Consider the following 60,948-nt stretch of genomic DNA (forward strand, 5'->3'; position numbering starts at 1 on the left):
GGCCCAGACAGGCTGCGTGATGGCCCCAGAGCAACACAGGGCCAGGTCTCAGCCTCCAGGCTCAGGTTTTCTCTCCAGGACCAACTAAACTATAGCTCAGAGGCCAGATGCAGTGGCTCAGCCCTGGAACTCAGCCCAGGAGCACCAAGGCTGCTCCTGACCTGGCGTCTCTTCCTGTGTAAGACATTGCCTAGCAGGATTGTGGAGGGGTGAAGGGATTCCAGTTTACAGCGGGATTAGAGGAAGGGCTAGAGGGGAGCCTCAGACCCCAGCCCTGGTTAAACAATGTGACTCTTTGGTTTCTGAGTGTTGGCAGGTGCTACTGGAAAGTCAGGCCAGGCCAGCTCAGAGCAGGCATCAGTCCCATCCCTGCAGGAGGCCTTGAGCATGGTCAGCAACTCAGCCTCAGAATCAGCCAGCCTGGGTTTGAATTATAATACCCTCATTTATTCACTGTGTGATACTTACCTTTTCTGAGCCTTGATTTCCTTATCTAAAAAAGAGATAGTAATTATATACAGGCGCAGTCATTCCTCAGTATCCATGGAAGATTGGTTCCAGGAGCCCCTGCAGATACCAAAATCTGAGGATGCTCAAGTCCCTTATATAAAATGGCATGGTATAGTGAATACAGCCAGCTCTCCATATCCTCGGAAGTAAAACCCATGGTAGGGAAGGCTGTCTGTACGAGGCTAACATCTATGAACTCTACATCCCTTTCGGACACCATACTTTAGATGCATTATCTCATTTAATTCTCATAAAAGCCCAGTGACATAGATATCATTATTGTTATGCGTCTTTTACAGAGGAGAAACTGAGGCTCAGGGAGGTTAAGGTGAATCACCTGTCAGGAGGGCAGGGCTTTATATCCAGGCAGCATGAAATAATGTATGCAATAAATAGGGAGTCTTATTAGTAAGAGTCTGTGACTGAAAATGGGGCGGTGCCTCTTGCTTCCATTACTCTGAGGATGCACAACCTTCTCCAGCAACTAAGATGGCATACTGCTGGAAGAGGCTTGAGGGTGGGGGGTCACGGAGGAGCCTAAGCTTGGTGAGGTTGGGGATGAGATGGATATAGGAAGGGAGACTAGCTCTGGTCCAAAGAATGTCTGAACTGGCAGAACTGTGAGACCATCTCTAGGTCAACCCCTCAACCTAGAGGACAGCAAGCATGTGAAATCTCAAGGAGGAAGTGACTTGTCCAAGGTCACCTGGTAAATGAAAAGCTCTACCTCCCTCCTCGGGGCTTCCCTGCTGGCTCAGGGGTAAAGAATGCCTGTCAGTGCAGGAGATGTAGGTTCGATCCCTGGGTCGGAAAGATGCGCTGGAGAAGGAAATGGCAACCTACTCCAGTATTCTTGTCTGGGACATCCCATGGACAGAGAAACTTGGTGGTCTACAGTCCATGGGCCTTAGCGAAAGAGTCAGAGGACTGAGCAGCTAAACAACAACAAACAAACTTCCCATCCTCAATCCTTTGTCGCCTTTGGTCAACACATTAAGGTCAAGGTCAATAGCCTCGGAGGCTTAGGGTCCCTTGGGAAGGGTCAGGAGGAGTGGAAGCGAGCAATTCTTTCTCCTTGGGGTACTACCCTGGAACTCAAAGCCACCCAGTCAGATTTGCAGCTTCCCTGCATTCCACTTGCCCCTAGCTCCTCTAGCTTCCACCCTTCCCTGAAAGGATACCCCACTCCCGAGCAGTTCACCCCTCTAAAAACCTCCAAACAGTGGAGCTTAACCATCCCCCCTACCTCCCACCTTGAGTGAATGTGCTGAACAAACAGCATTGTTCCCCATACAATGGATACAAAGAACTTGGGAATTCACAGAATGGTCCTGAATTTCAGCTTCCTTCCCCTCCAAGCCCCAGAGAGATCTATTGTCTGTAAACTCCACTTAAAATATGCACCGTTGCTCCAGCTGGGGATCCACTTAAGACGCTCGGAAGAGCCTCCCCGACTCCCACCCCCTTCCCCAGCCCTTTCAGAGCCAGGCCGGGAGGATGGGAAGAACAGCCACCGAGAAGGAAGCTGGTAATGACCCAGCCCCCACAGTATTCTCGAGTGCCTGGGGCCCCCATTTTACAGCTGAAAGGACTGATTAGCAGTGCGGTTGAGGAACCTGGTTCCCTGGTAGACCCCAATCAGAGTACTTTGTCTTGAGGGAAGATTTCAGGGGCCCCCTCTCTCTTCTCCTGCCTGCTTACAACAAACCTCCAAGGACAGGGAGCTCACTAGCTTATAAGACACCTGTTCCACTCCTGAAATTTCTCATTATTATAAGACCTTCCTTAGAAGGAGCTTCACTTACCTCCTGGTAACAGCCCAGTCCTCCACGTCCTGGCTCCCATATTAATGTGGTCTTCCTCTGGTGTGTGACAGGACTCCTAGGATTTGAAAGCTGCCCTTGCAGCCCCCTAAAGTTGTCTTTCTCCTGAGCACTTTTCCCCCACGCCCCATTAGCCCATAGTTTTCAGTCCCTCCCCCATCCGATTCCCCTCTTGTCTATGCTCATCCTATTCCCCTCGTGGGTGTGTCCCTGAGGACTTACACTGGTGGGGCCCAGAGCTGACCCCAGAAGCCATAAGTATTTATTCAACAAGTATTTAGTAAGTGCCTTCCAGGTACCACGCACTACGCTAACAGCTGGGGAGACAGACAAGATCCCAGCTCTCCTGAGGTTCGTAATAGCGGTGGGGAACTCAGATACTAACATCAGATAAGTACAAGAATTAATGCATAATTACTAAGTAAGATAAGGGATATGACTAAAGGAACTTGATAATGTGAAAACATCTAAAAAAGGAACCCGATTAATTGTGGAAGGGTGGACCACCATAGGCTTCGTGGCATCCAAAGGAAATAGGCTTTAACTAGAGAAAGAGGGTAAGGAAGAGCATTCAAAGTGCTCAGACTGTGCAAAGGACCTGTGGCAAGAAGCTTGTCTTATTCAAGGAACTGAAGAAGCCAGTGGGATTGGAGGCCTATTGGGGGTGGGGATAGGAGGTGTGTGTGGCGGGGAGGGGGTATAGGCCTCGTTGAGGAGTTGAACTTGATTCTGAGAGCATCGAAAAGATATGTGTACATGTAATAAGGAGCCCCCACCACATGCCTTATCACTCTCTATCCCTTGTCTTATTTTTTTAATAACACTTTCACAATCTGAAATTATATTATCTCCTCCCATGTTTCCTCTTGCTCTCTTCTTTCTCTAGAAAGTAAACTCTGTATGGCAGGAATTTTGTCTGTCTTGTCACTGCTGCATTATAGCATCTGATCCTGCTAGCACATAGTAGGCCCTCAGTTGATAATCAGTGAACAAATAAATGAATTACTGAATGTATTTCAAGATAAAAGGACCAGTGTTTACCTGCATGTGTGCACGCTAAGTTGCTTCAGTCATGTCCGACTCTTTGTGACCCTATGGACTGGAACCTGCCAGGCTCCTCTGTCCATGGGATTCTCAGGCAAAATTACTAGAGTGGGTTGCCATGCCCCCCTCCAGAGGATTTTCCTGACTCAGGGATCAAACCCCACACCCACCCCTCCACCCCCTCTCTTATGTCTCCTGCATTACAGGCAGATTCTTTACCCCTGAGCCATGGGGGAAGCCCAGTGTTTATCCACAGAGACATATATATGTAAATGTATAGGTATTTATGAGCAAGTGCATATGGACCTGCATGAACCACCTCTCAAGGGGCCTCTTAGACAATCCAGAGTCATGGCCTGAACAGTTCATTGTTCTGTTTCAGCTGATCAGTACCCACCCCTCTGACTGGATGGCAACATATATAAGCACACATGTCTCAGATCAGCTAGTTAATCAAAGATGAGGGTGGAATTTTAAGTACCCTATGGAAGGGCCCGGAAAGAGATTGATCCATGTGGCTTGGAAGTGGTAGAGCTCCTCACAGACTCCATCTCTTCCCACGCCACCTCACCTCCTCCTGGGGTCCCAGCCCACCTCCATTGATCCGTGTATGCTGTTCTACTGGCAGGGGGATAGGCGTAGAGGTGAGGGGGTGTGTGGGTGTGTGTGTGTGTGTGTGTGTGTGTGTGGGAGTCTGAACCAGGTGTTTTGTGGTCCTAGAACAGAAGACTCAGCATTTAGTGAGATTTACATGATTTGGGAATTTGACTCATTGGACAACTTTTTTAAACAAGCATTTATTGACTTACTGAGTATCCACTAAGTGCAAAGTATGACTAGGGACTGCCACATGCATCCATAGAGCTGATTCAGGGCAGACTGTGAAAAACTACTTAGGTGGAAACCTTAGGATTCGAAGTTCTGTGCTCCCAGAGTACTCATGGGCTGGGGGTACTCAGCCCCCATAGAGGGCAGGCACAGTTAATTCCCGGTTGGGGAGTTCTGGAATAGCTTCTTGGAGTATTACTTAAAATAATGACCGCATAGAGTACTTACTACATATTAGGCTCTTTTTACCTGGATTTTCCCACTTATTCTTCACTATAAGCCCCTCTGTGTGTGTGTGTGTGTGTGTGTTTGCACGTGCTCTTGATTGCTATTATTATCCCATTTACAGATGGAGAGACTAAGGCTCAGGGTTATCCAACTTTTGAACAGCTGTTAATGGCTGGGTGGATTTTCAAGCTCAGGAAGAGGGTCCACAGCTCCTGCTCCGAGCCATAATGGGGGGCTTAGCTATGCCTAAAGCAAAGGTAGGACATGGGTGGGCAGATAGAAGTCCATTCTAGGAAGAGGACGCAGCTTTAACAAAAGCTGGTCTACAGTGCTGCCAGATTTGTCTATTTTTTAAAATCTCTGGTAGCCTAAGATCCTAGGAGATAGAAAAAATAGCTATTCTGACTTTTTCCTCTCCCTGGCCTTTAGCAAACTAGCCCTGAAATGGAATCCTGTCCTAAGGTGTGCTTTTCTCTAGTCCCCAAACAGAATTTTATGCAAGAGTGGACCCAGAGATTGGGGGACAGTGCTTCTGGTGAATTGATCTTCCTACTCTGGCTAGGGATGGGGGCCACTTGGGGACACTCTCTGGGCCAAGCTGGTCCTCTGCCCATCTGCATCCCTGCCTCCTGACTCATTTTGTTCCAACCAATAGACTCGTAGCATGCAAATTTAATGAATAGGCAAAGAAATGATAGGCTCATTTCCCCCTGATGTAATAATGCCACTATTCAAGTAACTCCTATGTACCCTACCCCCACCTCAATTCAGGGCATTTGATCATGTTTCTGGCAAGAATCCCCCACTCCTCTATTTCCCCTTTTCCCATTCTGAGTTAGCAAATCACTTTAAAATGCCCAACTTATCATCTCACAAGGGATGGGATATGTGGAAGACCAGGAAGCCAGCACCCTTGGGCTCAAACCACTGTAGTCCTCCTGGGAGGCCCCGTATGCCTCTGCTGGCTGTGAGTAGCATCAAATCCAGGATAGCAGAGCCCATTTACTAAGAGATTTTGTGAGAATCCATGTCCAAAGGCTTCCTGAAACCAAACCCCAGCATATCGGCTGTTCCTTTCAGCCCCTAATTTAGTAATTCTATTGAGAAAAAGAGATTGTGGGTTTTTTTATTTGGTGTGATTTATTCTTTATCATATAAATAATAATAATTTACACAAAGCTCTTCCCCAAACAGAAGAGAATCTGTACATAAAAATAAACAAAAATTAAACTGAGCTGGGCCTGGTGCCCAGAAAACCAGCCAATTCCAAACACAACCAAGGGGAAAATCTCCTCTAGGTCCTGGGAGCTCTGGGGCTTTGGCTGGAATTCTGGGTGGAGGCTCTGGTCCGGGAAGTCAGTGCCCTCCCTTCCCTTGATCCTGGGTAGGACGATGGCACCCCTGGCAGCTAACATCCGGGGAGAGCCAACCAGCAGACTCTTTGGGCTGAGAGGTAGGTGGAATTTGGACCCAAAGGAATAATCAATTTTTAAAACTCCTGGGCAGTGTTGCTTGCTGTTGGCATCCAGGGACTGTAAGAGCTACTGTGACTGGGAAGATGGGATACTGGCCAACACCCAAAGTGGGTGGAAGCTGCCTGTGCTTCCATCTTTCCCTTGTAGCTCATTAGAGGCATGGGTTGAGCAGAATATTTTCTGATCTTCTGTTCCCTTGGAGCTCTGACCCCCCCATCCCTGGAGGCTTGTTATTTCTATAGATATTGAAAGATGACAAGCAATCTCCTTGGCCATTGATTAATTTCCCTCAACAGACACACTGGCTGTTCGCAACTTCTCTCTCCCACCTTTTATTTCCAGAAAAGTCTCTAAGAGGGAGACTGCCTTTCTGCATTTTGGCTTTGTATCTTTAGTTGAGGGCGTATACTACGTGGCTGGAGGAGACTGTAAGCTCTCTTCTCTCGTCCTGTCTCATCTCATGGCAGGAGTTAGGTTCGCATTGGTCCCTAGGGACACAGTCCTTTGCAATTATGGATTTATACCTGGTGAAGGTGGTACTGATGCTAATATGATAATGCTAAAGATGATGTTGGCAAAGATGACAGGGAAGACAGAGGAAGGGGGAGTGCAGTAACAACACGGAGCCTGCCCTGTATCTCCGGGGATTATCTGGCTTAGGCTGAAATAAGAAATGAGAAAATGAGAACTGGGAAGCTGGCAGTAATGGCTACGGAGATGATGAACATAGGGAACAGGAGAAAGGGAAAGTGAGGGTACGTTATGAAGATCCAGGTGAGGAATAGCAACTCAGGGGAGGGGTGAGGATCCCAGGAGCAGACATTCTGGGTTTAGATTCCAACTAACATTTATAACACAATCACTTACACTTATAGCTTAGATTAGTTATTCAACCTCGCTGAGTCTCAGCTTCCTCATCTGTCAAATGAAGATCGTAATATTAATAGTGCCTGTCTTAGAGGGTTGCTGAAACTGCATGTAAAATGTCAGCTCATGGTAAACACTGTGTGAGCATGTGTGGTGTAAGGGCAGACAGGGCTTACAGCTATATCCACAGTCAGGGAAGCAGAGCGCAGCAGGCGGCCTTGGACTATTCTAGAGACCTTGGTCAGGCTCTACCACTTACTCACTGTGACTCTCCCTGTCTAGGCCTTGCTTGCCTTGAGACTGAAAGAGAAATTGGAGTGAATAATAGTCAGACCTCAGAAGTCCCCTGGAGCAGTGAAACTTTCTCTGTGTGACCCATTCATGGGAACATCCAGGCCCAGACAAGACCCTACAGGTATGCAGGTCCGGGTGCACCCTCGACAGACATGCCTGTCCCTGAGGTCAGACAGAGGCGGGCGCTGGACAGGTTGGATCAGACTCCCTTCAGAGGGAAGGGAAAGGTGAGAGGTCAGCTCTAGCCTCGGGAGGTGGCTGCAACCTGCCCCTTGCTCTAAAGCAGCTTCCAGGCCCCAGAGCACAGCCCTGAAGGGGGCTGTGCTGCAGATTTCAGTAATCCTGTGATGGACAGAAGCAGCCCTTCCCAGTTCTGCCCCTTGTTCATATTCCCCACCAGTCTCTTCCTCCCCCTAGAGCTGGAGGACAGAAATAGAAAACAAAAGGCACTCATGCGCAGTGCCTAAGAATTCTTCTCAGACTCCTCATGCTGGGCTTGCTCTCAGAAGGCCAGAGCCCTCCAAGTCTTCAGGACCAACAGGTGGCTCAGAGACCACAGGGGAGAATCAGCCACAGGAAATTCTCCCTCATTCCTGCCCCAGAGGGAGCCCCCACTTCCGGCTCATTGGTCCCTGACAGTGAGGGCTGGGGCAGTGGACTTGACCTTCTATGTCTAGGAGCCTTTGCCAGTCCCTCCCTCTCCCCACTATCAGCCACTTATCCTCCTGCAGGAGGGAGAAGAGACCTGCCACGTCCTGGGTTCCAGTCCTTGCATCATCACTCATGTCATGGACTCTGGTCCTGGCGTGATTTGCATCCAGGAACCAGGCCTGCATGGTGAGGACTGCCCTCCAACCTACCCCTTGTCTCACTGGCCTTTGGAACACAGGTACGACTGCATTTGACTGGTGGTTAGAAGACAAAATACAAATACTAACAATTCACCTATTGAGGCTGGGCTTTATGCTAGATGTTCCACATAAGTCATCTCCCTGAATCCTCATTTACAGATGAGAAAACAAACTCAGAGAGGTTAGGTCACTTGCTCAAAGTCACACAGAAAGCATCGGAGTCTAGATTCGCAGAGTTCCTGATGCCAAAGTGTGCCCTCACCCACAAAGCTATGCACCACCCGCTGGGGTGGACCTGAGGTAACCCTCCTGACCCTGAGTAACCAAGGAGTACTGAGGACAGTGCGAAAAGCCAAAGGGTGACCACTCTGTGGCCTCAGACCCATCTGTCCACCCATGATCATGTCCACCTGAAACTGTCCGGGGAGCCTCCCAGGAAAGCTGGAGCAGAGCCCAGCGCTGCCCGGATAGCTCCAGGAGGCCGCCAAGTTTCTGCTGAATCAGCAAACCACCTCTACAGGCCCTCACCATGAGAACTCCCCCCAGTACCTCTCCCCAGCCCCTGTCCATTAAGTTGTTTCTCCTCCTACCTCCAGAATGTTCCCTGCAGCAGCCCCCGCCCCACTTGCCTCCTCCTGTAGACCCAGCTTTGTCTGGTTATACCGGTCCAGCCTGCAAATCTTCCAGTCGGGCTTCTCTTTGGGGAGTCACAGCTTCTGAGACATCTCTGCATCTTGCCTGTCCTTCTATAAATCAAATGAGGACCCGGTCCCCTCCCAGCTCCTCTGGACCCCCTCCTCCCTGCAACTTCCCCCTGCTCACCAGCTGCACAATGCAGGCAGGGGAAGGGGGTGGGCTGGCAGAAACCAGCTTGTTTCTGAGGCTGGAAAACAGAACTGTAGGAAATTAACAGGCTGAGAAATGTCTGCTGGGCTTGTGTTTGTTTTGCACCCTCAGTCTTTCTGCAGCTCCCTCCTCCTGCCCCGGCCACTTCAATCTGGCTCCCCCACCCCCACCACTCAGCGTGGGTGCCTGGGGCTTGGGGTTGTGTATCTGAGGCTTTGCAGGAAGGTATGTCTTGGTGTGTGAGTGTGTGTGTGTGTGTGTACGCGTGTGTGTGTCTGTGTGTATGTGTGTTTAGAGATGGCAGGCCTGCCCCTCCTTCTCAGGCAGCTTAGCCAGAAATGCCAGTGGCAGAGACAATTGTGCGGGTGGGGATGCTGAGCCCAGAGCCGGCAGAGCCCGCGGGCAGGCAGAGAAGCACCACACAAGAAATTGATTCCATTAAAAAGTAATCTTAAATTTAATAAAAGTTATGATTTGATTATAGCTACAGAACCTACAGGCAAGAGGGAAGGCGGGTGGATTCTAGTGATGGATAAACAGAAAGGAAAAAAAAAAAAAAAACAGAAGGGAGGGGGGATGGGGAAGAGAGAGAGATGCTAAGGTTTGGATGGATGAGAGGAGGGAAAGACCTGGGGGTGGGGAATGAGACCATTTTCTCTCCCTCGGATGGAAGAAAAAAGGCTGTGGCTGGTTTCCAAAGAGGAAGCAGAGTGAGGAGTGAGTGAAGAGATTCAAGGAGCTCTCAGGAGATAGCACTGGGAGGAGGTTGCGGGCATGGAGGCCAGGCCTGGGAGAGGTGGGTGTGTAGGACTGAGGGCTTGGGCCCTGGGCAGTAGGCAAGGGACACAGAGCACCAATTTAACAGTCAGACAGGCAGTCCTGGGTTTAGATCCCATGTCAGCCTCTTCTTGCAGCATGACTTAACATTCACTCAGCTTCCTCCTCTGTGAAACAGAGCCACAGAGATAGCACCTACCTCTCAAGGGGGTTGTGAAGATGAACAAAATTATGGGAAGGACAGTTCCCTTCCCATCCCTGCCCCACGGGGGTCCTTGCCCCAGCTCTGGCCCCTCCCATGTATTGACAAGCACTGGTCAGTCCTACTCCTCTCTGTCACCCTTTTTGCAGTGATGGGGACTGAGTGGTCTTCGTCCTCCCATCTCAGTGAGGAGAGCTGGTTTTCCTGTGTGAAGTCTTGGTCGTATGCCCATCTCTATAGAGCACGAATAAGGGCATGGGCACAACAGGAAAGCCACTCGCTCTAGGACCCACCTCCACAATGGGCTAAGGGAACATTTGACCTTTTGGAGGGTGCATTTCCCTACCTAACCCCCACCCTGCCCCGTCCATTCAATGCAGAATCATGCTTGAAGCCAAAACTCTCCCAATCCCCAGAGTGAGACTACTTAGGCCCAGCCCTCAGCCCCCATAATCAACTCCTGTAACGCACAGCATTTGGCTCTCAGGCAAGCCTCCTGTTAGTTCCTTCCAGCATGCTGCAGCCCTGTCTCCTGGCTGGGCAGAGGGAGCCAGGGGCCTACAGGGTCAGCACCAGCACACCAGCACCGGTGAGTGGGGCCTGGGCAGGAAGCCAGGTCATCACAGGGAGATGCTAGGGAGGCAAGAGCCAGAGATCTCAGCTACCCTGGAGTCCAGGAATTGGGAACCAGGAAATAGAGTCACGGTAACAGGAGTCTCCAGGGGACACAAGAAATCATTCTGAGGATAATGTGACCAGTTCTGCTCATTCATCTCCTCCCCTTCCAGGCTGTTTTTTTAGCGAAGTAGCTCCACTTGAATTTGCTCCAGCCCTTTGGTATAAAGACACCTGCTGATCAAGACATTGAGGGAAATAGGACTGGTGGTATTAATGTCTCCATTTTACTGATGAAGAAATTGAGGTCAGAAAGGGTAACCTATTTCCCCCAGACCACACAGCTTGTAATAGATGAATCTGGGACTGAAAACCAAGTGTTCAGACTCCAATTACAGAGTACAGCCTTACCAGGCCCCCACAGTCTCCCTGACCAAGCCATCGCTCATCCCAGCTGCACCTGTGGGGCCCTCATCGCCATGCCTGTCACCACTCTGCTCAGATCAGGCTCTTTTTTGGGGGCACATGGCATGTGGGATCTTAGTCCCCTAACCAGAAATGGAACGCACGTCGCTTGCATTGTGAGGCAGATTCTTAACCACTGGACCGCTGGGGAAGTCCAAGCTTTGCCTTTTTTGGCACAGTCACCCCCCTGGGCCGTGTCACAGCAGCCTTGGGCTCACATCCTCATCCTTTTCCAGAAGGGCAGCCCAGTCTTGGAGTCTTAGTCCCATGCGACCTCCAGGAGGAAGAAACTATAGCCCTGAAGGTCGAGGGAGGGTCACAGTGGCCTGAAGCTGAGGGCCTCCGAGCATGGCCAGGGACCCCACTGGGCCTATAGACACAATTTGGCCGTCACCTCAAAGGATGGCCGCGCCCGCCAACTTTCCAGACCCCCTCCACAGGGCCACCCTGTCACTGAACAGAAGCGGAGGGGCTGGCTCCCGAGCCGGGATCTCCAGCAGGCAGCCCTGACATTTTCCTCAGCCACACATGTCGGCTCTCCAGGACAGAGATCTCACCTTGCCGCCCAACTGGAGTCCTGTCTGCTGTGCATGTTCTTGTTCTGTTCCGTGTCTGTGCTGAGAGCAATCCAGTCACGCCCTAAAATAAAATCCACCCACCCCACTCTTTTTCTTCCATGAGAACATGAGGGCAGTGGCTGGGGTGAAAGGATCACTTAGTGAAAGGTCCTCCAGGGGATGGCCCCCAGGCTGTGTTCTCCAAAGCAGATCCTTTTGCTTTACTTGAAATGGTCCCTAATTCCCAGAATTGCCTGGGTGACCTATAGAAGGAATCACTGGAGTCCTGACTCTGTCCTAACACTCTTCATAAGTCACTTCTCTAGCCTCTCCCCAGAGCTGTCCTCCCACAATGAATGCAGAAGGGGTCCAGACAGGGAAAGGGTGCTACCTCGGCCAAGAGCCTACTGTGTACCAGGCTAACGCTAGTAGCTTGACCTACAGGAAGCCAGGTGATCCATGCAACAGCCTGTAAGGCAGTGTTTAATGGTCCCCACTTTGCAGTTACGGAAACTGAAGCTCAGATAGGTTAAGTGACTTATCCAGGGTCACACAGGAAGAAGACCGGAGAGCCAGGGTTTGAACCTAAACATTCGAAAGCTCATGCTCTTTCCACCCCAGGTGCCTTTCATCCCTGGTTCAGCCCCTTCTCAGGAAAAAGGTCTCCACTTAAACTTGGCAGTACCTTTCAAAATGAAAAATTCATACACACTTTGAGCCAGCAATCTCTCTTCTAGGAATGAATCCTCAAGAAACACTTATACGTGTGCACAAGGTATATTAGGTGTTCACTGCACAAAACATGTGAGATGTTCTTGTTTGCAACAGTAAAAAAGTCAGATACAACCTCAGTGACCATCAGTAAGGGAGTGGATAAATAAACAGAATTACCATGCTGCTGTAGGAAAGGATGAAGCAGATCTTAACTGGAAAGCATGGAAATTTCTCTAAAACAGAGTTAACAGGGAGAATGATAACTGTTTGAATATTGTATGTATTTTTATATATTGAATTTTGTATGTACGCATATACTACATAAATGTATTTTTAGGTCATTTTTTTAAAAAGCATTGATCATTTCCCAATGAGGGGAAGTGGGAGAAATGGAGAAGAGTAAAGAGAGAAGTAACTCCCAGGCACCAGGCAACAGACCCTCCACCCTCTCTGTCTCTCTTTAGGGCCGTGTCCTCCCTCTCACCCCTGCAAGGCAGACATTGGTGTGTCTGGGACAAGGGAAGGGAGTTCCTTATCAGTACAGGGCATGATTTCCTCCCACCATGCCCATCTACACCTGGCATCTCCTGAAGCAGCACAGACAAGACTCGAGGTTGGTGGTCCCCAGGAGGTCATCCCATTAGGTTATAATCGATGGGGTTTCAGCATACCATGCAGTAACAGCAAGGAAAGCTGTGATCACCCACCCTGGGCTGCATCTGGCACATGTCAGAGCCAGGCAACCTGGACCACGGATGAGTCAAGCTTGTGACTTAGTTCCTCCTTCTGTTTCTCTTGTTTATCACTTAGTATCCTGTAAATCAGATGAAATCTGGGGATGCCTGATAAGGAATGGGTGGGGGAGGGGCAATGCTGAACACAAGTGATAAGCAGGGATTGGTTGAATGTTTTCATTTGTCTTTAAAGCTCTGTCTTGGAATGAAGCTTGTTAAAAGTCTTAAGAGCTATTAATAGGGACGTCCGTTGCAACTGGCTGCTGACTGTCAAAACAAATGCTAACTGCCCTTGCCTCCTGCCCCCACCCTCTGTTGACCCAACCCTGTGCAGGCCGGGGGCTCAGGTGGACTTCTGTTAGTACACAGATAGACGGTCTATGTAGCAGGAAAACAGCTTTCACCCCACCTCAGATTAACCCACCTGCAGATTCGTCTTCAGCTGTGCTTTCTTTCCAATAAACTCTGGTATTCCTGTTTCACGGTTGAATGTCAATTCGGTAATCCTAATGGACCAGCCCTCCCCCTGCTTCACTTTCCTTTGCTCTCCTGTCAGACTTGGTCCTCATTCCTACAACTGTCTCTGTCAGTCATTCTGTCCTCCTGTTTCTCTAAGCTGCCTTAGTCTCTTTGATGCACATCCAACAGTCTGGCTTAAGTTTTACTCACATAACTGAAAAGTCTAAAGTTAGACTTCAGGTATAGCTGGATCCAAGCACTTAGACAATGTTATCTGGCATCTGTCACTCTTCAGCTCTTGGCTCTCCTCTCCTTTGTGTTGGCTTACTCTTTAATAGTCACTCGCCAAGCGATATAAGCAGCAAGCAGCTCTAGGCTTAAACTTACCAACATGGACAAATCCAATGGAAAGAAAGCACTCCTTTTCCATTGGTTCCACAAAAAGACCCAGTGCTGATCTCACTGGATCAGCTGTTACCAAGACATGTGACCCAGGGATGGATGGCACAGATGGGCCAGCTCCAGTCATAGGCCACCCTAGGATCTCATGGACAGAAGTAGGGAAGCGGTGGTTCCTAGGAAAAATCTAGGCGTGCTCAGCAACAGAAGGGAGATGGAAAGTAGTATGCAAATCAGTGTGACACTGACTTGGGCGGGGTCTTCACTTCTCTGGGCTTCTCTTAGTTTCCTTGTGTGGTAAACTGGGTGTGGTGTCCACAGCGGATCCCCTGCTCCTGGACATTTTCACAGCCTGGGTTCTTTTCAGAACCTTGGGCAGGTGATCTGCAGGAAAGCAGCTCCCAGATCTTTTGGTGTCACCTCTACTGTCACCACTCCCTTCCCCATTTCTGCTCCTGGTGGAGACTATGGTGGAGAGCAGTACAGGGAGGGGAAAAAGAGGAAGAGACAGGCTAGGAAAGGAAGACAAGGGAAAAGCAACAGAGACAGAGACTGGGAGGGAGGCAGAAGTTCAGTAGCAAACCTCTAAGGCTGTGCTGATGCTGGGCACTTTGGCCTACCTCCCTGCCCCCCGCCACTCACACCCCCCAGCCTGGAAGTGGTGCATCATGGCTTAGCGGTGCCAGCACCTGGCTGGGCTAAGCTCCAAGCCCCCACTACTTTGTCAGGGTATTATTATCCCCATTCTGCAGCTCTTGTCACCTGGAGGTTCTTTCTTCTCCTCTGGCCCACACACCAAACCTGCACAGGCACCTCTGTGATGGTCTCCTAACTGCCATCTCCTCCAAGGCCCTCTCCATGGCACAGTCAGTGCCTTGCTCCTGTGGGGGCCATCCCTGCCCCAAGACCATTTTCCCCTCCTTTGCCTCCCTCTGACTACATTCTCTACTCTTTGTCTAGAGAGAGCCAGGGTCTCTGCTTCAGAGAGCCTTCTGTCCTCCCTGGGTGGACTAAGATGGAAGGGGCCAGAGGTCAGAGGTGATACAACCGGGGACTGGGCACATCCGATCAACTGATCACCCAGTAAGAACTGAGCACTCATTCAGTGTCCAGTGTGGGATCCCTCCATGGTCTTCTCCACAGCTTCAAGTTGGCTGATCTTATCCCATACTAAGGATCCACTTTCCCTGGGTCCCTTATCTTTGTCTAGGATGTATCGTACAACTTTCACTTGGATTTTAGGAGACAACAAAGGGCCCTGAGACCCTTGAACAGGTCTCTTCACCTTTGGGTTGCTCCAGAATGAAGAGATTGAAACTAGATCAGGGATGTAAATTCTGGCACCCATGCTACCACTTCTAATTCAGTGCCCATGGCAGACATTGCTAATCAATAACGACACTCTCTTCTCAGGACACTTTCTAGGCAGCTGCTATTCATCATTTAGCATTAACTTGAAACTCCTTTGCCACTCCTGGACTGGCTGATCTCTAAGGGCTATTCCAACACTGACCGTCAAGGATTCTTTTGGCCTGGTTGAATCGATATCATCTCCCCCATTTCCCATTTCTCCCTCCAGCTCATTCTTTTGATTGTCCCATCCCTCTCTCTCTCCCATCCTGCCTTATGTCTAAGTTCCTGCTGCTGAGTCCATGTATACCCGAGATGATGTCTGGGTCTCCAAGGTTCTGTTTACTGTCACTCAACTTCAGTCTCTTTGAAAGTTACATTTTCCAGGCAGTCACACTTACACATGTTGGGCGGTTCTGTGGCATTGGCTCAGGGGAGGGAGGCAATGATAGAGACACCAGAGGCAGTCAGAGGAGAAGCAGGAGTGACATCCAGAGAAATATTAAGAAAGAGATAACAGGGTGGGCAGATAGAGGGCCTAGAGTTAAATTTCTGTCTCAAGGCCATATGGGTGGGAGTGGGGAGAGGGGAGTTTAAATGGAGTTTATCTTGGACCCCCAAGGTCAAGTAGGAGGGAGGATCAGGTAGAACCTAAAAGCAAAGGACAAAGAGGACACATAAATTAGTAGCTCAGCTGACAAACAGGAAAAGGGAAAGGGGATTCTTTGGTGGGAAGGACTATCAAGAATTATAATAATGAGATGGTATTTTAGTGGGTGCTTTATGAACATAAAAGCATCCCCTAGTTATTGATCAGAAGAGTTTGATACAGGAAGGTGAGTGCTGGCCAACAGCCAACTGGAGGGTTAAAGCAAAGCCTGACCCAAGTCGCAGGACACTCCCATCAGAATTGCTTGGAGCAGTTTTGGAATTTCAGGAAATGCTGCCAACTTTACCAGAGGGACCTGTGTACTTGTGCGACAGGCACAAGGGCCAGTCATTCAGGAGCCTAGTGACTACAAGAAAGCCACTTACCTGTAGGCCTGGGTTCAAATCCCAGCTCGTTCATGTACTATGAGACTTTCGCCTCAGTTTTTTCATCTGTAAGATGAGAATGAGTAGCATCTAACTTATAGGTCATGGAAAATATTAAATGTCTGTAAAGTGCTCAGCACAGTATCAGGTTTGAGATTGATAATAGCCAGTAGCTGATAAGCTGGTAATGCTAGCAATAGTATTACCATGGGTGATGCATCTCAGGGGCCCCATGAGGGACCCTCTAATCCACTTACTGTATATATATATGCTGGGTGCTGGCCTAAGTGTTTACCTGTATCACTGACTTTAATTGTGGGATTCTCCCAGGCACCGGTACACCATCAAATTCCCATGTGACAGATACATTTTGTTTAAACCCAAAAGGCTGCAATTCAAAATGCTTGCTCTCTGGTTTCGCTTGTGGGTGGTAGAGGAAGAGCTGGATAGATCCTTTGGGTCTGAGAAGAGGGGCTCCTTTTCTTTAGGGGGAAAACAGAGGTATAGGGGAAAGCACCACGGCCAGGCAAGAGGCTGGGAAAGGGCCCCAAGATGCTCAGCAGAGAGAGGGGCAGCTTCTGCCTTCCCTGTTGTGCTGTGGGTGAGCCCTGTTGAGGCTGCGGCCCCGCCCAGTCTCCCTCTGAAGGAAGCGATCAGGCCAGTGGGGCCCCTGCCTGTGAGGCTGCTGCAGGAGTCTGACTGGCTGGGGTTAACAAGGGTGAGTCGGCTGTCAGGATGCCATTTACTAGCATGACCTGGGGCTGGGTCAGCTCTTGAGCAATCTGTGCCTCAATTTCCTTGCCGATAAATTAGGGATGATAAAAATTAGCTCCCGACAGGATTAAGTAAGAATGTAGCATGTGTAGTATTAATTATTTGGCCCAGGGCTTCCGAGGTGGCACAGTGGGAAAGAATCTGCCTGCCAGTGTAGGAGTAGTGGGTTTGATCCCTGGGTGGTCGGGAAGTTCCCCTGGAGAAGGGAATGGCTACCCACTCCAGTATTCTTGCCTGGAGAATTCCATAGACAGAGCAGCCTCGTGGGCTACAGTCCATGGGGTCGCAAACAGTCAAACATGACTGAGCATGCACACATGACACGTGACTATTTAGCCCAGGTTGGACACAGTAAGTGCTTAAAAAAATGTGAGCTATTATTCTTCCAGTTAATTATTATTATGGCTTGTGACATCCTCAAATGTTTATTTTTACTGCTTGTGACAGCCTCAGATTGGGCAGTTACACCAATTCCAGCCAGGAGGTCCATGAGGGCCAGTGAGGGAGTGGGTCTTAGCCAAGTCTGGTATGATTTGGTCCCAGTCTGTCTGCCACCCATAGTCCTGACTCCAGATGATTCCACAGGGGAAGGCAGCCCCCTACCTCACCAAGCAATTGCTGAGGAAGTAGGAGGGGAGCAATCACTTGTGAAGACAGACAGGAGCGGCCACAAGGAGACCCGACCTTTTCTGTTAGGGACCTCAGTTCAAGAGCCCCACCCAGAGGAGTGTTCTCCACCCAGCTCCCCACATCCATCCCTGACTCCTACCTTCTTTCTCATCAGGAACACACTGTGTTCCTGTGTTTACCTGGGAAGGTGGGGGCTGCTGTGTCTGGGTATTTCTCTGGACACGGTCCTTCCTTGTCCCCACCCGGCGGATGCCTGGCCTGGATTGTATATTTCCGGAGCTGCCTACTTGAAACACAGGCTTTTATTTTTAGAAAATTACAAATGCAGGGGGCTGGGAGGAGAAGCTTGGGGCCCCAGAACTGGGGTGAAGGGGAGAAACTCAGGGGTCTGAATATGAATATGATGACTCTGAAACAAGAGTGAAGGGAGGCGTGAAGGGGAATAAGTGAGATGGTGGGAAAACCGAGGTGAGGAAGTAGGGGGGGATCCCACACTCCCAGCACCCTGAGCAGGGATCAGAGTCTTTACCCATTTAGGCTGGGGAGCTCTGGTGGGTGGAGGGGGAAGGGTCAAGGGTCACCTCTCTGGCATGTAGCTGGATCCCCAGGGAGGCTGAGGAGCCTGGGAAAGAGACTGAGCCAGCAGCTCCCCTCCCCACTCCCTGAGGCCTTGGGGACTGGGAGAGCAGCTTCCTGCACAGACAGCTCCTCAGTCTCCTGGGCTGGGGACGTCTTAACCCTTCTGCTGCCAGTATCAGGGAAAGCAGAGAGGAACACAGATGTACACCCAGGTAGCCCAAATGCTGTTTTGTGCCTGCCTTCCTCATGATGTCTTGCTTAATAGGCATCTCTGCATCTCTGGAGTCCCAACCCCAAAGCCCCAGATGGCCTGAAGCGGCAAGAATTCAGCTAATTGTCTTCTCCCAGAGCCCAGACAGAGGGACATGGGGGTGCTTCCCCCTAGGGATGGTTGGCACAGGGTCTTTTCCTTCACTGATGGGTGTTAGGGGATGTCAGTCAGAACTTCAAGCTCAGAAGGTAAAGAAGTCCCCATTCTGCCGTAAAGGCTTCCCAGGTGGCTCGGTAGTAAAGAATCTGCCTACCAATGAAGGAGACATGGGTCAGGAAGATCCCACAGAGTAGGAAATGGCAACTCACTCCTGTATTCTTGCCCGAAAAACCCCATGGAGAGAGGAGCCTGGTAGGCTACAGTCCATGGGGCTGAAAAGAGTTGGACACAACTGAGTGACTGAGTACATGCTACTGTGAATGGGAGGCCCCGGGCTGAGGGGAAACTCATCTTAAGAGTCAGGAGTCCTGGTTTGCTTGCCCACATGTGACCTTGGGGAGTTATTGAACTCTCTGGGCTTCAGCTGTAGCCTGTGCAAAATGAGGAAATCAGACCAGAGATGACCTGGTGTCATAAGGGGCACACCCTTCTCTGGGCCTTCATTCCCTGGTGTCCCCTGACCAATGCAGCTCCACATCCCTGGACACTGAACTTCAAGGCTTTCTTCTCCACCTGCTCCATGGAGACAGGAAAACGTTTGCTTTCTCCACCCCTAAATAAGCATGCCTAGCACAGTGTCTTACACAATCCTTCAAACAGGCTTGTGACCGATGAGTACATAGATGAACCAGCCACCCTTGATTTAGGGATAGGATGTCTCTTTCTCTTTCCATTGTCTCCTCAAGAGCACTAGACTAGGAGCAGAAGGACCTGGCCTGGGTTCAAGTTCTGACTGTTACTCACCAACTATGAAGCTTCAGGCAGGTCACCTTGCCCCTCCAAACCTTGATTTCTTTTCTCTGCAAAGTAGGAATTAGAAATAAAACATCTACCTTATGGACTTGTCAGGATAAATCCAGAAAGCCTTTGTAAATTCTAAAGCAAAAGAATTATATACAAAAAAAAAAAAAAAAAATCAAGAAGTATGACCATCAGTTACATTCTTGTTAATCCTGCACCCAGTTCAGGGGTAGCACAAAGTATGGTGGTTTTGAGGTTGGGGAGTCTTGATAGTCGTGTGACTTTGGGCAAGTTTCTAAACCTCTGAAAGCTTCCATTTCCTCATCTGCAAAATGGGGATTCTAATAGTACCTACAGTAAAGGGTTGTTGTAGGTATAAAAGAGAGACTTCATATAAATGGTTTCCCCAGTGCCTGGTGCATAGCAAATTCCACAAATAATAGCTGTTATTATTTCAGCACTGGTCCCCAACAATTCCTCCAGCTGCTTCAGCCCTGCCCTCCCAACCTGCAGGAGGTGATGGTCTCAGCCATACCTTCCTTGCCTGACACAGACATTCCCAAACTCATTTGATGAAAACGTATCCTGCAGAAGCTGCCTACCCCAAAACCCTCAGAGGAGGCAGAGCAGGAGTGGGTGCTGCTGACGGGAGGCCAGAGGATGAGGGCACTGTGCAGGGCTGTGTGGCGGCCAGGGCCGGGGAACGGAGGGTCAGAGGCTGTCCCTGCACCCTCGCCAGCCAACCAGGATTGGGGCCTCCTCCGCTTGCCAGGCTGGGCCTCATTGATGTTGGGAGCTGCTTATCAGGTTAGCACGGAGCCGCTGTCTCTGGCTGTCTCTGCGTATTACCCGACCCATCCGTCCTGGCCCTCCTGCGTGCTCTGCCTGCCCCCAGCTCTGCCTGCGCTAACTAGCTAATTGGATCTTGGCTAACCTGGTTATGAGCCAAGTCAGCCCAGCTCCTCTGCCTCCAGAAGCACAGGTGGGGGCAGGGCAGAGCGGCTGTGCATGAGTGTGTGAGCGAGTGTGTGTGTGTGTGTGTGTGTGCGCGCGTGTCTGTGTGTAGGAGCCTGTCTTGGCGCCCTTGTTCTAATCCTCCTGGGATTCCCTGGGCCCACGGAGATTGGATCTTAGGCGCCCGAGGTGAGCTCAGAGCACCCCAATCCGCTGTAAGTGGTTGAGGGCATGAGGGCATACACCCTATTCCAAAACTCAGCTCTGCCACTGTCACCATCTAGATGAATTCGGGGCAGCTGAGCCTCAACTTCCTCCTCTGTCAGCTGTATTATGGAATAATAAAATGTGCCACCTTGAGTGGCTTTGAGGACTAAGAGAAAACAAGACACATTCTAGTGCTTGGAGCTTAGTAGGCACTCTGGGAATGATAACTGTGATGTGTGACCACATTGTCATCACCGTCGTCATTAGGCACGCTGGGTTCCTGCCACTTCCCCCATCCTGCGGTGGGGGTGGGAGGGATCTCAGGGTGGGGGGCGGGAAAGGCTTTCATTCACAGTTCCTGGCAGGTGTTTCCTCCGAGGCAAGACTCCAATCTCCTCAATTGTTCCTTATGCAAATATCATGCTAATGATCACGTCAGAACACCCTAGAGCTTGGGGAAGGTGAAGGATGGACTGATTCCCCAGGTTTCTCTTTGGCCATTCCTTCTCCTTCCTCCCCCAAAGAGGAGCAAGTGCTGATCCCCACCAGTCCTCAGGGCAAAGAGAGGCAGAAAGACCCCGATTGAGAGAGAAACAAAGAAAGGCCCCAGTCTTGGTGGGAGATGGACAGCCTCATCATCGCCATAATCACCAACATCAAAAAGGCCTTTGGAAACGTCAGATTCTTCCCCGCCCTATGCAGGCTACTCTGCAATTATGGAGGCGCAGCCCCCTGGCCCTGGGGAGCTGGGGCGGGGGTGGGGAGGTAGTGGGGGGAGGGGAGGAGTTGGGGGGAGGGGAGGAGGAGGGGAGAGAGCTAGGGTTTGCTAAAAGGCAAGGGGCTGCTCCCTCATTGTCCTCGAAGGCAGGGCTTGCTCAGGCCACTCCCAGAGCCCCAGTGCCCCAGCTCCAGGCTGAGGCCAGGCTCACAATCAAGTGGGGAGACTGGAGATAAAGTGATCCTGAGGCAGCCACAGTGGGCCTTGCCCTGCTCTGCTTTCACTTTCTGACCAGTGATGATGGGCCAGTCACCTCATAGTCTTTTCCCCTCAATGTTAAATGGGCAAGATAATCCCTGCTTCTTTACATTCCTGTGAGAATTAAATGAGATGCTGTAGGCCTCACCCAAGGATGATCATAACAGGCAAGTAGAGTGAGAGCAAAGTAAAAGCAAATGCCCATCCCCACTCGTGGCCCACAGTAGGGGGGCTTGACAGAACCAGCCTCATTCTGTACCTGGCAACGTGACACAGGGTGTCCACTGAGCATTTACCCTGCCTTCTGGGTTAATGTTGGACAAGATTTGCAGTTGAACCTTAGCCTTCTGGCACTGTCCTCTGTTAGAACAGAGATGGAAGGGAAGTATACCTGTGCAGGCAAAAGTACTGCTGAGGCCAGTGTGGAACCAGCCTCTTCCCTGAGGGAACTCCCAGCACATACTGCCTTTCTTTTGCTGAGATGTCAGACCTGTAGGCAGCTCTACCAACCATGACCCCTCCTGACCCTGTTGTGAGGACCCCTGGCCCTTGGAACCTACTTCAGGCACACCTGGCCCTCAAGACTTAGAAGGTACTCAGGGACTTACCTGATAGTCCAGTCATTAAGAATTCCCCTTGCAATGCAGGGGCTACGGGTTTGATGCCTGGTCAGGGAACTAAGATCCCATGTGCCTCAAGCAACTAAGTTGTATGTGAACCTACTGAGCCTGCACAGCACAACTAGAGAGTCCCTGCGCCACAACCAAAGATCCCACATGATGCAATAAAGAGCCCACAGCCACAACTAAAAGGCAAATAAATAAAAATTAAAACAAATATGTCTCCTTAAAAAAAAAAAAGACACAGTAGGCACTCAATATATACAAATTGGGGGGAATGAGGAGAAAGCCATGAGAACACTGCCAAGTAAGTAACCAATTGTGCAAGTGCAAGCCACTGTAATTAGACCAAGGAGGATGGCCAGTTATTAATATCAGACGCGTGGCAGGGTTAACAGCCATGGAGGGTGGCTGTAAGGACGAGAGAGGCACCTGCTACGCCCTCAAGGCCTCCCCTCCCTTTTTGGCCTTCTGAAGACGGCTGAACGGCTCCCAGTGCCCTCCCTGCTTCAGGTTTCCCTGCCTTCATGGTGCCTTCCAAGATGGTCTCTGTCTTGATCTCCCCCCCCCCACCATTAAGGTCCCTGCCTCTCCCATTCCTCCTCCCTCCTAGAATCGCCCCCACCCCAGCCTTCTATCTATACCTCTATTACGATGCCTATCAGGATGGAGCCCAATTACAGTTCTTTATGCCCGAGCCGTATCTCTTCTGTGGGATTCTAAACTCCCCAGGGCAGGATTTATCCAGTGGTGTCCATTGCTGCATTCCCAGTGGGGGAGGGCAGCCCCTGGCCTGTAAACGATGCTTAATAAATCCATGTTGAAATGGAAAATTAGAGTGAGGAGGAGAAGGGGAGTTGGAAAGAAGGGAGAGAAAGACCTGAGAGAGGGAGAAGAAAGGAGAGGGGTGAAGGGAGGAGAAAGGGAGGAAGGGAGAGGGGACAATGAGGCAGCTGTGTTGTTCTCTGATGGGGGACGCAGCCTAGCCCTCTTTTGGTGCTTATAGTCTGCTTGGAAACACAGGTGGCCGCACAAAGGGTGAGGCCCTAGTGCTCCTGCCGTACTGCAGGCTCCCGTGTCCCTGCCCTGGACCTGCTTCTCTGTCCTGTCAGTCTAGGCTCCCCTCACTCCCTGGCTCCCCTTGGCAGCCCGGCTCTGAGGAGGTGCTCCTGGGTGCCATCCAGCGGGAAGGGGCTGGGCAAAAACCACCCCAAGCCAGGGAGCACGGCCAGGAAGGAGTCGGCAAGGCAGATGCCGCCCCTCTCCTGCTGCCTTGATTAGAGAAATTGAGATGTTAATAATATTCTGAGATGCAAGGTGCTAATTAAAGTTAATTACTGTTTCCTTGTGAAGTAACCTCTCCTCATGTTTACCAGGAGCAAGGCTGCCAGCCGCTCCCCTGGCTCGTGCCAATCACGGTGCCCGCTGCTTAGTGTCCCCACATCCTCACAGGTACCCTCAGCTGCCCTAGTCCAGCAATCTGAGGTTCCCAGGCCCTGCCTCTTGGCACAGTACCAGACTAGCTCTGCCAAGGCGCATGGGGGCACACGGACAGGAGTGTCATGTGGGGCCTTTGAGGTTGGCACCCTGTCCTTTGCCTTCTCCCCTCCTGCAGAGTCTTGCCCTGTCTCTTTCCAGTTCCTAGACCTACAGCAAGTTACTTCACCTCTTAGAATCTCAGTTTTCACATCTGTAAATGGGGCTAATAATTCCTACCTTGTACAGTTGTTGTGAGGATCAAATGAGACTGCCTGTAAAACGCTCACCACAATCACAGGACTGGGATTTAATAAGCTCTCAATTAAGGTTAACTGTGATTGCTGTTGTCTTTGTTAATAATCATCTCCCTCCCAAATCCCTCTCCTGTGTGGTCTGACTGCAGGATTGGCAGTGGGTGAGTTGTAGACACATCCTCTACATATACCAGGGACACCACCTCAGGGACACTCCATGCGCTCTCCACACTGACACCCTTGGGAAGCACACCCTGCCTTGTGGAGGGCCTCCCCATCCCTGCCCCTCCCCAATACAGCTTTTTCTCAGGGCTCAGTCCCTGGTCTCAGCCTCACCCAGGGCAGTAGAGAGCAGAAGCGGGGAAGCTGATAGGGCTCTCTCAGGGATAGAGTTCTGCAAAGCCGTGTGTGTGTGTGTGTGTGTGTGTGTGTGTGTGTGTGTTTCCACCCTTGCGTTCCAGGCCACCCTCTTGGGATACAAGTCAGGTTGCCATGACAACCACTGCAGGTGCACAGCACCTCCAATCTTTTCTGCTTCCCCCTCCACAGCCACTCTGACCAATGCTGGGGGAGACACCATCTATCTGATGGGAGTCTCCCCATCCCCACCCCAGGCTACCACCCCTGTCCCTTTCCTGCCTTCTTAGGAAGCCACAGCCTCAGGAGGGGGCCCAGGGCTAAGGAAGAGCCCTGGGAAAGGATTCCTCCTTCAAGCCCAGGTTCCTCTATGGGCTTAGTGCTAAGAGTTAATATTGCTGTCACCTTTGATTTGGGCAGATGGAGGCTTCTGAAGCTTGGGTAATCAGAGTCAGGACCCCCTACTGATTTTGTGTACCTCCCTCTCTCCTGCCCTGGGAGGATTGCTGGCTCTTTCTCTGAGGGCGGCACTGGTCAGCCCAGCCTGGGGCATTTCCTGTTTATGGGCTTAGAAGGGCAAAGGGAGGGGCTCTCAGACTGGGCATCTGGCCCAGATTTCAGATGAGGGTGAGTTGGAGGGACACTGATGGTACCAGCAGGCCCTGGGAAACTCCCATGGCTCAGCTATTCCTGGTGGATTTCTGTGTTCCACCAACTCTGACCCCAAACCCGAATTCCAAGTGTAGCCTTGCTGAGGGTAGAGCCTGTCCTTAGCTTTCTATTCCAGACTTGATCTCTTTCTGCCCAAGTACCTGCCTCTAGCCCCTCTGGAGGCCTGGATCCCTTCCCCCAAAGCCCATGCCTCATGGGTCCAGCTCCATCTACCTCCACCCTAGCCCCCTCCTCACAGCCCTCTTCCCCAGTCTCCCTCTCATCCCCATCCCACCCACCTTCCACACGTCCTTCCCCCTCTCCACCACACCCTCTCACCTATATCCCTGTTCACCTCTCACCACCCTCCCTCTGCCTCCTTTTCTTGCTCAGGCTGCAGAAACCCCAAGCAGATTTCCTCCCATTCATTCATTCATTTGTTCTTTCAGCAAACATTTTTGAGGTCTGACAAATAAGTTAAACAAGATTTTTGCCTCCTGCGAGCAAGCTTTTATTCTAGTGAGAAGAGACCGAAATCGAAAAAGTAAACATAGAAATGAAATAATGACAGATTGGGCAAGGTCAAGGAAAAGGATAAAGGAGAACCTGTGACAGAGATCACAAGGGCACCTTCTAATCCCCCTCTTAGATATGGAGTCAAGAAAAGGATCATGGAGAGCAGCCGACAGGGGCCACCTGGAGGCAGAGATTTGGCAGAGGCTGTCCCTCAGCTCCTCTTTAAGCAGTAGACAGGGGCGCTACTAGATCCTGCTGCTCTCCACCCATTCCCCACCTGCTCTCATAGATACCTTGCTCTTCAGTCAACCATGACAGACAGAGACAGGAAATCAGAAAGACCTCCTCCCTGCCAGCCCTGCCCCTGCCCCCGCCCCACCAGCTTTTGCCAACAGCAGCTCTCCTGATGGCAAGGGCATCAGTCCTGGGTCATCTAGAGGGGGAAACTGAGATACAGGTAAGAAAAACATGACCTTGTCAAAATAGTTTGTTTAGCCTCAAGCCTCAACAAACTACCACAGCTGTAAGAAATAAAATATGCACATACCAAGACACGTTCCTGGCCAGGAAAGGGTTCACTATGGGCAGTTTCCCGTGAGGTGTGGGCACTGAGCATGTGGAACGGCTCCAAGCCACGTGGAGTCCAGGGCACGTTCACAAACACAGCTCGGGGACTTTGCCCTTCCCAGTGCTGCAGCCCCATGAAATATTTAGGCTTCTGGACTCAGCTTATCCCTTCTTGTCCCCTTCAGCAAGTGCACTTCCCCTACATCATTTATGGCTGTCCCTTTTCCTCTTCTTGGAGTCCTGCAGAGGAGGGGAAACCAGTCTCCAGACTGGAGGAGGGTATGTCCCGAACCCCGCATCCTGGCCCCGTGGGCGGGGGCAGGAATCAAGCCTAACCTTCTATTCCCTATCCCCTCCCCACCCCATAACAGGGACAGCCACCCGCAGATAGAGAGCTAGGCAGTGGGGTTGAGTCTAGGAGCTGAGAGGTAATTTGGGGGCCACAATAAGAGGGAAGAAGAACAAGAAAAGGAAAATGCACACGTTATGGTTCCTAAAGGGCCCCAGGAAAGGAAAAGAGCTGGGGACTGATGATGATAAGAGCTGTGTTCATTGAGCTCTTACAACTTACTGTTCTAAGCAGCTCACATACATTATCCTTTTAAATCTACACTCCAAAGTTAGGATCTATTATCCCCATCTCAATAGCTAGAGAAACTGATGCTCAGAGAGGTTAAGTTACTTGTCCAAGGCAATTCAGACAGTTCAACTTCAGAGGTCAAGTTCCACATGCTCCAGAAAGGTGATGAGACTTGGTTAGGGGTGGGAAGTGGGAATAGAGTTGCATATGTGTGTGTGTGTGTGTCCATGTGTGGGGAGTCATACTGGGGTAGTGTCTGCTGTCTTCCCTCTAACTCCCAAAAGATGAGGCTGCTCTCAATATAATCCCATCCCTTTGCTCCTCCTCCACTCTAAAGTGGATCTGCCCCAGTCAGCACTCCTAATGGCAAACGTTGGCCAGAGATTGGGAGACCCTGAGGAAAGGGGAAAACGAAGGTGAGGAGACAGAGGAGGAGGAAGAGCTAGAGGAAGAGACAGACACTAAGCAGAAAGCAGGTGTGTGTGAGGGAACATGAGTGACAGCTGGGTGGGGGGATTAGCATGACCCACAGCTTGGACAGTTAGAGCCCAGCCCATCCACTGGATGGTGACAGAATGGATGGAAGGTGATAGAAGGAACTCCCGCTCCACTCCCCATCCCACGGGGCTCCCTCTCCTCCCACCCTTCCCCCTTCACACCCCAGCTTCTCTTCCCCTCCCCCACTGTCTTCTTCCGAACAATTCTAATTAGACTAAGTGACTAAGAGGTGGTTTCAGCCTGAACAGCCAATTAGGCTGGGGAGAAGGGAATGAAGCTCCCCCAAGTCTCCCATCCCTCCCCCTTCATCTGCCTTTTACTCAGACCAAGTATTCTGTGCCCCAAACTCCTGACTTGCTCAGATTCTCCTGATCCTGCTCCTCCCTCACTGGCCACTGGCCCCCAGTTACCTGTGTCCAGACAGCTGTCAGCCCATTGCTTAGTGCCCACCTTGAGGCCCTCCATTCTCAGGCACTGAGAGTCCATTCAAGTCTTCCTGGTAGGAGATGCAAGGAGAAAGAGGGGCCTCCTTGGAAGGCTATCTTCCTGAGTCTCTTTATTTATAATGTTGCTCCTCTCTCTCTCTTTCGTCTTCCTCTGGCACTTATTTCTAACATCCATGGACCAGGCCTACTGGTTGCCATGGAGACACAATGTGCAGCTGGATGGTAAGCGGGTGAGAGGAGCTGTGTGCACTCTGCAGCACGGGTGGCTGTGTGTGATACATATCCATGTGCGAGGAAGCTTTCCTCAAGGGCTCCCTGAAGTGAGACCCTGGCTGAGGGGGAGACTCCAGAGGGCCCCAATGACCTTCAGCCTCTGCAGGTCAGACACTATATGATGTTCAATCCAGGCCTTTGATCAAAAGATTCTGGAGGGGCCCAAACTGCCCCTCCTGTCCAAGGAGAGGATTGGGAACCCCAGAAAGGAACAGGAGTGGGCAGAGACCTTTCCTGTATAGAACAGCTGGAGAGATTAAGCTGTGCAGATGGACAGGCTGCTAAGAGGCCAAAAGCACCCCACCCCAACACACTCTAGGGGATAGGGGTGGGGAGGTTGGCCAGCAAGCTGGAAATTCCCCTCCATTTACTTCACCCCATGTTTATCCAGAAGGTTCTAAGAAGTGAGAGACCTCAGTTCCTGCCCACAGAAAGCTTAGCATCTTAGATGAATCAGGTTACTTCCTTATCATCTCCCACCTCGGGGTGTTGGCAGCTGCAATTTTCTGTACTGGAATACTCTGTTTTGAGCTCTGAAACGTAAGGTTCCCTTAGAGAAGCTTCCTGGGCCACACAGAGTAAGGCAGCCCCCTCCTCTTCCCTACCTCGTTATCCTCCTTCATGTCCCACTGTTTCCTTCACAGCACTTTAACACAGTCTATAATTATCTCATTTGTTTGTTTATTGTCTGTCTTCTCCACTGGAATGGAAGTTCTAAGAGACAGTAGGGACCAGGCCTGTCTAAATGAGTGCAGCTGGCACAGAGCCTGCCCCACAGTAGGTGCTAAATATGTGTTAAATACAAGAGTGGACACATTATTTCATTGAAGTCCCCAAATAATCCTCTGTGATGGTAAGCATTATTAGCTCCATTTTACAGATGAAGAAGCCAAGGCTCAGTCACGTGCCCAAGCTCATACCACAGGAAGTGCTACAGATAGATTTCTAATGTAGATCTGATTCCAGGCATGATGGAAGGATGTGGGGACTGAATTTCCTAACATACACTGTGCTGTGGTTCCTCTTCCCCACTATCTGTGGGTATACGCCTCCACCTCTACCCCAGGCATCTCCAGAAACCTGGGCAGAGAAGGCAAGAGGACAGTTTTAGAATCTGTAAAGAACACAAATCTGATCTCTCCTTTTAGAGGCTTAGAATCCCTGAATGACTCCCTTGCCCTCCTTAGGTTGACCAGCAGGCCCTGTCAGTTCTGGCCCCTGTCCTTTCCAATCTCTCTGGCCCTCCTGAGCCACTTCATCTTCTCCTGCTGTACCTTCAGGCCCTTGCACACACAGCTCCATAGCCTGGGAGGCAGACCCCTTCCTCATGGGCTTTTCCCCATCTGCCCTTCAAAACTCAGCTCTGTCCCAACCTCTTCCACGAAGCCTGCTGCAAGGTGCTGGAAAAGGCACCTCCTTTGGCTCTCCAGCCTGAATTTACGGCTCAGGGCAGGGCTGAACATATGATGTGGTCATTGTTTACCTGTCTGCCTCTCCCAAAGAGACCTTGAAATGTCTGTAGCATGAATGAACCAACCAACGACAGGATTCTAGTATCCAAGTCCCTTAACCCTGACATCATTTCCAGGGCTTGGCCTCAACAGAAGGAGCGCCTCACCCCTCACTGTCTGGTCAACTCAGAGGTGGAGATGACATGGGGCCCTCTTGCTGACTCAGTGCCTCCTCTGATCAGGAAGTGAGGCCTCAAGGTTAGGTGCAGGTCTCCCTGGCCTAACTGGTAGAGGGAGGGTAGGAGATTCTGTAACTGGAGGAAGGTGGGAGCACAGGGTTGCACACTGAGCCAGGAAGCTGATCTCACCCTTTGTGGATTCAGAGGCTGCCAGAGGGATCTCTGCTCTTCCTTTCAGGGTGTCCACCCCCCACCCCACTGCCAGGTTGCTTGAGCGCAACTGATCAGACCTGATCTTGGTGGTGTCTTCACTCTGCCCCCTCCCATTTTCCCCCACATCTTCAGCACAGCAGATCCAACCACTTGTCTCCGACTGTAGCGAGGGGGCGTGGGGTGGGTCCAAGCCCTGAGAAGGCGGGAGTAAGGGAATGGATAAAGGAGCCCCCACGACCCGCGCCGTACCCGCGGTCGATCCGGGTTTACATGGAGGCTCATCCAGGATTAGTCCCTGCGCTCGACTAATCCCAGCAGCTGAACCGACCCCGGGGTCCGGGAGTCAGGCCCACGCTGCGAGAGCTGGGGGTGGTGGGATGGGGAAGGGTGCACGCGGACTGAGCGGAAGCGCACGCGGGGGGAGGGGCGCCCCGGCAGGCGGGGCCGCGAAACCGGCTGATCCGGTCTCTGTTCTTCGACTTCTTCCGAGCTGGTGTTTACCAGGGAGCCGGACGGAGGAGGCCTGGCCACTCGACACGGAAGCGGGGGTGGGGGTGGGGGGGTAGGGGGAAGTGCGCATTCGGGGCCAGAGGCTGAGACCTTATCGGGTCCCCATACATAAGACTTCCAACCCTCGTTCCTGAGCATGCGACGGAGCGACAGACAGGTGTCCCCTGCCCCTTCTCTCATCCAGTTCTGTGATTCAAACTGCTAAATGAGGGGTAGCGGGAATGGATACGTGCCCTATGGAAGACGGCAGCATAGAGTAACCCTCCGCAGCGCGGCGCGCCCTCCAGCCTAAGGCCTAGCTTACACCTTAACTCCGGTGGGAATGGGTTGCTGGGAGCGGATCGAGCCCAGTGGATGGCTTTGGAGTACGAAGTAGATCTGCCATCAGTTTCCGTCCTCTTGTCCCCATCCCTGCGTGGCGCCGATTAATGCCATTATGGATCTCGATCCCTCTTCTCCCGTCCGCGTCCCCCGACCCTCTCCAAGGTCGCTACCCCAGATTTAGCCTCCACTTTCCCCGGGACGCCGACCCAAGGGGCTGGAAGAAGCCAAGTGGGGTCCGGTTTTCACACTTTTATTGTAAAGCTCGGGAATAATTACACGGGTCTTTCATTGACAGCTCAGCAAACAAACCGGAAACGAACCGAACCGGAGGGGTAGGGGCGGTGCCTGCGCATGCTCGCGGCGGGGGGCGGGGGGCGGTCAGAGAAAGAGAAAGACAAGAGAGACAGAAATCATTACAAATCAACGGGATTGTGCTCGCAGCGCCAGGGACAGGGGTGGAGTGGGGGCGGAGCGGGGGCCCTTCCCGGGAGGAGCGAGGCGTTGGGAAGTGGCACGAACCAAGAGAAACACGACCCCAGTGTGGGCACCCAACGCGCCCAAAACCCCCCTCCCTGATCCCCACCCCCCAACACACGAGAGAGACACGGCCCCCCTCCCCACTCAGATAACCCGAGGAGACACAGTCTCCCCCTCCCCACGGGCAGACACACCGCCCGGAAACCCCATGGGCGAGACACAGTCCCCCCTCCCAGAGAAGTCCCACGTGGAGACGCCCCCTAAGAGGCTTTCTCTTGGCCAACACAAGCCAACCCAACACCAGGAGACAGCCCCCGTCCAGGGAAGAAATGGCTCCAGAGGCTGGGCCCTCAGGAGATAGAGGTATCCCAGAGCCCCTAGGAGAAAAGACAACTTAGAGCTGCCCAGTCTCATCCCAAGTGCTGCAGGTCAGAGACACCCCGGAGGAGAGGTGCGGGGAGGGCCAGAAACATCTCTTCCCAGACATGCTTCAGAGATAGCCCCCTTCCCTGGGAAGAGAGATGGCCCAAGACTGACATGCCTTAAGTACTCCCAGGAACCCTGGGAGGAAAACAGGCTCCCCAGAGAGCCTGGGTAGGGGGGAGACATGCTCCCATGGTCCCCGGAGGGAATACATATCCCTCTAGAGACTCCCAAGGGGAGAGATAGGGCCTAGGGAGCCCCCAGAGGTGAGGGATGCCCCAGAGACTCTCCCCGGGGGAAGTGAGACACGCTTCAGGGACCCTAGGAGAGAAGTATGTCCCCATATACCCTCCCCCGACCAAGAGACATGCTCTGAAGTAGGGGGTGAGGACAGACTAGGTCCCCTCTAGGAAGACACTGACTGGGTCAGGCTGGGTTTGAGCGGGGTCTCCTCTGGCCAAATGTCGCCTATTTGTACATAAAACTGTACGCGACACAAGGCATTGGGGAAGGGCTTCACAGACCTAGGACCAACTGGAGTGGTCCCCAGTGCTGTCACCCACCCCCTGCCCACCTTTGGTTTCACCTCTCCAGTGCCCAGGTGGTGACAGACTCAGTGCCCCGACCCCAACCAGGGGGCTAGGGGCTCTGCCTTTGCCTGTGGGAAGGGCTCCTCTGTGCTTCTCAGCCCTCCTGGCCACCTGGGCCACTCTCTTCCTTCTGGCTTCTCCATTGTGCAAAGTGCTCCTCTGCCCTTCCACTTAGTGCTCAGGGGCCTCCAAGACCAGGGCAGGGTGCCCAGGCCACCAGGGGCTTCCAAGGGGAGTCTGCCGACCCCAGGAATGCCTCCTGTCTGGACCACCCTCTCCACCAAGCAAATGGGCCGCATACAATCTTGCCAGAATCTTGAACTCCAGGACCCAGGACAGCCCTCAAAGCCACTGACCCACCAGCTGGGCAACTCATGTTACCAACTCCACCAGTATTGCACCTGCCCCGTTTGTGCAGGGGGAAGGGGCTGTCTCTTTAACCAGCCCCAGCCCACCTCCTGGGCCTCCCCGAGGGAAAGGAGCCTTTGGCCAATCCCTGGACCTGGTTGCTGCCACCCCAGCCCACTCTACACCCTGCCCTCCATAGAAGGGCTGTGGATGCTGGGGCCACAAGCCTAACAATGTTCTCCTTCCCAGCACTGTTACCCCAAGCCAAGTTAGGGGCAAGGAGCAGAGAATAAGGTGATTCTTCAGCCCCATGGCTTTCAGGGGTGGAGGTGGGGTCTCTGGGGATACAGGAGTTAAGACCCCAGCAACACAGCTCCCAAAGGCACCAGACGACCCAGCAGCCTGTACCCACCCCTCCCACCCTTGGGCCGACCCCCCCAAGCTTAGACGAAGTCAAGCAAGGGCCATACCCTGAGTCTCCAGCCTCCCAGCCTGGGCTCCTGGGGAGCTGGAGAGGTATGGGCCAAGGCAGTGGGGGTTTCTGGAAGGAAGGGGGACTGAGGCTTTGAGATGGCCACAGTGGGAGACGGAGGCTCTGCAGGATGCCCCTCACACCCTGGCCCCCTGAGGTGAAGAAAAGAATCCCACCTCATCATGGCTGACTGGGCTTCTCTGCCCCCCAATCTCCCCACCCCCATGGGACCCCTGACCCTGGCAAAGGGAAGCCCAACTGGAAGAAGGGGGCCTGGAGCCCAGGGTGCCCTGAGGCGCCCTTCCCACCCCCTGAGATCAAGGCAATGGTGGTTTTACAGGCTGACGGGTCAGTCATGGCAGGGGCTGGGGGTGGGGGGCAGAGAGGGGGCAGGGTGCAGGTACCCCCTACTGGGGGCAGCGACCAGCCACCCCCTGAACAAACCTTCCTGCTCCCAACTCACCCGACCAGGCCAGAGGCACAGTCATCCCACCCCTGTCCAGCTGCCCCCCACAGCCTCAGGGCCCCTCTGTGATGCTCATCTGGATGTGGGGGCCAGCCTGAGCGGGGATTCCCCCCACCAGGGCACAGCGTAACAGTTCCAAAAAAATAGAGATTTGTTTCTTAAAAAAAATTAAATAAAAGCCCAGCTCTGCTGATAGGCGAATGTTACCCTCACCCCCGCCCACCCTTTGTTTCCCTGGCCTGCACCCCCATCCCACCATGGCCCCAGGGGTATTTACAACATGGAACAGTAGAGGCCTGGGGTGGGGGGCACTGCGGCAGGGAGGAGGGGGCATAGGGCAGGTCCCCCCCAGAGGGGTCCCCCAAGACAACACAACATCAACAAGAAAAGTTGCAAATCAGGCAGAAATGGGGACATCATTCCAAGGTCCTTATATACAGACACTGCATGACCAGTGGGGAAGGGGGGGCCCCCAGATGGGACCAGGCATGGGCATGTGGCAGGCAGGTGGGCCGGCCCAGGAGCAGTACAGGAAGACAAGGCCTCTGCCCCACTCTCACCCCCATCCCCACCCCACCTTTGGTAACAACAGCCCTTCGGGGAGCGCCTGGTGGTTGAATTTCCTCTGGGAGTTCCCAGGGAGGGGGGCTCCCCAGTTCAGCCCTGCTGCAGGGCTGGAATAGAGGCATCCTATCCCCGCCCTGGTCGGCCATCCGGGAAACAATGAGTTAAAAGTGTGCTACCCACCCTTGACTCCACTATCTGCCCAAAGTAAGGGGGTGCTCCCTGGAAGTCGAGGGAAGGGAGCCTAGTCATCGGAGAGGAGCCCTCTTGGGCATCAGCTGGGAGGAGCCCCATAAAGGGGAAGAGGGGGCTCCCTAGGGTCTGGGGGATGAAGTGAAGGGAGAGGACCTGGACCCTGCATGGGGGAAGGGCCAGCGTGGTCATGAGGCCAGTACCCCACCCCCCACTCAGGGCCCTGGCCAGGAAGTCCACGCTGGAGGAGTCAGGAGCGGGGACCCTGGAATGGGCCCACCTGGGAGCTGGCCGGCGACTGGGGAAGGGATGGCCAGCCGGCCAGAAGGGGGCTCACAGGTAGATCTCGCGCTTGGCTGTCTGGGCAGATGCCGGTGTGGCTGCAGGTGGGAAGTCCGAGGTCTGGGTCAGGGGGATTTCCTCCAAGGTGGCCGAGTCCTTGCAGGAATCATGGCTACTGTGGGAGAAGGCACTGTAGGAGGGCAGGAGGCGCACGGGGGCCGTTTTGGTGTTCCGGTCTTCCGGGGGGCTGGGGCTGCCGGCGCCCGCAGGCTCCTGCCCTCCTCGGTCCTGGTAAGGCACGAAGGTGGAGAGTTTGAGGGCGCTGCTCTTGGTCCGGCGGCTGGGAGACGACTGGCCTGGCATCCAGCACGTGTCGGAGTGGCCAAACTCGCTGCACTCGCGGGTACAGGTGCCCGTCATGGCGACATCAGGCAGAGGGCGCAGGTCTGCAGGGAAGAAAGGGGAGGGTCCTCAGGCAGGGCAGCCTTCGAGGGCTCTGCTCCATGGCCTCCCAACAGCACCTCCACTCTGTCTTGGAACAAGAGTGCACACCCCTTCCTGCCCACCAAGCTCACAGGCACACACACCCTCCCACCATCCATGGAGTGTACACTCTCACACACAGCCTATCCTTAAATAGACACCTCCCTTCTTCCACCCTCACCCATCCTCCAGCTCTCCTCTCACACACCCACTGTATCTGCCCTCAGACAGGTGCACGCACAACCCATCTATGCACTCTGTCATCTACCTCCAGACAGGCTGACACATGCACACCTACCCTCAGATAGGGATGAGGAAACCCCTGTCCTCATTACAGACACAATCTCTTTCTCCCTTGTCGCCCCCTTCCCCCCACACACCCATAGCCTTCCCTTCAGATAGGCATGGACGCACAAACCTACACCGGGTATCTCTATCCTCAGACAGAGGTGGGCACATATCTTCCTTCTGAGCCCCCTTAAGCCTCACCATGCCCCCAGCTGTCCTGAAACCCCACCCCAGCACAGCAAGGCCCCACTACAAAGCCAGGGGTTCCCATAGAAGCACACACTCACATAGCCACAAGCACGCTCATGCAGCCCCACCCCGCCTTACTCTGGCCCCTACAGCAACCACCATCCCTGGCCTTGCCCCGGCTCCCTGCCCAGAACACCCACGGGAACAGGAGTTGGCCGCCTGACATCAGCAGTAGCCGGTGTGGTTGCTGGGCAGCCGGGGTCTCTATGGGAACGGTTGGGCCTGGAGCACTTCCTGTCACAGTTGCCCCTGTCCTGCCCTCTCTTGGGGACAGCACCAGGCGGTGACCTCCCCGCCCCCTGCCAGGGACATGACTGAGCAGCACCACCTGGGGTGGGGGCTCCCCTGGCACCACCCACCCTGGTTTGGTCTCCTGCCAGTGCAAGGTGAGAAGGGGACAGCTCTGTCGTTAACCCTCAAAGCACCCAGGCTCTTTAGCTCAGGGCAGAGTGGGGACCCAACATGGCATGGAGCAGAGCACGGGCACTGGGTGGGCGGGGCTGGGTGCTGGGCCGAGTCCCACAGACCCCAGACCCCAGAGCAGCTCCCACATACCTGGCAGTCCGCCTCAGGGCCTGCTCCTGCCAGCCGGCTCTGCGCGGGCACAAAAAGGACGAGACGGGAGTGAGATCGCGCATGGACGGGCAGGGTGGGGAGAGAGGACACTCTGAGACCTCGGGCCTGGGAGGTCAGACAACAACCTGTGCCCGCGGGGTGAGGTGTGGAACCTTTCATCTTTTGGGGGGCTTCGGGACTTCGGCTTGAGGGAGGGGGCGAGACCTGAGGAAAGCTCCAAGCTGGAGAGTCTGTCTATCCCAAGGGCAAGCTGATTTAGGCTCCCCACTGTGGGCCACCACAGATGCCTTCACACAGACACGCACTGCATCCATACATTCTGACACACATCCCCCATCTGTCCCCATACTGCTCCTGCCCAGACCTCACTTCTGCCATCACTCTCCAAGCCTCTCCCAGACAAGACTTTCCCCTTCCCAGCCCCACCACTCCTCTCCTCAGCCAAACCATCTCCTGCTCCCCCGGGGACCATCACACCCTTCTCTGGGCTCCTTAGAGCATCCAGGGTCCCTTGAGCATCCTCAAGGCCCTCTGACCCTCATTACATCAAAAGATTGCCTCAAGGCTCCCTCACCACTGTCTGAGCCCTCTAGCCCCCATTCTTGGGGTCCCTGTTCCCAGGAAGCAATATAGAGTAGTACTAAATGCAAAGTCTTTGGAATCAGAGAAGCCTGGGTTTGAATCCTTCCCAGCTTTGTCACTTCCTGTATAGGACTTTGGATAAGTGACTCAACCTCTCTGCGCCTCAGTTTTCTCCACTGTAAAGTGGGCACAATAAAGATCTCAAATCAGAGTGGTTATGCAGATTCAATGAATATATGCCAGAAAGCACTCTGCACAGTGATCACTGCTGACCACAGAAGAGCTCAAGAGATGGAGGCTGTTTTGTAAGGTCTTGTCATCATTTTCAGGCTTCTACTCATTCCTGGGGTGCCCGACCATGCCAACGCCCCTCACCGTTCTCGGGGTGCTCCATCTCTCCTATGCTGCCATCAGGGGTGGTGCGCTCATAGTGATCCTCAGGCAGAGCCAGGGGACCCAGTCGGGGCCCTGACGACGACTTGCTGGATGGCGTCTCAGACTCCTCCAGGCCACTATCGTAGTAACTATGCTGGGACGGGTCCTGGAGCTCCTGGGCCTGGCTGGTGGCGGAGAAGGTGACGCGGCGGTGAGGTAACTGCGGGGAGAGGAAATGTCACTGCTGGCCGGCCAGCCTGCCCCACGGGCCCACCACCACACCAGGCTGCAGCCCCAGCCAAGCCTACACCCAGAGCTTCTAGTCCTCTAGGCCTCAGCAGCAACCAAGAAGAGGCCCAGCCCCCCAGCACAGCACAGCCCCCCAGAAAGCAGACACCTTCATAGAGCACTGCCCTTCATTCTAGGACAGCTCCCAGGACAGCCAGGACCACACACTGGAAGTCCTAACACAGCACAGGCCCCAGTGTTATGATAGCCCCCAGGCCAGCAACGATAAGCCTAATCCAGTACAACCACTTGTTAGAGCACAGCTTCCCAGTATTGGCACAGCCTCTCTCATTCCAGACAGCCAACACCAAAATAGCACAATACCAGCCAACTCCCCTAATTCCAGCATAGCCTCTAAACACCAGCAAGCCTCCAGTTTCTAGAACAGCTCCCTGAAAGCAGGACACACTCCTCATTCCAAAACAGCTCATCAATACCAGAACAGTTCCCTAATTTCCAAATAGCAGCTTCCAGACTCCAGCTCCTCACCTGTTTCATTGCTCCATAACTTCCTACTGCCTCCATCCAGTGGGGTTGCTAACGGCTTTCTGAGGTTCTGTTCCTCACCCCTGGTCTGCAATGCCCCCTGGTCTGTAATGCCATAGGCAGGACTCCCTGCTGAGTCCTCTCCCACTCAGCCCCTGTCCCCACTTGTTCCCCTTCAGAGAGGCCTGGGAGTGGAAAAAGGTGGGAAGGAAGAAGGAAAAGGAGCCTGATAACAAATCAGGGCACCTTGGGGGTGGGGTGGCAGAACAATGGAAACTCCCCAGCCCTCCATATCAGGAAACAGTATTACTGGAGAGGGCAGGGCCCAGGAGGACCTGGGCATAGGAGGGGGAGGCGGCATCCATCAGGGATTCAGAAGACTGGCTTCAGATGGAGACTCCTTCTAGGAAACAGGAAGGAGCTTCTGGGAGGGGCTGCCGGCTTGGTGGATTCAGGATTTAGACTGGGAGCTGGGGTCGGGGGAGTGCAAAAGTGACAGGCTGCTCCCAGCCAGCAGCTCCGTCTGCCTGCCATGGGTTAATGATCATCCCAGGAACCTGGCAACCTCAGCCTGGAACTTGGCACAACCAACCAAGCACCCAAACACCCACCTGGGACTACCACTGGTTCTCCTACCAACCAGAAATTAGGAGTTGTGGAGGGTGAAGACCAAGGGCCCCTGGAGGCCAGGGATGGGAGCAGCCCATGCCCAGGCCCCTGCTGATGAGTCTCCAGGTTCCCTCTAATCCTCTGACTTTGTGCTGCTTTGTTCTTAAAACTCTCAATAGGTTATTGAGATGGAAGGTGGTCCAGGTTTGCAGACCCACCCTCCTGATACCGTAGACAATTTGTGTCCCATTCAAGGCAGCTGGGGTGGGGGAGGGCGTCAGCACAGGGAGCTGCCTGCCCACCCTGCCTCCCACTCCATCTTCAGGCACAGGCAACCCTTCTTGAGATCCATGTCGGGATCCAAAACACTGAAAGGTCTGGGTGATAACAGACAAGATCTCCCAAACTGACCTGACGATAGGTTCCAGGAGCTCTGGGAGGCACAGAGTAGCCCGGCTATCAAATGTTTTTTTCTTCACAGTTTTCTTTTTAGACATTAGCCAGCAGCCCTCCGTCCCTGCAGAACCTGTGCCTGGTAATCCAAGGCTGCAATCCTGCCTCCTGGAATACACATTACTTGGTCTTTTTCTATGATGCTTTTCTTTAAAATGGAGGGTTGGGTCATACTCAATACTAAATATTCCCTATAGTTCTATGACTATCAAATTTTAAAAAGTCTAGGGACTTCCCGGCAGTCCATTGGTTAAGATCCCACACTTCCACTGCAGGAGGCGCAGCTTCAGTCCCTGGTTGAGGAACTAAGATCCCACATGCTGTGCAGTGTGGCCAATAAATAAATAAATCTTAAAAGCCTATGTCCAAAATCTGTCTCAAACACCCCAGTCCAGAAGTTCTAGACACTTCCTGGATATTTCTAGTTGGTGTCCCCATGGACCCTTCAGATTCAACGTGCCTGAAACCAAATTCTTTTTCTTCAGTCAGCTTCTGCATGGGCAATGATCTTACCATTATCCCCCTTATCCAGACTCAGAAGGATGGTATCTATCTGGAAATCTTGGTAGCTCTCCCCTCACTCCCCACCCCTACCCCACATCCAATTATTCCTTGAGTCCTGTGGGTCTTTTCTCCAGAACGTCAGCCTGATCCATCCATCCATTATTCCCTTCGCCACCATCCTTGCCTAGACCTTAGGGGTTCAGTCCTGTACCTTCACCTCTACCAACTTAAATCCATCATACACTCCAGTGAACTTTCTAAAACTCAGTTCACCCCAAATTCAAGAGCTTTCAGGGGCTCCTATTTCCTCTAAGGAACTTTTGACAAGGTATCTATGTCCTCTATAGCCTACACCTTCCAATCTCCTGTCTCAGCTCCCCACTCCATCCTCCATTCCGTTCAGAGTCCCCTCTCTGCCCTCTCCCTGCCTCCAGCTTGGTGACACTCACTCCTGCCTCAGGGACTGGCTCAGCCTCCCGTCCATCTCCTGCTCCTCACTTCATGAAGAGCTGGTTCAGGTGCACATTTCCCTCTCAGGAGCCCACTCCCATGTCTTCTCATACTACATGCCTCAAAGAAAGGGAGGGGACACCATGGTCAAATAAATGTGGAAAACCCAGAGTTATACAAAGCTTAACAGTTTCTCCCTTCTTGCAGAACTTTGTAGAGCCTTTATTAGGTTAATCTGAACTTAGTCAAAAAGTGCATAATGGAAAATAGCAGACTCTGGCAACCAGATCTCGTGATGATTTGAATTTGACTCCATCGCTACCTGGTTTTCATTTCTGTAAAATGACCTACTCACAAAGAGTTATGAGCGTTGAATGAGCTAATTCACATAAAATGCTTAGCATGGTACGTTGCACCTGGTAAGGACTCAAAAAAAAAAAAAAAGAAAGCGAGTAGTGGCAGAACAAGTTGGGAAAAGCTTTTCTATGTGGCATTCTCACTGGCGAGAAGCAACACCAAGATTCCGAACTGCCTCATCTTTTCACTTGTATGTCTTGTAGAAATATGACCATTTTTCCCTCAGGGTCTAGCACAGTGCTGAGCACACAGTAGGGATTCAGCCTATGTGTTTTGATGATAACAGCGGTATCATGACTTGGTTATGTTCAAATGTGCAGTGTGGCTCCATCCCTGGGTTGGTCTGGAGCCGAGTAAAGGATAATCCCTCAGACTTCGGAAAAGAAAAAGAGATGAAAGAGCTACAGGAACAGAAGAATGAGGGAGAGGCAGCGGCAGCAAGGAGAGGAACAAGAGAGAAAGGATGATTGGTCAGGAGCTGCCGGAGGCCACCCGAGAGATGCTTATTCGTCCAGGAGAAATGAGATGAAACCAGATTTCACTTCCCCATGCCCCACTCCTCCAAAACCCCCAGGATTTTCACTTTGGGGGTGCTCCAGGGCGTTGGGGAGTTTGTGGACCGAATCAGAATAGAGAGCTGGCGCCTTGGACCTCCTGGGAGTGTCTCAAGCCTCTTCAGTTACCATGGACACAGGTTGCCTCTGGCCTCAGAGACTCCCCCAGGACCTGAGTCCCCTCACTCTGACTTTAGCCTCCTCCTTGGGCACAGCCAGCGACAGGGCAGACCCAGGAGAGCAAGAAGTGAGAGACGGAGAGAGAGAGAGTGAATGAGAGCTAGCAGCTAAGGGTGGCCAGAGCAAGGAGCTGAAGGAAGGGAAGGGAGAGGGCCATCTAGGGTGCCTCAGCCCAGGTCCAGGGACACAGAGCAGGTTGGCCCACGGCACTGGAGGATTCCCTCCCCTCTCCCTGGGCCCGCCCTCCCGGCAGCCCAGGCTGGTGACCCTGGTGGGAAGACAGGGCAAAACAGGCTAATTGCTGGGTGTTGAGTGGTACAGGGATGAAGAGGCTGGGAAAGGGACTTGGGAAGATCTTGCCTCTAGTGAAGTTGCCTAGTATAATTAAAAGGTTCTGTGCCTTTACCTGAGGCAGCCAGACTGCACTCCACCTACCCCTACCAGCTGCTCTGGTCTGAGCTCTATTGGGAACTGCTCAGTCTGCACAGAGGGGAAAGGTCAAGTCTTAGTCAGTGGAGAAAGGTCAGGACTTGGGTGTCTCTCCACCCGCTTTCTTGATGAAGGGCATCATTCCCAGGGAGGCCTCACAAACATGAGGGGAGGTGGACTTCCCTGGTAGTACAGTGGGCAAGACTCTGTGCTCTCAATGCAAGGGGCCTGGGATTCGACTCCTGCTCAGGGAACTAGATCCCACATGCTACAACTAAGACCTGGCCCAGCCTAAAGAAATAAATATTGTTTAAAAAAAAACACTAAAAACCACGAGGAGAGGGATACACTGCTGGACACACTTCTTTTTGAAGGGTGCTTCACCCAGACAAGGACTTGGTCATGGTCATGGGTTGGTGGGGGGGAAGGTGATCAATTAAGATACGGTTGGCAGAGAGGTGCAGGTCTGGGACATGGGGAGGGACAAAGAGCAGGGATGGGGACACTGAGGCAGGACCTCCAGACAAAGGTTTGTTTCCAGTCTCTCTCACTTCTTCTCTCACTTCCAGGAAAATAAGAAACCAAAACTCCAAAAATAGAGAACTTTATTATCAGGGGGAAGTGTTTGGGATGGGGGAAGAGGAATGGGGGGCCCAGCCCAGGAGTCTGGGGTGGGGAAAAGGGTAACACACAGTACACAGAGAAGGCACAAAGGGGGGCCCCCCTCCCTGACAGAGTCCCCACCTGGTTACCCACCAGGGCCCAGGTCTCCCTGTTTCCCCTTCACAGAAGCACCCATGACTGGTCTCAGACAGAGATCCAGGTTTGAAGGAGACTTAAGTCTCCATTTCCCTCCACGCTTCTGCCTCCAAACCCTTCTGCTCCCCTGCCCATCAGCCCCCACCTGCAGCACCCAGCATCTGGTCCTGTCCCAGGATGTAACAAACCACAGGCCTCTCCCAGTGGGGAGGGGCAGTGGGTGGGGGGACACAGAACGCACCCTCCATTTTCACTGGGCCCAGCCCTCCAAGCCTGGGTGAGGCAGCAGGGTCATTGCCGGTCCCAGCGTTCCCTGACCTTTGGTTCCACCTCCCACCATTGCCTTGGGCTGGTGAGCAGAGCAGGTTCAAGACACCAGCTCCGTCACTCCCACACCTCGGTCCAGATGGCCCCATGGTAGGGGTAGGGTGGGGGCTGGGGCGTGCTGAGCCTCAAGGGCTGGCCTACCTGCTTGCTGGGGTATTTGGGGGGGTTGGTGCGGTAGCTGTAGTCGGAGTACTGCTCAGAGCCCGTGGACGTCGTGTCCCCGGTGCCCACGAATGTGTTTGCAGGCGGCAGTTCCTGCACCACCTGGTGCTTCTTGGAGGCGGAAGGCGACTGGGGCTGCAACTGGATGGAAGGCAGTGGGGAATTAGAGCGATAGTGGCGACCCAGGTCAGGGCTGCCTGGTGGGTAGTTGAGGGGCAGGTGGATGCGTGGACTGTCCCCAGGGGCGTCGCTCATCAGGTTGAACTTGAGAGACTTCTGCAGGCCAGTCTCATCCTCATCCTCCACCGGTTTCACAGGCTTGGGAGACTTGCTCTTCTTGCCCTTGCTTTTGTTGCCCTTGGAAACTTTGCTGCTGGGCTTGGGGGCGTACAGGTCCTTGGTCTCCTTCTTGCCAGCCTGGTAGCCACTCTTGGCCTCCCGTTGCCGGCAGTAGCGCACGAGCACAGCCAGGGCGATGAGCAAGGCCACGGCCACGACACCAGCCACCACGCCAAAGAGGATGTTGCCGCGCTGCTTGGAGCGCTCATATTCTGGGTCCCCGGCGATGTCAATGTCCAGCGGTGTGTCCAAGCTGTGGCCCAGTAGGGTCTCGAGCAGCGTGCGGTTGGCCAGAGTCTCGTTGACATACAGGTGGACCAAGGCTGTGCCGTAGCGTGGGGGCTTGCCGCGGTCACTGACCTTCACGACTAAGCGGTGCAGCCCATGGTGGCGGCGCTCAATCTCCTTCTCCAGGGTGATGGCACCAGAATGTGACCCAATCTGGAAAAGTCCATAAGGGTTGCCACCAGCGATGCTGTAGGTCAGCTCGGCATTGACACCAGAGTCAATGTCCTCAGCTGTCACCTGGCTGACCGTCTCACCCAGACGGGTCTGGGGGGTCAGCAGCCGGTGGGAGGTGTTAGAAGGGGCAGTGATAAAAGGTGCGTTGTCATTCTCATCCAGCACGTTGATGGTGACACCAACATAAGCTGAGCGAGGTGGGACACCACCGTCCACAGCTTTCAGTTGGAAGGTATAGGTGCTTTGTTGCTCCCGATCGAAGCTCAGGCTGGAGAGTATGGTGCCCGTGCCATTCTGGATAACAAAGTCACCATTGTCCTGCTCCACCGTGAGCTGCACCCGTGCGTTCTCCCCCTTGTCCCCATCAATGACAGTCACCATGCCCACTGGACTCAGTGCCGGCATGTTCTCCATCACCGAGAAGTTGTAGCCACTCAGCATAAACTTGGGGTCGTTGTCATTGCAGTCCAGCACGTTGACGAGGACGGTGGCTGTGCCCTGGAGACTAGGGCTGCCCCGGTCAGCTGCCACCACCTTCAACTCATAGCTTTCCCTCTGTTCCCTATCCAGGGATGTCTTCACCCGGATCTCTCCAGTTTCAGGTGAGATGGTGAAGAGGCCCTTGGCAGCTGGCTCAGGCTCCAGAGAGTAAACCAGCTCAGCATTGGAGCCCGAGTCGGCGTCACTGGCAGTGACCTCGGCAACCACTTCACCCGGCTTGTTGTTTTCTGGGAAAGCGACCTCAGTGATGCTCTGGGTGAAGACAGGCGCATTGTCATTGACGTCCACCACCTGCACCTTGAGGGAATTGGTGCTGGAGAGTGGCGGGTTGCCAGAATCCACGGCCACAATCTCGATGGTGTAGTCTTTGACCTTCTCATAGTCGAGCGGGGTGGTGGTTTGCAGGAAGTACTTCTTCTTGCTGTCACTTCCCGTCTCGCTGGCCTGGCGGAGTTGGAAGGGCACATCGCCTGCTACCACACAGGTGACAGCCGCATTCTCTCCCTCGTCTCTGTCAGATACCTGCACCAGGGCCACAGCTGTCTCTTCCGCCACATCCTCTGAGATGTTGGCCATCCCGTCCTGGTGCGTCACCAGCCCTATGCCACGGATCTCGATGGTGGGTGCATTGTCGTTCATGTCCTTCACAGTCACCACCACCTGGGCTCGGGCACTCTTGGGGTTGGTGCCACGGTCCTTGGCAAGCACCGAGAAACGCAGGGTGCTCAGGTCCTCACGGTCCACGGGGCCCTGCACAGTGATAAGTCCGGTGTTCCTGTCCAGTCGTAGAAGGCGTCTCACGACTTCAGGTGCCTGGTGGAAAGTGTAGTCGATCTCTGCGTTGGCACCTTGGTCTGAGTCGTTGGCCTTCACCTACAGGGCAGGGGTAGAAACGAGGGAAACAGGGCTGGGTTAGCTTGGGGATAGCAAATTAAGGGACACCAGGGCTGCCTTTCCAGGGAGCACAGCAGACATGACTAATCTAATAAGGCAGCCTTTCCAAAAGCAGCACGTGTAAGCCCTGCCCTTTCCCAGTTCCTGACACTGTAGCTGATATTACTGATCTATTTCCCTGAAGAGCACAGATAACAGCCCACAAATCCTCGATGGTGCTGCAGGCTAACTACTAGAGATGGGACAGGGCAGAACTGAACTCTACTTATCATTTCTATACTAGTCCACCCAAACGTGGGGATGAGGATCCAGCTAGCAACCAGGGTAGCCCTTCCACCCAATTTAACTGACCTTCAACCCTTCTGAAGAGCTGGGAATGTGTGAGTAGTAGAGCTGGTGTGTATGTATGGCATATGTGTATAATAGGCATGCATGAACATACACGTGTTGTGACTATGTGAGAAGGTATGTGTGTTTGTGTACGTGTGTGTTTGTACATGAATGGAGACCCACATGCCCACCTGGAGGCCACAGGTGAGGGGACTGCTTTTTTTGAAAACAGCCAGATAGGGATGTGGGTCAGAGGGAGCCCGCCAAGCCAGGCCACTACCCTTGTCAAACCGGGGAAACCTGTTTCAAGTCTCTTCTCCTCCCAGGTCTGGTGCTGGCTAGGCACCAACTTGAGGAATCCGGCCGAGCCTGCGGCCAAGAAGGAGGGACTGGTGCAGGCCACAGAGCCTGCTGGCAGCAGGCTGGGCTCCCAGCATCAAACAACGAACTGCCTGTCCCTCTGCAGTGGGCACGCCCTTCTGCGCCGAGGCCGACGCGCACCCGGCCCAAGTCTACACAAACACGGGTGGTGACGGAGGAACAGGAGCCAGGTGGGAATGGCCATGAGGGAGCACCGGTCAGGCAGAAACATGCGATCTAGAGTTAGGTCACAGCCCAGCAGAATGCGTTGGCAGTGTGTGTGGGGAGATGAGACCAGATGGGTGCAACTAGGCAGAGTCTCTGGGGAGCAGAGCAACAGAGTCTTATGTTCAAATCCCAGCTCCACTGCTTCCCAATAACGTGACCTTGGGCCAATGATTTAACATCCTCGAGCCTCAGTTTACAAATGTGTAAAAGGAGGATAATAATAGAACCTATTTCACAAGGTAGTGATGAGGATTAAATGGGATGTTATTGGTAAAAGTGTCTAACACTGCCTGGCACGTGCCAAGTGCTCCCTAAATACCATGTATCTCTCTTTTTGTTTATCCATTCAGCCATCCATCCATTCACCTCTGAAAATCAGTGCTGACACTCTATGGGCCACTGCTAGTGTCTTTCCTTCCCATCAGGATTTTTTTCTGACAGTCAAGACACATGGGTCAGGATTCCCAACTGCTTGATCTCTGCTCACTCCTCTAACAGTTTCTCTTCGCCCCTCCATCCCCTCAGTCTGTCACCAACTTTTCATTATGATTCCCACTGTCTGCTTCCCTGTCTCTAGCTTGGTCACCCACCTCCTTATCCGCCTTTCGTGCCAGCTTACCTCTCTCTCTGACTCTTGACTTCTGTCTCTCTCTCCCATCTTGCTCAGTTCTTCAGCCTCTTTCCCACTGCTGGTTCTCTCCTATCCTCTCTTTTCTGCTCTATCTACCTGTAGCCTCGTCTATGCCCCATTGTCCTGCTTCATCCCACTTCTTGACTCTTATACCCATGGGCTCTAAAGTCAAACTGTTGGACGTGGCCGAGGTGGGATCTGAACACATCAGATGGGTGACGTGAGGAAAGTTTCCTAATCTCTGTGGGCTCAGTTCCCCATCTGTAAAATGGGATAATGCTTACTTGGTACTATGGGGATTAAATGATATAATACACAGAATGTATTCAGAACAGTGCCCAGCACCTAGGCTATGATTAGTCACCATCCCCGACTGTCTGTCTCCCTTCTCTCTGTCTTTCTTCTACAGATTCCAGTCCACCAGCCACTAAATAAAGGTCCAAACTGCCCCTGTGCCCTGCTTCAGTTTGGGGATGTAGAAGGAATGGTTTCCCAGAACAGCTAACGGTGTGCAGGGCAGTCTGAGCCCTCCTCAGCTCCCTCACATCAAAGACAGACAACTTCAGCCCATGGGGAAGGAGAAAGGCTCTGGGGCTGGCAGGAGGCCAGGGCTGAGATGACAGCACGAGATACACCCACCTGTCTGCAGGGACGCTTTCTTTGCTCCCTCCCAGGCCCTGGCCCCGCCAAGCTGCCCAGCCCCTGGGGCAGTTCCCATGGAAAGGGGTGCTGAGAACTGCAACAGAGGCCACCAACCCAACTGTGCCCAGTACCCCATATCCATGGGTGCCCAGTGCCTAGGGGAGGAGACAGATGTATAGATATCTGAGCACAGTTTCTAGAATTCTGAGGACTCACCTGGCTAAAATGATTTCATTTGACTGTCAGGGATGGGCAAAGGTAGGCTGTGGCTTTCAGCCTCGGGAAACTCTCATCTGGCTAACGGGCCCCTGGTTGGGAAGATATTCCCATCTCTGGAGAGAATCTACTTGGACAAAAGGCGATTCATTTGTTCAGCTCGCTTGGCTGGGGAGGAGAATGTCATTTGACTTGGGAGGGGGTTTCACTTTGCAGAGGTTTCTCCAACTTGACTCCGCCTCAGGGATGGGGGATCACTGTACTTATGCTGTGTCACTGTCACGTAAATAGCTTGACAGAGGAAAGTCACTCCCCTGCTGGGGTGTGGTAGGAAAGTCTCACCAAGCAGGGGCTGGGAAAAGAGATCTCGCTGCAGTATTTTGACCGTTTTGCCCTTAAGTGAAGGGAATTCTCACGAGGTTGGGGTGGGCTCCCATTTCTAAATGGAAGTCAGCCACAGGGTAGAGCAGGGAAGACGTAGGGTAGAGTAGACCCAGGGTAGAGTGGGTCACCCTGACAGATGGAGGGGCCTCTCACCTGGATGACTGAGTGGCCTATGGGGCTGTTCTCAGACAGCTCAGCCTCGTAGGACGGCCGCTCGAACTTGGGGGCATTGTCATTGGTGTCGAGCACGGTGACCCGAAGCAGGGCGCTGCTGGCACGTGGGGGGTTGCCACCATCCTGCACCTTGATGGTGAGGTCGTAAGAATCCAGGCGTTCCCGGTCCAGGTTGCCCATCACGATGAGCTGCGGCTGCTTCCCCTCCTGGTCCTCTGCCACCTGCAGCCCAAATAGCTCCTGGGCCTCGGGCCCCACCTGCAGCTCATATGACGCCACACCGTTGGGGCCAGCATCTCGATCCGAAGCCACCGGGATGGAGAAGAGTGAGCCGATGTTGGTGTTCTCGGGGATGGGCAGTGTGATGACTGGCGAGGCGAAGTTGGGCGTGTTGTCATTGATGTCCTGAACCTCTATCTGGCCCTCCAGCAGCCGGGGGCTGCCATTCTGCACAAGGTCTGTGATAGACACCTCAAACTCCAGGATACAGGGCTCACCAGGGAGCTGGTTCTGGCATTCACGGAGCCCCTCACGGTCGATAGAGGTCTCTGTGGTAAAGATGTCGCCCGTCTTGCCATCCACCCGCAGGTACGGAGCGCCCACCTCTAGTTTGTACAGGTGGCCCACGTCGGGAAAACCGTAGTCAGCGGCGAGGCTCCCGATGAGGGTATTGGGCGGCTGTTCCTCAGCCACCTTGTACACCACCCGAGTGGCATGGCCTGGGGACGGAGCCAGCAGCAGCAGCAGTGCTAGCAGCAGGGTGGGCAACAGCAGACGTCGCTCCCCAGGGCCTGGGCTGTGCCTCAGGGGCCCCATTGGGGCAGGCTCCAGAATCAGGAGAGCTGTAAGGGGGAGAGACAGAACAGAGTGGTCAGCTGGGAGGAGAGCCCAGGCTCTGAGGGCTGCCCAGAGCCACCCCCAACTCCCCCTCTCCCACCCACACACTGATCTCCAGGAGAGAGAATACCGATTCCAGGACCCAGAACCCGGAGTCTCACCCACAGCCCAGAGTAGCAGCGGTGTCTGCTCCAGCTGGAGGAGCCGGTAGGCGCCGGAACAGGTCTAGAGCAGTTCCCGCCCCTGGAATGCCCGGACCCACCTGACACTCCCTCCCTCCCTGCTCTCTGCCCAACACCTCCTTCTCACCAGCATCCTGCCTTAGTCACCCATGCTAATTACCCTGATACTGAGATAGGGAGAGACAGCAAGTGCAAGGGCGAGACCTGGAGCCCCCCACCCCCTGCCATGAACACAGTAGGAGAGAGACGCAGGAACCCTCACATTCCCCAGACCCCAATCATCACCACCGCCCACGCTGAGGGCCGCTCAAGTTGGCTGCAGGCAGAAGGGATGACGTCACGTTCCTATCCCTTCTGAGATGCCAAGTCAGTGTGCGCATGTGAGGTAGGACATCTCAAATCCTCTTCTGACACTAATCACCCTGCTAACCAGGGTGCCCACCCCTACAAAGGGCCAGCTTGAACAGGGCCCCAACCGAGGCTTGCAAACAAGGTTGAGGAATAGGGGTTCTCCCTCCCCGACCTCCTTGCAAACACACATGCCCCTGAGCATGGACACCTGTGTGTACACACACAGCTCCTCCGCCCTCGCTCTCCACGGGGGCGGTGGGGAGGAGAGACATGGGCAGGTACGTGGAAGATAGCAGACGTCAATACTGGGGTCAGGGCAGTCAGTGGTCAGAGCTGACTAGCCCTGGAACTGGCATTGGGAGCTGCCCTGGCCCGTCCTTAGAAGCTAGGAGTCCAGCAGGTCTAACTGGGATTGGGCTGCCGATGACACGAGCAGCCTTGCCCAGACCACTTCCCACACGTCTGTTCAGTCTCCCAGTGTGTATCTGGCCCCTACCTCACACCTGGCCCCTCCCGGCCTTAACCGGTCCAGCCCCATCTCGCATCTGCCTCTCCCTGCCCACCCCCAAATCCTTCCAGTGAGAGACCTGTATGCCCCAGCCAACCACAATCTGCACCGCAGTCACGACAGCAGCTTGCTGCTCCTGCTGGTCTCCTCAGCTTTGAGCTGTGTGTCAGCAGATTCCAGCTCAGTACCAGCCTTGACTACCTCCTCTTCTCCAGCACCACCACACCACAACCAGCCCTGCTTTGCAAATCCAAAGTCTTTGGCTTGGCATCTTCAACAGAGGCTCAGGCTGGATCTCCTGTCCCCAGCTCCTTGCCTGCCCCTGGAATAGGTGCCCCGCACCTGGAAATCCTACCAAGGCCCTGTGACAGGCCACACCCACCCCACTAAAGGCAGCCGCTGGTCACCCGGGAAGCCTTCCCAGCCTCTTCAGCCCACAGTGACCTCTCCTTCCTCCAACTCACAGCCACTTATTGTGCGTACCAATCCCTCGGCAATGAATCACCGTGCAGCCGGGGACACCGCCCGCCTGTGTTATTCAGTCCCCATATTGTGCATCTAGTCCTGTGTTTTCCACCTCCCCAAGCATCCTGAAGGAAGGGACAGGGCTCCCTGCATTCATCCCCTTCCCAGAGCTGGGCTCACTACAGTGCTCATTCATGCTTTCAGGGAACATTTATTGGGTACTTAAAATGTTCCAGGCTCTATGGAACACAGTGGAACATACTGCTCTATGGGCAGTGGAACACAGATGCAGTCTGTCGTTGTGGAGCTCACCATTCTAACCCATGACTGGTTGTCACTTTTGTTGGGTTGTACCCATTTGACAGGTGTAGGGCAGCAGGATGGAGAGAGCAGGGACTGTGACATCAGGCAGTCTGAGGCAGACCCCAGCTGCCCACGTCCTGACCATGTGAGCTGCAGAAGTTGATTTAGAGCCTCGGTTTCCTTGTCAGTAAAATGGGAATATGACTACCTCTTTCCTAGGGAGTTTGAGATCATATGGGCTGAATGCCTAGCACATGGGCACTCAACAAATGCTCCCTCAAAGCACTTACCGATGTAGTTAGGTAGCTGTTTGGGGAATAATTTGTGAATGGTTTGTCTTTCTGTGAGCAGAAACTAAGAGAGCCTCTGCTTTGTTTACTCGTATATCCATCCTGAGGGCCTCGCCCTGGACCCTGCACACAGTTGCTGCTGCTGCTGTTTAGTCGCTAAGTCATGTCCAACTCTTTTGCATCCCCATGGACTGTAGCCCACCAGGCTCCTCTGTCCATGGCATTTCCCAAGCAAGAATACCGGAGTGGGTTGCCATTTCCTTCTCCAGGGGATCTTCCTGACCCAGGGATTGAACCCGGGTCTCCTGCATTGGCAGGTGGATTCTCTACCACTGAGCCACCAGGGAAGCCCCCCGCACAGCACAGTGGGTGCTCAGTCACAGCTAATGAATGACTGCGATTATTTTAGCTAACCTATCCTGGAACTTGGTGTGTGTTCACTGCTCGTCCTCACCCACTTTCTCCACTCCACTGAGGACTCCCCGGGCTCTGATCGAACCCTTCTTGTGTAGGTTAGATCTCAGCAAATGGTCATTGAATGCAGATTCCTTGCACAAGCAAAGCCCCTCCCTGGTCGTTTCTCCCACTAATAGGCTCAACACACGTGAGGCTGTTATCAGATGAGTAGTGTGTGTTTGTTCCCAGCTGCAATCTTAATCTCTTTAAAGGAGAGAGGAATTTATCTGACGCTCTATTTGGATCCATCCTTCAGCCATTTCCCCTCTCCGCATGGACCTGGCACTGGGCTCATCCTACCATCGAGCCCCAACCCAAACACACCTATCTCCAAAGAACCTCATTCCCTTCTGGGCACCTTATTCTGCCCTCCCTTGCACAGCACACACACTATATGGGATCACTGTGAGCACCAACTCCAAGTCTTGGCTGGGTGGGGCTTAAACCTGACAGGAGAAATAAAGCAGTGACAGCCTGCCTCCACTCACTCTCTCCAGATCAACCTTTTGGAGTCACATCCCCCTTAGTAAATTTTATGAAACTACATGGCAGATTTTTCCAAGAAGAACGAATGTTCACAAATTTTGGCTACAACTTCAGAGGTCCGTGGTCTGGCAGCGTCAGGGTGACTTTGATTTGTAGCTGCTCTAAGAGCTACAGATTAAGCACCAATCTCGGGGGCTTTCTTCCCCATCTCAGGTCACAACCAGGGGCTCTGACCCCTCAGGCCTCCCAGGCAGCACAAACATAGCGTGTTTGTGACACATTCTCCCCACCTCCCGCCTGCCTCCTAATACTCATACACATTCTCTCACTCTTGCTGTCACCCGTGCTCAGTCGCTCAGTCACGTCAGACTCTTTGCGACCCCGTGGGCTATAGCCCACCAGGCTCCCCTGTCCATGGAATTTTTCAAGCAAGAATACTGGAGCCGGTTGCCATTTCCTTCTCCAGGGAAATCTTTCCCACCCAGGGATCAAACCCACGTCTCTTGCATCTCCTGCAGTGGCAGGCAGATTCTGTGCCACTGAGCCACCAGGGAAGCCCCCCTGTCACCCTTAGGAGTCAGGAAAGGATTGTGGCATCTAACTTCTGATTGGGAGGAACACTAAAAAGGAATATCCAAGGCAAGGACGGTTGGGGGCAGGGGGAGTTTCCAGGGGTTGGGAGAGGCTTGCTGAGAGTAGGATCAAGAGCTGAAGAAGGCTAGGCTCTTTAAGTACCTGAAGAGTCCCTTTAAAATGAGTACAATCTGGCCCCACCCTTAGGAATTCTGATTCTGGAAGAGGGGCCTGGAGAAACCCCCCAGGCAGCAAGGTGGAGGCAGCAAGGGTCTGGAACCTTCTGGGAACAACCTTGAGGTACTCTAGGTCTTTGGAATTAAGAATGAAGTATAATTTCTGTCATCACCTTTACCATCATCATCTCTAACACTCCCAGAGATTCTACTACATTTACATCCATTTCCCATTTAATCCCCCCAATCCTCTGAAATGGGTCCTGTTTATTATTACATGGCTTCCCATAGTACATATGATAAAACTGAGGCTCAGAAAGAATAACTGCCTTAGGTCATAGAAATAGTAAGCTGAAAAGTTAAAGTGAAGTTGCTCGGTCGTGTCTGACTCTTTGCAACCCCATGGACTGTAGCCTACCAGGCTCCTCCGTCCATGGAATTTTCCAGGCAAGAGTACTGGAGTGGGTTGGCATTTCCTTCTCTAAGGGATCTTCCCTACCCAGGGATTGAACCTGGGTCATCAGTATTGCAGGCAGACACTTTACCAACTGAGCCAACAGGGAAGCTCCTAGTAAGCTGAAGAGTTGGGATTTGAGAAATAAGAATGCCTTCCCACATGAGTTGAGAAAAGGCTGGATGGAGGAAGAGAAATCAACAGAAATCACTGGTTGCTATGTACTCCCCCTCCCCCAACACACACACACACACACACACACACACACACACACACAATCCCTGGGTTGCCAAACCTGCAGGGCAAGGAGTGAAAGAGAAAGAGAGGGTCTAGGGTTCAAGGACGGAAGGACGCCAGGCCTCCCTGGATGCAGGGAGAGAGAACAGAACAGCCAGGAGTGGCAGTGAGGCAGCCCTTCCTACTCCTGCTCCCACCATCCCTGAACTTTGTCCTGGTGGTTGGTTACAGGGAGTCATTAGTCCCAGACGGCAGCCTCTGAAGCCATTAGTGCCTTATCTGCCCTTGCCCAGGCACTGGCTGCCTTCCCGGCAGGGGTGTCCCCACCTCCACCTGGTGACACTGGGAACCCAGGACCCTGAGCAGTCAGAGCCTCAGGAGGGTCAGTGACTCATTCTTCTCAGGCTCCACGAGCGCAGTGAGGTGAGAGGGCAGAGGCCAGGGAAAGCCAAGGAAAATGCCATCTGTGTCAACATCTGGGCAGGAAGAAGGACGGCTGTGGGGGTCACCTGGAACCTTCATTGCCAGCCTACCTCGGGGACCAGGGGCCATTTCCTCCTGAATGCTGTGGCCAGAGAGGAAACATACAGGGGCAGATGTCACAGCCCCAGAGGCCAGGTCAGCTGTGACCCCCACCCCTGCAGTGTAACAAACAGCCACCACCACTGCGGGCACAAAACACCAAAGGACAAAGCAAACATCTGGGAAAGGAGGGCAAGCAAGCTGGGCTGTATGGGGTGGAGCTGCTCAGAGGCTTCCCACAGTGAATAAGTGCACAGCCCTCAGCTCCTCTCCCTTCTCTTTCACAACCCACTATTAGCCTCTGTGGAGTTTCCAGGCACCTGCATTCTTGAGTCAGATTGTCAGAGTTCAAACTCTTGTTCCACCACTTGCTAGCTGTGTGACCTTGGCCAAGTGACTTTACCTCTCTGAAGATATTTCTATATTGTGGAATGGAAATAATCCTGCCTCTTGAAATTATTTGGGAGGATTAAATGAGAGCTGATACATTAAGGTCTATTGTAAAGGAGTGATATCTTTCTATCTAAATGGAGCATTTCATTTCCAGCATCAGACACACAGTAGGTGCTCACTGGTTTCATCAATAAGTGAACAAATCCCTTGCCAGCTGGGAAGACCTATGAAGGCAAGGGTAGTTGTGTATCTTACTACAGTATTGCATCCTCATCACCCACCATGGGCCTTGGCAGACAGTAGGAGCTCAATACATGGTTGAAATAATCTCTGCAGCACCAACTATCCTCTCTTATGGTAGGGGCAGCCCTCACCCCATGTGAGGATCTCCTCCTTCCCCATCTCCTCTCCCCAGCCCTGACTCCTGCTCAGCTCCTCCCTCCATCCTCCCAGACCCTCTCCTGACCCTTCCACCCACACTCCGAAGCAGTTAGCTCACCATCTCTACCTAGCCCAGGTCCCCTGACCAAGTAGCCACAGCAGCAGAACCTCTGCCAGCAAGACGCCCCTTTCCAGCTGAAATCCCTTTTGGGGGTGGGGACTAGGTGGGAGGGAAGGGGAGAAACTAAATGCAGCCAGAACTGAAACCAGACCTGCTCCCCTGCTATCCTGCTCAGCAGTCTCTGGAGGCCCTTCTCATCCCTCCCTCCTCGATCCACTCCATGCCCTGGTCTAGTTATAATTACAGATCTCAATCCTCCGAGACCCCCACATCAAGAAAGTAACACTTGCCCCACCCCTAACCCCCACACACCTAGACCTCTGGCTGTCACAAACACCTCTGGGCGCCCTCTTTCCAGGCAGCTACCAAGGGTTGGCTCAAAGCAGGTAATGGAAGGCCCTCGGCGTCTTCCGGCACGACATACTAGACTCAGCCGGACAGGCCGGAGGGGGCAGACCCCAACCTACACCGCTGCGGTCAGCGGGCGCTCGCGGCACACACCCTGCGCTCGGGGCATCTCCTCCCAGAGGACACTGGAGAGTGTCGGGGGTGGGACAGCGGCAGTTCCTCCAGCATCCCCGGGATCTCTCGGCCCCACCCCACCCCCACCCTCACCCCCGCGGCGCCGGGCCTCCCCGAGCCCGAGGCGAGACGCGAGTGCGGCGCCGGGAGAATGCGCCTCACCAGCGGGCCCCAGGCGCCCCCTGCCCCAGGGGCCGCCGCCGGGAATCCCTCCTCCTCCGCACTCCCGGTCTCAGCCTAGGGACCCCCACAAGCCGGCGTCGCCGAGAGCCGCGCCGCGGGCGCCGGGAGGGGGCAGGGAAGAAGCCGGCGCCGGAATCACAAAGCGGCGAGCCCGGCCCGGAGGAGAAATTCTCGTAAAACCGAGCCTCTCGCGGACAGCAGAAAAGGGGGCTTTACCCTACTCTCAATCATGAAAGATGTCAGAGCCGCCCCGAATATTTCCTGCTAGAAGGAATGGTCGCCGGCCACTGCTGAGAAACAGAGGCCAGAAGTCTGGGCTCCCGAGGGTAGGTGGGGGGAAGGAGTGCGAGTCCTTGTCGCCTGCCAATTCTGCTCCTGCGCGTGCCGCGCGTGCCCTCCTGGTCCCAGGGCCTCGCCCGCGCACACGACTCTGGCCTGCAGCCGGGACCTGGCGCAGGGGACGCCCAGGTGTGAGAGAGACACAGGTGTGTGGGACCCAGGTCTACTGGGGATCCAGGTGGTTCGGAGAACGCAACTGAATGGTCCGAAGAGGGTCGCAAACACTGCCCAAGGTTGGCACCCTTTGCAAAAGGGCCTAGTGCCCCGGAGCTTCGGGGAGGCGGGGTGGCGCGGCCTGCCAGGTCCAGCTTGTTCCGGGAATACCCAGCCGGCCGGCCCGGGAGTGGGGGTGGGGGAGGCGCCGGCGGGGAAGCTGGTCCGGCCAGCCCGCCCCTAGGGTTCCCGCCGCCGATATTTACACTGCCTGTATCGTGATAAGGGGAAGGGGCGCTAGGGGCTCTCCCGGCGGCCCGGCAGCTTCCCAGGACGGAATCTGGCCTTTGAGGGAGAGGGACAGAGCGCGTGTGTTTGTGTGTATACCCCGCAAGGTGTAATGTGATATTGTTGGTGGAAGGTGTGTGTGGAATCCAGTGTTAAGATGTGGGAAGCAATAAACTGTGTTTGTGACCGTGAAGCGCTGTTGTAGGTGCCACTTCCTGTGTTAGGGTGTATGCCTTCAAGGCGTGTGCGGAAACACTGGGTTCTGTGTTTATGGGTGCAATCGAGGGGTGCAAGCAAGACGCGTTGTGTACCTGTGTTCTGGCCAAGGAGTGTAACATAATTTATGTTAGGGTGTGTTCCTTAAAGGAATATGTGTGTGTGTGACTGGGTTTTGAGTGTTCATCTGGCTAACTGTGGCCGTGACACTCCTGTTTTAGAGCACGAGATTGCGTTTGTGTGTCCAAGTCGCCGAATGTCACCCCCGGTTGTGTTCTATTGCTTTGTAGGACCACAGGTTGTGTGTCCGTGCCGCTGAGCGTGCAGGCGCTGAAGCGGATTCTCAGCTAGTGACGGTGCCCCAGCGGGCGCTGATGTGCGGGAGGTATGCCTGTGTGCACATATGTATGTATGTGTGTAGATATGTCCGTGGTCTGGCCCTCCGGGTGCCCGCGGGGAGCTGGACGCGCCTGAGTGATCCGAGCCGGTCGCCCAACAAGTGTGTGTGCTTGTGGATGAGGGTCCTTGCTTGCTACGTCCTCGGGGAATGGCCCCCAACTGGGGGCTGCGCTCTTGCCCCAAACCATCTCCATCTCTCGCGCTCCCGGAGCCCCCTTATGCTCGCAGCTCCAAGCGCACCGGGGTGCAGGGCGCCTAGGCTGGGGTCCAGTCCAGCACTCCCTCTCCTCGCTTGGCTTCTTGCGGCGGACCTTGGAGGCCAGGGTGCCCCGGCCGCAACCCCCACTCCGAGCTTCCAAACGCCCCCCAATTCAACCCCGGCACGCGGAGCACCGACTGGGCCCCCGTAGCCTCGCTCGGCCGAGCGCCCCTCCCTCGGCTCCCGCCGGCCATGGCCGCTCACAGGCGGGAGCCACCGCCGCCTCCACCGCCACCGATCCTTACCCGACTCTGGGCAGCGCCGGCCGCGGGCCCTGCAGTCCATGAGCCGCCACCGGCCCCGGCCCGGGCTGCGACTCAGCACGGCTCGGGCTGGCGCTGCGGTTCAGGCTTGGCTCCGGCTGGCTTTGCGCGCAGCAGCCCCGGCGGCTTCGCGTCCGCGCCGCGCTCCCGCTCCCGGAGTGTGTGAGGCGACGGCGGCGGCGGCGGTGGCGGCGGCGGCGGCGGCGGAGCCAGCAGCGAGCGGAGCGCACAGCCGGGCCCGCCCCCTCCCTCCCCCTCCCTCCTGGCCCGCCCGCCCGCCTCCCGCCCGCCTCCCTGTCCCCCTCCCCCCGCTCCGTGGCCGGGAGGTGGAGCTCGGGACCGCTCTGGTTCTGCTGGGAGGGGACCCCAGCACCGCTCCGCAAAGCCGGGACCCCTTTTGCTGTCTCCTCGCTACCCGAGGCCCGTATACGCAGATTGTCCCCCTCCCAGGCTCTTCAGTTTACACTTATCCCACCCGTGCCCCCATCTGGAACCCCTCCCAAATTCCTTTCCCAACCTTATTCAAACACCTGTCCTTTACTCTGCCCCCCTGGGAAGTCGAGGCACGGGAAATGTCTCCCGATGCCTTCTCTGGGCATCTGCTTCTCCAGATCCACGTTCTTCCTGCCCAGACCCCCAGAGCACCCCGAGTGGCCCTCCCTTCCCACTGCGCTCTGGGGAAGTCCACCCCTCCCCCTCTGGCCGAAGCCGCAGAGCGGTCAGCGTCGGTGGCCGCAGCAAGTCTTGGGGGTGGGGCTACGGAGGGGACCGTGGAAGGGGGAGGGTAATGGGACCCAGAGGCTCCCCTAGAATGAGGACTGGGGAAATATGCAAGTGTGAAGATGAGGTGACGCGCCTCAGCTCGGGCTGTTAGAGGGTCCCCCAATCACCTGTCCTCTGGGCGGCATGGAGCTGTGGCCCCAACACATTTACCAGTGACAAACATATTCACACTGAGTCACACGGGTCCCTACCCCGCGAAGCCGCGCGGTGTCACGGCCTGTATCACACGCCCTCGCAGTGCCACACTCTCTGTTACACTCACACTCACCGACTCACACGGTGGCAACACGCAGTGTCTCACACACTCGATAACTCAGTTTCTCCCACTCAGTTTTGGCTCTCTGGCGCCATCTAGAGGTGGCTGAGCTGCCTGGGAATTCCTTTTCCTTCGCTCAGGGTTTGGTACCCGAGGCTCTTAAGTACCCCAGTCCAATACGACCTCCAGCCTTTCGCCATGGATAAGCCAATGCAGAGGGTTGAAGTTCAGAAGAGTGAGAAAGACTGTGTTCCTGGCAAGGACTGTCACTGGGTGTGGAAAGGTCTAATACGGGATGACCGATATCTGCGTCTCTATTTGCCTTGGCCTCTGACTCCTCGTCCCTATCCAACCGCATTTTCCCATCCCTATCGCTCTTCTACCCCTTGTCTCTTTCCTCTGCTATCTCCCCTTCTGACACCTGGATTCTCGGTGGAGCCCTCCTCAGGGTAAGGGTGGGCTTCTCCGGCCAGCTAAGGGCTGGCCAAGATCTCTCCGAGAGCAGCCCCCTCTCCGTTGGACTCCCTTTCTGGCCTGGGCCCTGCTCTAGTCTGCACCCCTAGCCCTCAGCCCTAGAATCCCAGGTGGGGGGCTCTGGGTGAGAGATGAGGTGAGCTAGTGGCAGGCAAATCTGTCCTTTAGGTGGTTTCTCTCTGTCCCTTGCAAAATTCACACTCTCCCCATCATTGAGCACAGCTCCAAGGGAGGAATCAGTGGCCCAGAGACAAGAAATCTTCCACAGAGGAGCTGCCCCAGCCTCCCTGCCCCCAGCATGTGCCTGCTGCCCGCTGCAGCAAACCCTCCCCAGTCTGCTTGCTGGGAGCCATTCAAAGGCTCCTCTGTTCTCCTCCCTTGCTCAGGGCTGAGCAAGATAGGCAGCCGCAGAGCTGGGCAGGAAATGCTAATCTCCCAGATGTTCTCCTCCGTCCTCCCTACTCTACCACCATCAAGCCCAAATCCTGCACCAAGTGGTGGGAGCAGAACTGGGCCGGCGCAAAGCCAGGGTGTGTCTACTCTTCTCCCTGCTCTCTCTCCCTTCCTAACCCTCTGCCAGGCTGGGGGACCTGAGCCTGGGACAGTGTAGAAATGAAGATGAGGCTGTTTTCCCAAAGAAGGAGGGCAGGCAGAGGGCAGAGACCAGGAGGTTACATTTGAGGAGAGAAGCCAGGTTCCTGGCCCCATACCAAACTGGGAGGAGGACCTGACTGACAAGTAGGATATGGGGTCAAGTTCTAAACTGATGGTGCCTGAGATTCCAGCTGAGACTATGGCTGGGGATTGGACCCTGAGTTATGCTTGGTGTGGGAGTAGTTGGGATGCTTGGGGCCTACGGCTCTTGCTGTGATATGTATGTGCCTGGGATGGACTGTGACTAAGAAAGTTAGGATGGTGTAGATCCTGGCATTGTAACACAAAAAAATTGTTGCCACTGATAGCAGCTGGGACACTGTTGTGATGCTATGATGCTGGTGTGCCTAGGCTATCTCCAGAACAATCAGATTATGACAAAGGCTGTCGTGTGTGTTCATGTGGAAAGGAGGGCTGTAACTGAAATGCTGTAAGCCTTGAAACTGAAGATGTGAGGCTGGCATACCTGAGACTGGCTATAGCTGAGAAGCTGTTCTCTGTTCATATGACGTAGGTAGAACTGTAGCTGGATCCGTTGCTTAGGTCCTAGGAGATGAGAGGCTGTTGCTAGGAGCCTGTACCTGAGAGGAAGGCTGTTACCTGGGATAGGAGCAGAGCTACTGTTGTGTATAGGACTGTAGCTGGGATGCTATTGGTCCTGAAACTATAGCTGTGATGACAGCATACTGGGGATTGGCTATAGCTAAGATGCTGTTGCCCAGGCTTGTGGCTGGTCTATTATTGTGTGCAGGACTCTAGCTGGGATGCTGTTATGCCTGCAGCCATAGTTCTGAAGCTCAAATGTAGCTGGGAGGCCATTTCCTGGTAATATAGCTGGACCACTCTTGTGTGGGGGATGGAGCCCAGACTCTGTTGCCTAGGAGATGAGAAGCTGTTCCCTGGGAAGCTGTTCTGGGAGGCAGGGTGCTACCTGAGATGGGAGCTGATCTTCTGTTGGAGCTGATCTACTGTTGTACTTGGGACGGCTCCCGAGTGGCTGTTGCGTCTGTGGCTGGCTGGGTCGGGGAAGGCGAATGAGTTCTGCCTTGAGGTCTGGGAGATGCCAGGAGCCCAAAGCTGGGCGGGGGCTGCTGCTCTGGGAGGCTTCAGCAGCTGCTTTGCTGTGAAGCTGGGAAGCCTGTTTTCATTACTGTTTTAACTCTTTTTTTAACCTTGTTTTTCTCTCGGCTGCACTTTTGCTCACTCATTAATTTTGGTATTTTTCTCACGGTGCCTCAGCCCCTGTCACGGCTGCCATGGCAACGGGAGACAGTTTGCACAGTGCCAAAATATCTGATCAAAAAATAACCAAAATAAGCAAACACCAAAACGACTGTTCTGGGGGCTCCAGCCAAGGGAGAGCCAATGGCTCAAGTCCAGGAAACTCTAGGCTCCCAAGGGACCCTTTTTGTTCCCCAGGGAAGCTTTGCTAAACCTTCTGATAACCTCGGAGGCCTCTTCCCAAGGGAATCGCCCCAACAAATTCTCCCCGGACTCTAAGATTTCCAATGGTCTCTGCCCAAGAGGTATTGAGAAGATGTGAGGACCGGGGTTCACTTCCCAGGAGCTGAGTCAAGCCTCTATGAAGCTCCCTCCCTGCCCTCACCAGACATGTCTGCATTACTCCTTCCACCCCTCTTCTGGCCCTCCCTCCTTCCTCAGGCTTCTTTTACTTTCTCTCCTCCCAATCCCTGCTTGGCCACCTCCACTCTCTTCTTTTCATTACCCCAGCATCCTGACAGGTTCGATAGAGGGGAGGAAGCTGCAGCCTCCAGACCCACCCCCAACTCTTCAATGGAGATATGAGGAGAGATGCCACAAAAGCACCTGACACTCCTAGGCTCTGGCCACCTCCAGCTCCAGCTGCCTACAGGAAATTCCTGAACAGCCCTGAATACCCACACCCACTCTGGTTTCCCCCCAATAGCATTCTAGTTTCCTGGGGACTTCCTTCTTTCAAGTGGGCATGTCCCCAGGAGGAGTAGAACAATAGAGCCTCAGGTGGAAAAGGCAGGGGCAAAACTCTTGGTACTACCTGTTTCACTTCTTCACCCAC

The 60,948-nt window shown here is 53.8% G+C and overlaps 1 protein-coding gene across 3 annotated transcripts; it reads right to left on the bottom strand.

The window, feature by feature from the left end:
* Positions 1 to 30,516: 30,516 nt before the first annotated feature.
* Positions 30,517 to 56,914, bottom strand: PCDH1 (protocadherin 1). 3 transcript variants are annotated; one of them, XM_019965130.2, is made up of 6 exons: positions 56,708 to 56,914; positions 47,348 to 48,210; positions 42,187 to 44,382; positions 36,650 to 36,869; positions 35,672 to 35,710; positions 34,405 to 34,542 (listed from the first exon to the last, which is right to left on the bottom strand). In XM_019965130.2, the coding sequence occupies exons 1-5, from the start codon at positions 56,745 to 56,747 to the stop codon at positions 35,685 to 35,687; spliced, it is 3,345 nt and encodes a 1,114-aa protein (XP_019820689.2). In that variant the 5' UTR covers positions 56,748 to 56,914; the 3' UTR covers positions 34,405 to 34,542; positions 35,672 to 35,684. The 3 variants fall into 3 exon arrangements, with proteins under 3 accessions (XP_019820688.2, XP_070649833.1, XP_019820689.2); XM_019965129.2 differs by lacking the exon at positions 35,672 to 35,710 and having other exon boundaries at positions 30,517 to 34,542; XM_070793732.1 differs by lacking the exons at positions 35,672 to 35,710; positions 56,708 to 56,914 and adding an exon at positions 55,025 to 55,043 and having other exon boundaries at positions 30,517 to 34,542.
* Positions 56,915 to 60,948: the final 4,034 nt, after the last annotated feature.

This window comes from Bos indicus, chromosome 7 (genome assembly GCF_029378745.1).
Source record: "Bos indicus isolate NIAB-ARS_2022 breed Sahiwal x Tharparkar chromosome 7, NIAB-ARS_B.indTharparkar_mat_pri_1.0, whole genome shotgun sequence".
NCBI classification, from domain to species: Eukaryota; Metazoa; Chordata; class Mammalia; order Artiodactyla; family Bovidae; genus Bos; species Bos indicus.

Coding starts and splice junctions, on each gene's coding strand:
- PCDH1 (XM_019965129.2), bottom strand. CDS start 56,747: ATGGACTGCAGGGCCCGCGGCCGGCGCTGCCCAGAGTCGG. Junction 48,211..56,707: donor CCGGCGCTGCCCAGAGTCGG/GTAAGGATCGGT, acceptor TCCCCCTTACAG/CTCTCCTGATTCTGGAGCCT. Junction 36,870..42,186: donor CCAAATACCCCAGCAAGCAG/GTAGGCCAGCCC, acceptor CTCTCCCCGCAG/TTACCTCACCGCCGCGTCAC.